This window comes from Tenrec ecaudatus, chromosome 17 (assembly GCF_050624435.1).
Source record: "Tenrec ecaudatus isolate mTenEca1 chromosome 17, mTenEca1.hap1, whole genome shotgun sequence".
NCBI classification, from domain to species: domain Eukaryota; kingdom Metazoa; phylum Chordata; class Mammalia; order Afrosoricida; family Tenrecidae; genus Tenrec; species Tenrec ecaudatus.
The window spans coordinates 35,003,641-35,074,966 of record NC_134546.1 but is presented as its reverse complement, the minus strand read 5'-3'; the positions used below and the strand labels follow the sequence as shown (position 1 = coordinate 35,074,966).

Below are 71,326 nucleotides of genomic sequence, written 5' to 3'. Positions count from 1 at the left end.
TGGTGTATAGTGTGGCAGGAGGGAAAGAGGGAAGCAAGAAAGGTCAGAGTTTCTCGGTTTGGTCAAACTGGATTCTAGTTGCCCGTCCACGATAAAATGTAAATGATACATTACCATCCACAATGTAATTCAAGGTAACATCTTTAATATGTCGATTCAGGTCATGCCTGGGGAGGAGGAATCCTAAACCTAATCGCTTCCACGAGTCACAATAACAGAACACACACAAGTCAAAAGACACACAAAGTCACACATTAGCAGAGGAAGGTGCAGGATCACCAGCAGACAGCAGAAACTAGGAAAGCGGCTCATAGTGAGAATCGGCATGACTGAGACCCAGCATGAACATTTCGCTTCTAGTCCTGTGAGAAAATTAAGCTTTGCTCTTTAGAGCGACCCGCTTGAGCTATCTCTGTTACAGCAGCACGGCATGAGGACGGTGAGTGGCAGCGTGGCATTTCCTAGTGCGACGAAAGGCTGCTGACCACCAGGCCACAGCACACACCCCAAGCCAGGTGCAAACACCTCCTCAGCTCCGCTTAGAGTACGGTCCCCTGAGAAGCCACGTTTTCCATGGTGCTGGGCCACGTGTCCAAACTCCAGGGGCATGAAGTTTTCCCTGCTCCCCAAACCCAAAGGCTCTGCCACACCGGTTCCAACCCTATCCCATGCAGATTGCAGGTGGCTGGAGTCCGGCTCCTGGAAAAGCCACAGGCAATGTTTCTGGGGAGAACTCCTCCACTCCAGCATCATGGCATTCCACAGGGCGAAGCCTTAAACGCTGGGAACTCAAAGCCACCATTTCCCTCTTTTTCCCCCTCCAGATTGCGTGTCCATCCTTGCATTTTGCAGAATTCCTGGTCAGCAGTGGGATGTTTCTGAGAAAGGCAGGGCCTTGCGCGGGAGGACTGTGGCTCGGGGCCGGGGCCGCGCCCACGTGGGCGTCCGAGGAGAGGCTGACTTTGCAGTCCCGGGGGCGGGGCGGGGCGTCTGCGGAGCCCGGGGCGGGGCGGCGCGGCCCGCCGGGCCGGAGGGGGCGCCAGAGCGCACGTTCCCGCCCAGGACGCTCTATCCGGACCGGGGGGCAGGGGTTCGCCGCCCCGGAGGACTGGGAGGGAGGCGGGGAGCGCTAGCGTCTGGAGGTGGCCTCTCACCGGGTGAGGTCCTTCCTAAGCCACCGCCCGGCCCGGAGTGACGCGGAGTCAGGCGCTGTAGCGCCACAGGCTCGGGGAGGACGAGACACTTCTGAACAGCCTCCCAGCAGGGTGAACATGGTTTTGTGCTTTTAGAACAACCGTTTGGCACAATTGAAAAAGGAGTCATCTCCAGGGAAGTCGCCCAATACTTGAGGAGGCACACAACCCTGGGAGCCCTGAGCAGGAGATGACCAGTGAGACAGGGACGACCGGTGTGACAGGGTGACCAGTGAGACAGGGACGACCGGTGTGAGTGGAACAGGTAGAGAAGCCTCCCTGGGGAGGGCAGTGGAAGTGGGCTGTGGAAGGTGCAGAGGTTCTGGGGTCAGGGAGAAGAGAAGATTGCGAAAGTATGTTGAAATTCCATAAAGGGATATCAGAGAAAAAGTGGGTAGCGGGGAAGTGCCTAAAAGGACACGATTACACTTTTATTTGGAGAGGTTCAGTTTTGCATTCATTCGCTACTGTCATCTTGCAAAATGAAGCTGCTCCTTGTTAAGGTGATGCATGAAGGGCCCCAATAGGAGAGAAGATGCTGAAAATAAATAACAAGCAGAGAGGGAAAGGAGAGAAGATCAATTCTGCCAATGCCACACTTTTACCAAAGATTGGACAATCCATCAACTGCTGATGGTGTCAATAAAACCACTATAGAAGGACCAGTGAAGTGTCCCTCAGTCTCTCTGAAGCTCAGCCCTCCAAAGTCACAGAGAAATAAGGCCTCTCCGCTGAATGTATTCTTGTTGGCCTATCCTGTCTTAGTGGTTACCACCCTTTTCCCAAAGAGCTCCCAGGAAATAAGCCCTGGAGAAAGTTCCAGACCAAAAATCCTTATTATTCTGGGCTCTGAAGTCAGATTGCCAGAGTTTGAGTCCAGCTTCTCCAGAACCTAAGACCTAACCTTCACCTCTATGAAGCTCAATCCCCTCATGTGTGAATTGACCCTTGCTCACAGGGTCGCCGTGAAGGGTAAATTCGTACAATGTATGTACACCACCAGGCTTTGTGCTTTCTAAAGTTGTTGTTGTTATCATTGCTGATTTCCTACAGCCAGACAGCACAGGGAATCCTTTGGATGTTTCAGAATATGAAGTATAGTCTACCCAACCAGAAAAAATTTCAGCAAAATCCTATTCATTCAATACTCAATTACCAAGCACCTATTATGAGCAGGGTCCCTTGGAAAATCTGTCTGTCTACAAGGAGCTTACCACCTAAGTTGGAACCATCATGCATCGTGTCAAAGAATTGCAAGGAGGTACAGTAGACAGAGGTGTGTTCTGAGCCTACAGAGCCTCATACCACTGATGGATTACGCTACAAATAAGTGAAAACTTAAAAAGAACAAAAAGTTACCTAAACAAGGCAGGAGCTTACTTATTTCTCTCCTATAAACAAAGCGAGGAGGAAAACAAGTCAGTTCAGCGATCTTTAAGGATCCAAGACATGGTCAAGACAGGGCATCGACCTCGTGACCCACCGTGGCTGCTTGAGTTCCCGCCTCAGCATCTTCATCCTCGCTGTCATGGCGTCTTCCACACAATAGCACCTGACAGAGCATACACTAGGTCCCATGCCAACCAGTCTTCAGGAATCAATCAGTTCACATCATCCTCACAATGACTCAACAGTGCAGATATTATTTTTTATCTCCCCTTTATAGATAAGGACACTGTAACGCAAACGGTGAGTGCTTTGTTCAAGGCCACACAATCTATAGGTGACAGGGTCCAGAGTCCACCCAGCAAGAAGAAGCAAAGGGCATTCCCCTCTTTCTAAAGCCACTTTAGCCAGAACTTGGTGTTGTGGGGTTGGGCTGCTAACTGCATAGTCAGCAGTTCAAAAGCACCAGCTGGCTACTCGGGAGAAAGATGAGACTTTCTATTCCCTGTAAAGAGTTATAGTCCCAGAAACCCTCAGGGGCAATTCTACTCTGCCCTATAGGGTCTCTATGGATAGGAAGGAATCAGCTCAGTAGCAGTGAGTTTGTTTTGTTTTAGCCAAAACTCAAGTCACAACTATGTCCTGGAAAAAGGAAGTATGGAAAATATCACTTTTGTTCAAGGCAGCCAAAAGCTGGCCTGGAGAAGCTGCTTGGATGGCCTAAATTGGGATCAAGAGAGAGACTCACTCATTCCACGTTGGACCCGTGACGCGATGAAGCTTTGGCTGCCGTGGGAAGCTGAACTGGGCCACACCTGCAAGGTGTCTACTATGAGAACAGCCAGAAGGGTATTCGGAGAAAGCATGCTGTCCAAGTTCCTGCTAGCTTTGCACATGCCCAGGACAGGGCCTCCTGCAGTGCTGCCTCTCTCCTGCCCCTGGATGCCGCTAGATTCACCCAAGGTTTCTAAAAGAATACTTCTGTGTGCTGCAGTGGGCAGCTGACAATCGCCCAACCAGACAGAGGTGGTGGGCATGCATAGAGGTGTCAATAAAACCCTGTGACGGTATGGAGGGGAGAGAGATGAGTTTGACCTCAGAACTCAGGGGGGGCTTCACAACCTGTGCTGTTATTATAGCTGAGACATCACATGCTGACTCCACGCCCTTTACTGTCCCTGCTTTACCCAAGATCTCCTTCAGTCCTCCAAATACCCACCAAGGCAGGACCCCACTTGGTAGACGATTAGCCCAGGCACAAAAGTGTCTGCCAACTTGTCCAAAGGGTCAAACAGGAGGTCAAATCCAGTAGTACTGGATCTTGGTTGATCAGGCTCTAGATTCCATGCTTTTAACTACCCTTTGGCTTTGAGAATTTGTTGTCTGGTATGGTTCTTGAATAAAGGGTAAGATTTTAATTTCAAAGACAGGATAGTTCGTGACAGGCAGAAGGCAGTGAAAGCCAAGCTATGGAAACAGTAAACTCAAGGTTCGATGGAACTGTCCCTTCATGGAGGTTCTAAGAAAGGAGAATGATTGGCTAGCCTGCTCCAGTCTCAGAAGTTTCCCGGGTACAGCCAAGGAGACCACGCTGACAAGAATGACTCATTTAGTAACGGGATAGACAACAACAACAAACCCCAACCGCACGCCCATCACGCCGATGCCGGCTCGTAGCTGCCCTGTGGATTCCAAGACTGCTACTCTTCATGGGCTGAAGTTGCAGTTAGCGACCCCACCAGGGCTCCTAGTAGCTCCTGGTAGCTGATTCAAAGAAGGAGCCACAGTCTTCATCTAGAAGAAAGGAGAATGCTGAAAACCACATGAAAGACATGTGGAAAGGATTCATCTAATGGACTAATGAACCACGCATGCAAACATCCATCTCCACAATCCTGAGACCAGAAGATCTAGATGGTGCCCGGCTGCCTTTACCAACTGCTCTGAAAAGGAGCCCATTAAGAAGTCCTAGATGGAGTTGGAGGGAAAATGTGGAACAGAGCTCAAAATCATAAAAGACACCAGGCTTCTTGGTCAGATAGAAATTGCTAGAATACCCAAGACTAGGGCTCTTAGTCACCCCTCAGGTCTAGAATTGAGTTCACCCTGTATTAGGATAATCAACCATTTAAAAATCTAAAGGGCAGCGTTTACCTAGGGGAAAGTTCAAAGGGAGAGGGAATGGGAGGAAGTGGGGGAGATGTGGGTTCTTTGAGGGGTGTGCAATGAGTGAGTTACAACAAAAAGCGTTTGAACCTTTAACTAATTCACAGTAACAAGCTTTTTAAAAAGAAGGAAGAGGCGGAGAAAAAGGAAGGAAGGAAAAGAGGGAAGGAGGAAGAGAGGGAACCAGGGGCCCATGCTGTCAAGGCTGGGGGGTACCTGTAAGGTATTGGGAAACATGGAGGGCAATATACTCTGGGCCTTGCCCTGGGACCATCCCTCAGGATTGCGGGCTAAATTATGAAGAGACGGTAAGGAGACGGGTCCTTGAAATAAACGATTCGGCAATGAGATCTCAAGAGGGGTGGAGGAAGGGAGACGGTAGGGGAATCTCTTGGGGTAGAGAAGCAGGTCTTGGGCCCAACTGGGGCTCTGTGGAGAAGGAGGTGGCAGAGACACTGCCTGAGGGTGGGGAAGGAGGGGAGCATGAGTTCAGGTGGAACAGGATGTCACAGGGGTGCCTCTAAAGCCACACCCCATAACGAACGTGATTCCTGTAGCTGGGGACACACACTGTACTCCCTCCCCCCATGAGATTTGTGCTTAGAAACCTGCGAGGAAGCTGCAGAGTACGTATTTAGAAGGAGACAGGAAGCAGCTGGCTTCACGGTCCAAGAATAATCAGGAAAGTAGACGCCCTGGAAGAACAGCCAGGCGTGCAAGGAGAGCGACGGCAAGCTCAGGGCAAGTGTGGGGGAGGAAGGAGGAGATGCAGTGGACAGAGGATTTGCCAGCCTCCTCTAGGACCCAGGCCCCGTTAGATGCCTGCCAGCCTTCCTGAGGTTGCCCTGGGTATGGCTTCAGCACTGGGTCTCTGCACAAATAGTTTCAGTTTATGATGGAAAATGGCCCCGGGGACTGGGAGATTTACTGCTCACAAACGGATTCCAACTTGTCCATTAAAGTGCCTCATTCCCGATGCAACACCCAGGAGCATTCACACCTCTGGTGAGGAGCCAGCTAGGAGATGAACCCCACTCCAGGAAGCCCCCTCCCCATCCCAAAGGGAGCCAGGCCAGCCTTCAGAGCCCGGACCTGTGAAGTGGGAACCACCAGGGCACACAGGACATACCGCCCCCACACGCCCTCTGCAGAGAAGACCAGGCCACATACCCACTGGGCTGGCCCCCAGACTCACTGGGACTCTAAAGCACAGGCCACACGCTCCCTACAGGAAGGCAGGTGGGGGGGGGGCAGTTCAGAGCGCAGCCCAGCTCCCAGCTCTGCAGGCAGTGTTGTGTGGCCTTGAGCACGTCCCTTGGCCCACAGCTGCTTCCTCAGCTGTAAAAAGGGAGGGAAAAAATCCACTGACATCAAGTTCAGGCACCCTGGTGGTGTAGTGGTTACGCATCGGCTGCTAACCATAAGCACAGCAGTTCGAAACCACCCGCTGCTCCTCAGGAGAAAAACAAGACTTTCTACTCCCATAAAGAGTGACAGTCTTGGAAGCGGACAGGGGCAGTCCCACCCTATCCTACCGGGTCGCTGAGTGGGCATCGACTCGTGGCAGGGACTTTGGTTTGGTTTGGTCGTCAGTGGAGCAGAGGGATTCTGAGGTATACATCTTGAGCAGACGCACATGGCCCGCTCTTTCTCCCACAGAGCAGCTGGTGGGTTTGAACCACTGACCTTGTGGTTAGCCATCAACACTTAGAGGACAGGGCCACGGTGGGCTCCTCTTCCTCACCTGTGAACGGGAGCAATTCCCACCTGGGTGTGACAATGAGGTGAATCATCAAGCCAGTGCCTGGGTGTGCCTCACTTGCAGTAGTTCTTATTACTGCCCTTCTCTGTGGTCTGGGCTCTCCCTGCAAATCATCCAGACTAGAGAGAACGGCTCAGTAAGTCCACCTGCGTTGTCAGGAATGGGCTGAACCGCTGTAACCTTGAAGGCCCCCAGAGCCCTCAATCCTCTGTCCCTCTGTCCCTACCTCAGAGCAGCAGCCTGTGTGCGCACGTGGCTCAGCCAGCAACTTGGACCACCTCTCACGTGATGGGGCAGAGAGAGGCTCCAGCCCAGAGACCAGACCCGGGGAATGGGGAGGAGGGGCCCCTGGCCTAGGAGCAATGGACAGCCCATAGCTGCCACCCCAGGTCTTTGTGGGTGTTCCGGGTTCCCTCTGGCCTCTGTCCTGACCAGCCCATTTCCCTGCCGGGGTTGTATCTGGGGGGGGTCTGTGTAACCATGGACTCATTGGCTCCAGCTGGGTCCCCCATCCTTATAGGAACTTCACTCTGTCTTTGTTGTTGCTTCTTCCTTCTGAAATTCAGTTTAAAGCCCAGGTGGAGGAAGGGATCGGGGATTTGGTGAAGAGGTCAAACTTCCCAAAGGGAGACACCCCCCTTGCACCACACCCCTGGAGGGGCGTGACAAGGAGCTGCCGAGGTAGACAGAGAGAGCTCTGAGGGGTCCCAGTCCTGGCAAGGGCACCCCCTTTGACGGGAGTGTCAGTCCAGGTGGGAGCGCCAGACCACTCAGTAGTCGCAGCCCGGCCCCCTGATTCGGGAGGGGACCTGTTCCAGTCTCAGAAGTTTCCCGGGTACAGCCAGGGAGTCCACGCTGACAAGAGTGAGTCATTTAGTAACGGGATAGACAACAACAACAAACCCCAACCGCACGCCCATCACGCTGATGCCGGCTCGTAGCTGCCCTGTGGATTCCAAGACTGCTACTCTTCATGGGCTGAACTTGCAGTTAGCGACCCCACCAGGGCTCCTAGAAATGGGATAGGGAAATGGATTCTAACATTAAAATTGTTGCTGACACTAGAAACTGGTCTTATTGGTGTTGGGAGTCGATCCAGGTGGGGTGCTATGACAGAACCAGCAGCGAGTGAGGAGGGGGCATCTTTTGGAGGAGAAGCGGCTGGTCGCCGAAAGGTGGCAAGGGGACATCTGAGTAACGATCAAGATAGAGGTCAGGGGTCATGGGAAGGCGGTGTGGCTCAGGCAGGGGGACAAGTGTGAAAAGCCCAGCACTGGGGGACGGAGGGCCTGATCCGTGTGGCCTTATTCTCTCTCAGAAGGGAGCTCTGAAGCCCAAGGGCAGTAGGGGTCTGCCCAGCTGCCATGGGGCAGCATCTGGGGAAGGAGCCAGTGGTGGCACCCCTGTGTAGCCCCCAAACACCTGGTCTGAACAGCATGGCCAATTTCTCTGCCCAGCTGTGGCCGTGGTGGGCAGGCTCCTCAGAGAGCTGACAGCACTGGGTACCCGGGATTGGGGGGTGAGGGTTTTGTGCTTTGTCTGGCCATGGCACAAGCCTGCCCTGGCCTGGCCCTCCTGGTCCGGTTTCGGTTGCAGGGCCTGGGCAGGGGGCCTCCCTCGGAGTTCTCACCAGCGAGGTGGTTAGCAAACCAAAGCTACTTCTCAGAACAGGTCTTCTTTTTGTGTTGTGTTTGTTGTGTTTGTTGTGACTTGGGAGTTGGGGTGGGGGGAGTGCAGTGGGTGGGTGGAAGGCTATTATCTCTGCTCCTCCTGCCTCCACCCCCAGCCCTCCCACCCCCACCCCCACCACAGGCCTCAGTGGGGATCCTGGGCCTCCGGCCTCATTCCTGGGACAGGAGAAACATAAACGTCAAGAGGGATAGAAGCAAGTTCCTGGTTCATCAGCTCCGAGATGGAAATCCCAGAGGGGTGGGGATGGAAGGGATTACGTGAGGGGCTGCCAGGACCACTGTCTTGGGTGCTGGAGTCGGAGGGGGGAGTGGGAGTTGGGGGGGAGGGGGAGGTCCCCAGGTGATGAGCACACCCGTTTGGCTGCAGGAGGACGAAGAGACCTTTCAAAGCGGAGCTTTCTGGGACTGGCCTGTCAGATACTGCAGCCTGCGGGCTACAACAGACAGAGACTGGGACTCCCCTGCTCACCTCCCTGAAGCCCCCAGAGATCCTGTGTGTTATTCGTGGCCATCGTGTTGACTCTGGCCCTTAGTGACCCCCGCCCATGTGCACAGTAGAACTGCTTCACGGAGGGTCTGATGGCCATGACCTTTGGGAAGCAGATTTGAGGCACCTCTGGGGAGGGGTTTGAACTGTCCACTGTCCATTGTCCATCTTTCAGCTGTAGTCAAGCACTCAGCTGTCCATACCTCCCAGAGGCCCGGAGTCCCTGACTGAAGAATCTGGGTCCCTTCCCACTATCCCCATCATCACCATCCAGGGACAGGGCAGCCTCACAGGCCTGCTCCTGACATGTCTGACTGTACTCGCCAGAGCTCCTGCTGAGACCAGCGCCCCTGGAATCGTTCCCAGGCCCACCCTCTCCACAAGCCTGCAGGGCGTGAGAGCAAACCAAGAGCGTGCCACCCAAGATAAAGGTTTCCATCTGATTTTGCGGTTCAGCTGAAGCCGAGCCCAAATAAACAGTTTTCAGCCTGGAGGCCGGGACTCGCCAAAACGTGTCACTTCCATTTCCAGCACCCACCGGGTGCTACAGGCAAGAACCCATTGTCTACATCACCACTGGGACTAAATGGTGCCCAGCGGGCCAGGGCAGCCAGCAGGGAGGAGGGCCACCTAGCTGGGTGATCCTGGGTTCAAGGTGTAGGCAGGGCTGGGCAGAACGTCACTGCAGAGGTAGACAGAGGGGCTGTAGAGACCCCCACCCTCCACCGGTTACCCTTACCCGCTACGGACCTTCCTCTAGTGTACCCTCCCCACGGACTTGGTTTCTGCACCTGTGACATGGGAGAGGTGGGACTGCCCCGTGGTTCTCAAAGCATGGCTGTTTCCCTCGGCAGCCACGTCACCTAGAAACCTGCGGAAAGTTCTCAGGCCCCACTCCTCTTGCATTGGAACCTGCCAGATGGAGCCGAGAAAGGTGTTCTCAACATCCTTTCAGGCAGTCCCGATGCCAGCTGAAGTGAGGAAGTGTGCAGTTTCCACCATTCACGGTTTATCCCGAGTCGCTTTGTGACTTCAAATGTCCTGGCCTGTCCAAGAATGTGTCTCCTCACTTCCCTTCTGGCCACACTTCTTCTTCCAAGGCCACCTGTTTGGCCCTCTGTTGCAGTCCATGGTCCTTTCGATGTCCTTCACCAGCACCATTGCTCAAGTGCATCAATTCTCCTGTAAGTGTCCTCATTCTACGTCCAACTTCCACACGCCCAGGAGGCGACTGAGAAGCTGATCCCAAGGGCTCAAGTAGAAAGGAAATGTTTTGAAAATGATGATGGCAACAAATGCACAAAGGTGCTCGACACGTCGGTGGATGAATGGATTGTGAGAAGGACTGAAGAGCCCCCAATAAAAAGATGTAAAAATTAAAAGAAGAAAATACTATGACTTGGGTCAGGTGCACCTTACTTCTCAAAGTGACATTCTTTCTCTTCAATGCTTCAAAGAGGTGGCACAGTGGTTATGTGCTAGGCTGCTCACCACAAGGTCAGCAGTTCAAAACCACCAGCCCTGCCTTGGGGAAAAGAAGAGGATTCCTACTGACATAAAGAGTTACAGTCTCAGAAACCCCAAGGGGCAGCTCTATCCTGTCCTACAGGGGTTCCCATGAGTTGGCATCGGCTCAATGGTAGTTTGAGTAGCTTTTTGGATGTGTGTGTGTGTGTGTGTGTGTGTGAGAGAGAGAGAGAGAGAGAGAGAGAGAGAGAGAGAGAGAGAGATGCATTTGCCCAATGTAACGTGTCATTTGCTTCCTTTGACTTCCTTGACTACTGCTTCCACGAGCAGTGCTTGTAGATCTAAGCCAGAGGAAATCCTTCACTACTCCGATCTTTTCTCACGTTCGCATGACGTTGTAGGGATTTGGGGTTTCTTTGCATTGAGTCGTCTTGCACATCGAGGGCTGTGGTCGTCAGTCTTCCACAGCAAGGGCTTCAGGTCGTCCCTGCTATCAGCAAGCAAGGTCGTTTCATCTGCACCTCGCAGGTGGTTAATAAGCCTTCCCCCAATCTTAATGCCGAGTCCTTCTTCATATAGTTTGGCTTCTTGGAATTTTTGCCTAACATACAGATTGAGGAAGTATGGTGAAAGGACACAATTATATATATAATTATTTCATCTTGTTGATGAATTGACCCTTTTATCATTATATGATGTCCTTCTTTATCTCTTCTCATATATGTTGACTTAACCATCAATTTTACCTAATATTTAAAAAGCTGCCCCAGCTGTCTGCTGGTTACTGTTTGCATGGAATATTTCCCCCCATACTTTCACTTTCAACCTATCTGTGCCTGGGGGCCTAAGGTATGTTTCTTGTCGACAGCATATGGCTGGATCGTGTCTTTTCTACTTCTCTGCCTTTCGAGTGGAGTGTTTATTCCAATTACATTCATTATAATTCATGATAAGGAAAGACTTACTGCTCGCCCTTTTGTCATGAAGACATTTGGAGTCCTTGCCAGCTACAATATTTAATTAACCTATTTTGTAACCCATGAGAACCAGCTACCTGATACGCGATATCGCAGCCTTGAAAGAAGGACTTGCCTTTTCACTTAAAAAATAAAACAAAACAAAATTGCCAGTTCAGTCTTGTCCTTGACACCAATCTGGCGTAAGCATCAAAAGCCCCAGGTTCCATCTGAACTCTGGCCTTGGTCTCGGTGCTCTGGAATGCCTCTGCTCTGGACTCAGGGTACCCAGCCCTCCACCAAGTCCAGGTACCCTTTTGTCAGGACAATGCCAGAGAAGCCGTGGCCCTGCTGCCTGGGCCCCCCTGCCCCTTCCTTGTCCCCCACAGACTACCAGGTGACTGCCCCTCGGGAGATTGTGGAGGAGTCAAAGGGCCCCCCCAAAGAGCAGGATGACTGGCCCTGGGATCCTGGGTATCCGTGAAAGAACCAAAATGTCTTTGGCCACTAACCAGGGTCATCGAAAAAGAGGAAGTCCCCCTGTAAGACGGACGGACACAGGGGCTGCAACAAGGGCTCCAACAAAACTACCGTTGTGAGGATGGCACCTGGTGGGCGGCACTAGGGACCCGCCAGGGCCACACCTAACAACAACTGGGAACACTGGTGGCACAGTGGTTAAAGCACTTCCCTGAGAGACCCAGGGGAAATGTTCAGCCTCGGAAACTCTAGGGGGCGCTTCTACCTCGGCCCTATGGGGCTGCGATGAGTCTGCATCCACTCAGTGGCAGCGGGTTTGGGATTTTGGAATCAGTTGCCATTGCGTTGGGTTGATTCCAACTCATCTGTCCATCAGGTTGTCTGTGTTTGATTTGGGGGAAGTCAACCCATTTTCTCCATGTGTCTCTGGGTGGACTTGACCCTCCGACCTCTTGGTTAGCAGGGAGTGTGCTGTGTACACCACCCAGGGACCCCTTCTTGCCACCAATCTTTATGTAACGAAAAAGGCTCCCACGTTCCTCTGTAACGACCCCAGCTGTGAGGTGTGGTTTCTCTGCAAGGAGCTTCTGAAGGTAGACAAGGCCTTCAGGGGGATTCAGAGGGTGAGGGCTAAACTTCCCTGGTTTTGATCTAGACTCTGATCCGCCCACACTACGTCCACAGGCGTCCCACTGCCCCGGCACAGTGGCTTCGGTTGACTGCTCTTTAAGGGCCTCGCTTCCTGGGGAACGCTGGCTCTGGGACTGGTTAAGACAAGCCCACAGTTGACTCTGACTTTGCAGGGCAGGCTCGGGTCAGGGAAAGACAGGGTGCTCCAGCCTGTCCTAGCATGTTAGAGAACCCTAGGAGCAGGTCCCAGAGATAGGTGGGAATGGAGGGCCAGCTGAGATCTGCCACAGGAACAGGACAGGCTAGAGGCCACCAGGTCCTGACAGGCCATATACCTGGCCCCTCCAGCACAGGAGTTGGGGGCTGGGGCATCAAGAGGGCTGCTCCCTGGTGGAGCCTTTGGTCCAAGCATGAATGTCTTCCTCCCTGGGCCTGGGGCCACTTGGACCATGGGTTACTTTTCAGTGAAACATGTACTCTCCAAATTTCTGGGGCCTGTGATTAAAGTCACACGATGAGCTAGGAGCAGGAGGGAGGCGGCAAGGCTATGGGGAGGTGGGGGGTAGGGACAATAGTTACATCTGTCACTAATCACAGGGAAGGAAGGCTCAGACCAAAATTCATTTCGGACCCAGAGCCTGTGGGTCTGTTTTGGGAAAGTTGACTAATCCAGTAATCCTGCCCATCAGGCAATTTTTCTGCCTGGCTTCTAAGTGGGAGTGGGACAGATCCCTCTGGGGCAAGTCTCCTGCTGAGGAATGCATTGAGAAGGGGGGAGTGTGGCGGGGGCAGGGGCGGGGGCGGGTGGGGGTAGGGAGCCACCCTGCTTGGGTTTGCTTTGCTCCACGGAAGTCTCTGGTTTAGGAGTTGTAGGCCATGGAGGTGTTGGGATCAGCCAGGCAGAGGACAAAGGAAGGACAGAGGGGCCCAGGAGCCACCACCTCTCCTGCCTGGCCCTCCAAGGGCAGGCAGTTGCACAGCTGTGCTCAGGAAGTGCTGAGAAACGTGGGATGGAAAGCACCCGAGATCTTCCGCACTGGACCCTGTGTTTTCTCACGGCCCCCAGGTGATGTGGGCCCCCTGGCTGGGCACCATAGCCCCACCCCTCCAGGAGCTGCCGTTTTTTTTGAGATTCAAAGAACCCAGGTGGGAAGTGGGCCATGTCCTCAGATGGACCCCATGTCCAGTACTGTGGAGAACACCTGTGTGGGCAGCAGTGCCCGTGACGGCAGCCTGGCACGGGTGGAGATGCGTGCACACGTGTGCACACAGGCTCGTGGGCACGGGCACACCCACACACGCTCCACACGGACTTCAGCTCACACACACAGACCAGAGCCTCTCTCTAAGCCGCGTTCCAGAAAAGCTGTGTACAAACAAAGTCTCTCGCGGGATGTGCTTCTACTTTGTTTGATAGGACCACTTCAGAGATACATCCACGCGGGTGGTCTGGAGGGGGCGGGGAGAAGGCAGGCAGGGGAATATCTTCTTGATATCGCACGGAAAGCAATCCTCTCATGGCGTGTGTTGTTGCTGTGGCCCCAGGCCCAGGGAACAGAGCATTTCTCCACCCTGGGTCCTTCTCAGGAGCCTCGTGAGCCTTGGGGCTTTCCCTGGCCTATTTTCATGAGTATGTTGCCAGGCCTTTCTTCCTGATCTGTCTTAGCCCTCTAGCGCCACTATAGTCCATTCAGCATCAAAGCATCCTTTAGGGACAGATGGCTGGTGGTGGGGCTTGAGGGACCCCTGCTGGAACGCGAACCCCGTCCTTTTATGCAGACGTTGAAACTCCTACCACTGACCCCGCCCGGCCCCCCTACCCAGTCTTCCCTGGTGGGACAGAACCAGTACACTCACTGAGGTCCCTATGCCCCATAGAGTTGTCAATGGCTGAGTTTTGGGAAATAGACCGACTGACTTTTCTTCTGAAGCATCTCTGTGTGGGCTTGAACTTCCAACCTCGCGGATAGTAGTAGTGAAGCGCCCATCTGTGCCACCCAGGGACTCTGCCTATGACATTTGGTGTCATCCGTTTCGACTCACCACTGTGTATAAACTCAAAATCCAAACCCACTGTCCAGGGAGTAGTTCTGACTCGGAGCAAGCCTACAGATGGTTTTCAAGGCTGTAACTTTTTTTTTTACACTTAAAAAATGTAAATCATTCTATTGGGGGGCTCTTAAAGATATTATAACAACCCATAACTTCATTATATCGTGCAAACTTGTACATATGTTGCCATCATCATTTTCAAAACATTATTAATTTACATTTTGATCAGCAGAAGAGAGTGCCGTTTTCCTGATACATATGCTAGCTCTGGATCTAATTCACCTTTAAGTTTTTCTTAGTCTCAAAGATTAAAAATATTTTCTTTTGGTTTCTATTTCTTTTTAAAAAAAACTCATTTTATTGAGGGCTCATACAACACTTATCACCATCCTTACATACATCAATTGTGTCAAACACATTTGTACATTCATTGCCCTCATCATTCTCAAAATATTTGCTCTCCAGTTAACCCCATGGTATCAGCTCCTTACTTTTCCCCCCTCCCTCACGAGCCCTATGGTAATATATCCCTTTCTCTGTCTCCCAAGGAGTGGCTGGTGGGTCTGAACCACAAACCTTTCTGGGAGGAGTCCAACACTCATCCAACAATGCCACCAGGCCTTGTTGTTGTGAGAGGCCACCTAGTCAACTCTGACTCATAATGGCCTGACCCTAAGATCAACGGAAGAAACTCCGCTGGGTCCTGCGCTACCCTCCTGCAGCCACTGGGTCAGCCCACCTTGTCGAGGTGCACTGCCCTCTCCTTTACCAAGCATGAGGTCCTTCCCCGAGAATGAGTCTCTCCTGACAACAGGTCCAAAGAACAGGAGCCCGAGTCTCTCCATTCTTGCGTCTCAGGAGCTGTACTTCTGACGAGACAGATTTGTCGTTCTGTTGGCAGCCCATGGTACCTCCAATCTTCTTCACCTGCACCAGACTTCAGACCCATCAATTCATCTTTGGTCTTCCCTATTGCATATCAACTTTCACATGCATACGAGGTGATTGAAAACATCCGGGCTCAAGTCAATGATCGCCTGGTAGTGAACTTAGGGCAAGCTCCGCTGTAAGGACCCGCCACATGGTTCTTTTGGTGTCATCCCTAAGAGGGGTGGGTGAGGCCAGACATGCTGCTGAAGAAACTCTTAGAGCTGTGTGTGTGAGCCGTGTGTGTGTGTGTGTGTGTGTGTGTGTGTGTGTGTGTGTAAACTGCTTCAAGATACCCTCTTCCCATGAGCCTTCTGCCCTGATCTCCAACACCTCTCTAACACATCTCTCCAGAGACGACTGAGGACCAGGCCGGACGGATGGGGCAGGCATGGAGTCCCAGGTCGATAAGCACAGCTGTCTCTTTAAGAGCAGGCTGGGTCCCTCCCACGGCTGCATTTGTTTACAAGAGGTTTGTTTGGGTCTCTGTGGGCGGAAAGGAAGAGATAAAAGCTAGTGGGATACTAGAAAAGAAGAGGTGGTGGTGTAAAAAAAACGGTGGGAATGCAGAGAAAGCAAAATTAGAAAAGCTAAGTCCAGAGGGACGTTTTGCAATAAGGCGTCCAGCCCCCTGGGGACTGTTTCCACTGAGCAGGTTAATGGGCTAAGGCACAGGTCGCATCAGACAAGGCTCTGCCTGACAGCCCACTGAGGGAGCCCTGGGCAGGGCGGAGGGTGACTGCTGAGGGTGCTCGGGAAGAGTTGGGGAGGAGCAGCAGGTGGGAGCTGCCCATCAGAGCCTAGACAACCCTGCGCACAAAGCCCGTGGGCAGACTTCCCAGCTGGGGCTTCAGGCATGGACTTGTCCTCCACACCCGCCCCACTATCGTCAGGAACCCTGCAGTAGTTTCCGTGTGTGTGTGTGTGTGTGTGTGTGTGTGTGTGTGTGTGTGTGTAATGGGGTGGGTGTTTGTGAGGATGGGGATGGCGTGGACATGCAGACCTCCAGGGAGAAAATCCACAAGATCCAGAGCAGCAGGAAGGGTAAATCAAGCCCCTAAGGTGTGGGTGTGCAGCGGGGTTTATTTCCCCTGCGGGGGGGGGGGGGGGGGGGAGGGAGTAGAGTGGTCCCCAGGGTGACCAGGAAGTGACACCGTGAGTGAGTGCTGTCACCGGGAGGCAGTGATGGGAAAGGGGAATTCTAGGGAGGCTTTACCATCCTCCCAATGGTGCTGTCTGGGTGAGCCTGAAGCCAGGGAGGAGGCTTGGCCACAATCTCCCCAGGGCTGCTAGGACACCAGGTAAACCCACCACAAAGAGGCTAGTCCCTACACACACACACATTTGTACCCACCACCACCCCCTGTTGGCTCCCTGAACAGCAGGCTTCCCTGGATAAATGGGTCTCCCCAAGGTGGCTGATTGAGGGAAGACGGCTGAGGATGATGGGTCATGCTAAGGACGCTGTCCAGCCTGGCCTCAGGCAGGCTGGGCCCAGGGAGCCAGGCCTTGGTCTTCTCAGGGAACAGCTGAGCCCGGCTGGGTGTTCCTGGCGCTGGTTCCCAGAATAGTCCTTCACTTCATATGCTGTGAACATGCTGTAAGTGGGATTAGCCCATGAAGACTGCTGCAAGCAACTCCAAAGCCTGCCTCAGTCCCAGGGGTGGGGAGCGGTGGGGGAGGAATGCTGTGTGGGGCAGAGATTGGACCACCCAGCACCGTGTAATTGGGTACTAACACCTTTGTCCCTTAATAACACCTCCTCCCCAAAGGAGGATGTCCTGTCCTTAGAATGCTAGGATACTTCTGTCCCTATGGTCACATGTCACCAGAGAAGCTGCCTTAAAAAAAATTAAATTAAAATTAAGAAACTAACCCCCACCTCACTGCCACGCAGTCAATCCATAGGGCAGGGTGGGGTGCCTTGGTGGGTTTCTGAGGCCCTACCTCTTTAGGGGAGCAGAAAGCCTAGACTCCATGCCGTTCACCCGGAAACTGGGAGAGATTATGGCTGCCTCCGCACAGATGTGCACGGCATCCTGCGTGGAGTTGGCTTCTCCTTAGGGTGCCAAGGGTGGCTTGCTCAAAACAGCGTTCACCTTGGTACTTCCTTAGAGTCGGGCTCTGTCCTATGCGCTCCTAGCACCCCTTTCCCTCTGCTGGTCAAGCGCGCCGACATCAAGTGCATGCGCTGTACACAATAGTAAGTTAACACCAGGCGAGTGTGCCTGACACATGGTGTCCAACGTTTGATGGCCTCTCCCTTCTGGAGCACGCCACCCCAGGCAGCTCTGCGGGAAGAGGCCCAAAGAGAGAGGAGGTGCCCAGGGAGGGGGCTGTAGTAGCCAATGGAAAGGAAGGAGCTGAGGGGCCAGTTCTAAATTCCAGTGGCTCAAGGAGCCTCTGATGGGGGCCGAACAGGCATTGGGCTGAAGCATCTCTGCCCTTGAAATCTGTCCCAGGCATCCATCTTCCCAGGCCTGGCCTTCAAAGTGCCTCATGCTAAATAAACCTGTGTGTGTGTGTGTGTGTGTTTGTGTGTGTGTGTGTGTGTGAGAGAGAGAGAGAGAGAGAAAGAGAGAGAGAGAGAGAGAGAGAGAGAGAGAGAGAGAGAGAGAGAGAGAGAGACTCAGGAGGCCAGAGCTGGGGGCTGGGGACTGGGGGCTGGGGGAGGGGAGGAGGATGTGTTTGTCAAAATAGTCCTCCTGAATGCTTTCAAGGGCCTGCAGTTTGGATGAGTCAATATTTTCCCTTTCACATGAAAGGTGCAATCATCGCTGTTTTTTAATTACTTTAATTAGAAAAGATTGCCTTAATCTTTTACTTATCTGGGCTATTGTGGGAACAGCCAGAGAATGAAGTGCAGAGAAAACAGGTGGCATCTGACCTTTGCTCTAAAGCATCTTGGGTTTCTTCTAGGCTGGTAATTAAGAAGAATTGGGGGAAGTTCCTTTTAGAATCTAGGAAATGCAAACACACACCACCAAAGATTGGAGCTCTCTCTCTCTCTCTCTCTCTCTCTCTCTCTCTCTCTCTCTCTTTCTCTCTCTCTCTTTCTCTCGTGTGTCCAGAAGCGGAAGGCAAATGAGCCCTATGTCCAAGATTAGAACGTGCCAACATTGAGAGCTGTGTGTGCGTCTGCGCCCAGCCCTGAAAAGGGGGCTTAATGAGTTTCCCAGGGTGGCCTGAAATGATTAATTAGGCAGACAGCCCCCCCTTTCCCCAAACAACGGAAACCCAGTAACGGTCTGTTTGGGGAGGGAGTGGCAGGGCCCCCACCTCCCCCCAACGTGGTGTAGGAGCCCGGAGCCCCAGATAAGGGGCTATACTAACAGCCGGTAACGGCCACCAACTGAGCCCGGAAAATGCTCCCTCTGCTCCTGGCCTCGGGCCTCCCACCCCCTGTGCCTGGCCACTGCCCTGGCCACTGCCTAGCACACGCGGACCCTTGGGAAGATGGTGGAGCCTGTGGACTTTTCTCTGGTCTCCTCTCCTCTCCAAGACCCAACTCTCCTGTTTCTAGGGCACCCCCTTCTGGCCTTGCCAGACACTGGAGAAGGGTTTCTGGAGCCAGCTTGGTCTTCAGACCCTCAGGCATGGGGTTCAAATGCCAGGATTTCCAGAGGGTGGGGAGGGGGATCTGTTAGGACCGCCTGGATCCCCTAGTTAGGGGCACGGCTCTCCCTTTTCAGCCACGTGTCAGGGGCCATACAGCCTTCCCGCACGAACCACTCCCTCAACTCAAACATGTGTAGACCATTACCATGTCCGAGGTACAGCTCAGGCAAACCCAACACCCAACACATTGCCGTTGAGGTGACTCTGATGGATGGCGGCCCCGTGCGTTACAGAACAGAACGTCTCTAAGGGGGCTCCTTTGACTGTGGTACTCTGGGTGCTGCTAGAGGGGGTTGAACAGCCCACCTTGAACGCACACTGGGTCACCACCCAGGAACCTGATCACGGAGGACAATGATACGGAGCACTGTCTTGAAGTCCAAGCCCGAAAATCAGGGAAACATTCCTCCTGAGGAGCCACGTGTCCCAAGACACTTTGGCTTTCTGCATCTGTAATCAGGACACCTCTGGATAGTTCTCTGGGCAGGTACCCTAAGGACTCAGCTGGGGGTGCCAAAACCCCGACCCCATTCCCCACAGACAGATGCTACACAAGCATGGCCTTGCTTCCCCTCAGGTCCAGTCCCAGACGCAAGCCCAGGGCAAAGGCTGCTCTGTGCAGGTCTCCTGGCATAGGGACAGCTGGGGACTGGAGCCTGTCTTCCGGCTCATCACAGGCCTTTAAGGGGGACAGGGGCTCAGGGCCGGCTTGGCAGGGCAGGAGGTTGGGGTGCGAGCTGGTGGAACTAGAAAGAGTTTTCCTTCTAACGTGCTCCAGGTGCTGTTTGGGCTAGACCAGCTGTTTACAACCTCTGCAGCGCAGCCCTTGACGTGGGCCTGCGCATGCGCATGTCTTGCTCTACAGCCGCCCGCCCTCAGCTGCATGCCCGTCCTCACACGGCTGTGCTTTTGTCTGTGTCTGAACACGCCGTGGGCCTCGGGCCCTGCGGTGGGACGTGGCTGCTGTTCGCTTCCTGCGTGTGAGCTCTTCCACCCCAGAGGATTCCTAAGATGAAATCCACCCTGCTGAAAACACTTTAACATTCCCTGTGCTCCCCCACCCCCACCCCACCCCTGTCCCTGGCACGGGCACCAACACCAGCGGGTCTCCACGGTCAATTTAGGAAGCTTGGGAAAACACTGCGTGTAATTAAAAGTCTAGAAGGGCCTCAATTAGGGCAGTGTTTGCCTGTCAGGCCCGGTTCCCAAATCCCGCTCCGCAGCATGCCTCCCCTGGCTGGGAAAGGCCTTTGATTCACACCAAATGTTCAGTGGCCACTCTGGACCCAGCCTTGGCACCGCCTCCCCTGCCCTGCAGCTTTGCCTGGAGCCCTGGGGCCCGAGACTATGGCCTTGATCTGAGGAGGCTGGCAGAGCAAATCCTGGCCCTCCCTCCTGACTCCCCGGCCCCTCTGTGATCTTGAACTCCCATCCTTGCAAGAGGGCTCAGACGTGCCCCTGGCCCCCAGGCCTTGGCCAGAGTGGCAGTTCAACTGTGAGAAGAGGAGGCATGCCAGGCCTCCACGATGACGAGGCAGCTCCTGTTCCTGGTGGGTCTGGAGGGGAAGGTGCCTGGCAGGGGATGGGGGTGGGGGCCACATCCGGCCCCTCCCTTCTTGCTGCTCAGAGACCAACAGAAGCCTAGGCTTCCACCTCCAACGGAGCAGCCCCCTCTCAGAATGAATGCTGCAGACCCCTAACTGTCCCACAGGGATGAAGAAACCAGGGCCTGGCCAGGAGGGGTCAGGAGTGCGCGTAAACCTCACAGGCGCTTTCATCCTCTTCTGCAACTCGCTGCGCCCTTGCCCAATGGTGAGGTGGAGGCAGCAACGACAAACCTGGCATGCAGAGGTATTGCCTCTCCACCGGCGCAGAGGCTCAGGCGCTCCCACGAGTGGGCGCAAAATGGGACTATGGAGTTGGCTGGGAGCATGCCTCTCCTCTCCACAGGACACACACACACACACACACACACACACACACAACCACAAACCACACCCTGACCTCCCATGGCATTTTGTTCCCAAATTCGTCTCACATATTCCCACAAGCAGTGGCACAAAGGCGCCCTCGGTAGAGCCCCGCGCACCACCTCACAGGACTACACCCGCTCCCACTGCCTCCCGATCCCTGCATTGAAGCTACAGTGTGCCCACAGGCCCCCCTGCTCTCGGCCCGCCCCGTGCCCTCCTTGCCCTCTCCCAGAGCAGACAGGACAGCACAGTGGGAGAAGCGCCCCGGTGCCCGAAGATGCCAGGCCCCCCACCCCACGCCCCCACAGGCTTCTGCAGAAGGGCCGGTCCCTGACAGCAAGCAACGGCTGGGGAAGGGTTACGGACGACCCAGAAAAGAAACAATTACTAACGGGAAAGGCAGCACATTCCAGGCTTTGGAGCAGGCAAACAGGCGGCCAGGGCCGTGGGTGGTTCTTGGATTATGCATTTCCTTGAAAACAAAAAACGAAAGTTCAGGGCAGTTCAGCTGCGCCCTGCCTCTCCCTGGGGGCCTTTGTCGCCAGCCCCTCGGAGCAGCGCACATGCGCGCACACACACGCACGCGCACACACACGCACTCCCACTGCCCTGTCCCCTGGGAAAGTGCGGACGATGAATACCAGTGAAATCCGGTGAGCAGAAGAGGCGGGAGAGTGGAAAGACAAACTGCAGAGAGAAAGGGGTGGGGACCTCAGGAATCTCGTGGCCCGGGTGTCCCTTCTGCCGGAAGGGGTTGTGCAAACATTTGCGTGTTCACTTAGCCAGAGGCCCTGTCCTGGTGCAGGCACCTCGCCAAGCACCGGATTATCACGGAGGAGTTAGTTCATGGCGGACCGCCACCCCCCTTGCTGGGGCCTCTCCCCACTTCGGTCTCAGGTTCCACTACACTGTGCTCGGTACGCTCTGCTCTCCAACCGAAGTTGACTGCAGCGTTCCCACAGGGCCAGGGGTGGCGGACAAGGCCGGAAGGCCCCTTCCCGGACTATCTGCTTTGTAACGAGGATGAAGATGCGGAGCATTCCTGCGGGACCGGGAACGGCCATGGCACGTGGGCAGGAAAAGCATCCACTCCTTGGGGTCTCCCTGGATGTGTCCTCGTTGGCATGCACCCCGGCAAAAGATGAGTAGTCACGGGAAGCCTTAAGGCCCACCCACCACGAATGGGGAACCAAGGCTCTGAGGGACTGCAGGGATGTGCTTATGGCTCTGCAGAGGCCAGCTCTCTCTAGATCTTGCTCTCCTCGCCCCCCTCCCCCCCGAGTGGCTGGTACACCCCTCTTTGAGGTTTCAGCTTAAATGCCAATCCCGAGAAGCCCGGGCTGATGACTGCACGAGGCAGGTCGCTTTCCCTCGGGACACGTGTGTGTTTAGCTCTGCCAGGCAAGCACCCACCAGACTGCGAACCATGAGGTTGGTGCTTCAAACCCTCCAGTCGTTCTGCGGGCAAACGAGGGAACTACTCTCATAAAGTTTGTTTTTGTTTTTAAACACCCCAGACCCAGTACCATCGAGTCAATGATGACTCCCAGCAACCCTACAGGACAGGGTAGAACCGCCCCTGGGGGGTTCTGAGAGGGCTGCAGGTGGCGGTAGGCTGCCGCCAGCCCAATGCACTATGAGACCAGGGCTCCCTCTAGAGGGTCGCTATGGGTCAGAATCCACTTGATGGCAATGGGTCGAGTTGGTCTTCATTCTAGGGTGGACACCGCCAAGGGAAAGCCAAGGCTGAGTCTCCTCTGCTCACCGTGTGTCCCAACGCCTGGAACAGTGCCAGACGCAGAGGGCCCCAGGGAAGGAGTTAACCCATGAAGGGTCGCACCGTGGGGTAAGTGGAACCTGGTGTAGAACGTGCCTCTCTCCGCTCCGGGCCTCAACTCAGATTCACATTTGCTGCCCTGCACCAAGCTCCTTCTACCATACAGGTGAGCAAGCTATCCAGAGCTACTTCACCTCAGCCCTGGCTGCACCCCAAACAGCCTGAATTTAAAGCAGGAATTAGATCAACGGCTGGGCTGTCTGTGGTTTTTGCAGGGGTCAGATGCCTGGCACACGGGGGGTGTCCCAGGATTGAACCTGATGAGACCTCCAACAAGGAGCAGCCTGGCCCACGGGATGCAGGGGGTGGTAGGCTCCAGTCGGGCTGGTTCCCTCACTTCTCTGCCCCCAGGACTTCACAGCCACTGTGCTGGGCTCTCACACTCGGAGCTGCCCTTCAAGTTGGCCCCAGCAAAGGAAGAGCGCAGGTGTGCCATCATCCCCTAGTGCAATGCGAGGCTCAGGGTGGGGGGTGCAGGGGGGTGGGGTCAAAGTTGTGCTGAGGTCTCAGGGGAAATTCCTCAAGGAGGTCAGGCTTGGGCAAGGCGAAGGGCTAGGATGGGTGCCGGAGGCACAGGGACCAGCGCACACTAAGGTGCAGAGGTCAGGGCTGGCCTAGGGGGCTTGACTTCAAAGGATCCAGAGAAGGAGCTAGAAGGGGGGGTGGGGGGTGGGGGGTGGAGCCAGTCCCAAGGAACTCCCCAGCTGCATCGAATAGGTCGAGCAGGGGCCAGCAAGGCCTTCAAGAGGGGAAAGGCATGCACATCTCCCTGGGCTAGACGTGGGGCTGGGCCGGTGAGACCAGACCAGGGAGGAGGCCAAGGCTGCCATCGAGGAGAGGTCTCTATTCAGGAAGGCACCTCTGATGCTGGCCTGCTCACCTGAGGCGGGTGGGCCTACCTTGCAGCTCGGAAGAGGGAGGTGGGCCTGGAGCTCCTGAGCTGTCTGAGGCAGGGGAGAAGATGAGGTCTCCAGGGACATGGAGCAAAGTGAGAGAAGAGGACCAAAGTCATAACTGCCCCTACTCTCTGCTCGGCCAGCCCGTAGCCTCCTTTTGCCCCCCCCCCGTGTCTGCTGCAGAAAGCACCCCCCCTGGGAGACACAGAGGGAATCGGGAGGCGCCCCAGATTTAAAGGGCTGTCGATGGAGCAGGCACAATGCTCCCCACAGGCCGGACCAAGGACCATGCTGCAGACCCAAAGGAGCACCCCCCTATTCCAGACCTGGCTACAGCTCTGGGTCCTGCTGGCAGCCCGGGTGCAAGAGCTGGACGCTCCTCACAAAGACCTCCTTGGATGACCTTAATGAGAGCCGGACCCCAGCTCTAGTGGGCACCCCCTCTTCAGAGGACTCTTTTCCCAGCATCCACCTGGTTCGGGCCAGCGAGCTAAAATCTCATGTCCGGTCTCTTGTTCCTCTCAGGGACAACATTAAACCTGACTTCCACTCCGGAGTGCCCAGGGGCTGGTCGCTGAGTGGCAGGGAGAAAACACGTGTCCAGAAACAGGAGCCTTGAACTGGACGTCCTTCCTCCCCTCCTCCTCACCACCATCTGTCCTTTCTTTGATGCCGAAGAGAAAATTTTAGAATTTTACTGCCTTCTCATTTTCCTCTTGGTGTTTTGCAGACTGTAGGAACCCGTCACCCACTCTCAGGTCCTTTCCCTGAGCCCCTCTGTAGGGGTCAAGATGGAAACCCTTGTGAGCCCAGCTTGTTCCCCACCCATTCTGGTGGCTGTCCCACCCTTGGCCTGGTTTCCCCATTCCAGCCTGGCCCTGTGACCCGCTCCCAGCATTCCCTGAGGAAGGCCGATGGAGAGGCCATTCATCTTCCATTAGACCAGCAGACCAGTCCAATTCATCTCCCAATAGTCTTTTGATTCTCCTTGTGAGGGTGACACTGCCAAGTGGTCAGCCACTGATAGTCCACTCTGTCCCACAGGCCTATCTCTGGTAGACTTCAAATGCCAACAGATGGCCCTACCCCCCTTGGGACCCTTGCCCACCCCCTCCCTGCCCCTCCCTCATTTCTGTTCCCAGTAGCCCTTCCCATGACCACTACCCACCCCACCCTGCATGGAGCTCAATAGCCGTGTGTATACGGGTTGGGGGAGTGACCAAGCCTCGATTCTGGCCAATGAGACCTGCCTATCGAAGTGGAAATCATTGCAATAATTAACAAGCCTCCTTTTGGCCCCTGTGGGGAATGGGGAGGCGGAGGAGGCCAACATCACAGAGCCAGCACTAAAAGGCCAGCCACTAGCGACCCACAGAAAGAGGCAGGGTTCCCCAAATCACTTTTCAGGTCCAGAACTGAGAACTAGCTCCTTGTCCTTCGAAGGCTTCACGGGGCCTGGTACCCACCACGCATTCCTGGCTGATCAAGACATTAGACGCTGGGATTGGGGTGCCCAGTGAGGAAGGCCGTGCCTAAGCCCAGGAGTGGTTTACCCAGGAAGGTAGGGTTCCCAAGGGACACCCCTCAGGGCCTGCTGAGTCCAAATCACCTAAGGTGCTCAACTCTCACACACAGCTTCCCCAGAGCCTACCCTTGACCTTGAGGCGGAGAACCAGCTGGTACCACCTTGTTTTCTCGGACCCCACAGTGTCCTGAGCCCAGGGCCTCTCTCTGAAAGGCTCCAGCAGCAGAGTGTTCACACACCAGAGACCCCTGCTGTCTGTGCCATCTTGTCTACACTCTTATAGACAAGAGTACAGGAGAGGGAGACCCCGTCTCAGCCAAAAACTACCTCTCGCCACCATTGGACCGGTACCAGTGACCCTGGGGCACGTACTTTGCTGAGACAGAGAAAGGAGCGGGCGCCGTGCGTGCTCAGTGGTTTGGATGGCGACCAGCAGAGCCGATTCGCATTACAACTTTGCTGAGGGCCTGTGGGTGTGCCCTTGGTTTTCCTGCTTTGGATCTTAGTTTCCTTCCTCATCGCCACAGTTTTCGAACTTGGCTCCCAGAGCCCATGTGTATGAATCAGGGAGAGTGAGGCCCTAGCAGCGCCGGTCTCCTCTGTCACAGACTGGACTTCAGCCTAAGATTTTATTTACTGAATGAGCCCGCACTTCTCTTGGCCTGTCCCCTCTGGATTAGCTGATCCCGTGTCCCTCCTCGATTGACCCTTCCACATTGGAGCAGCCCCATATCCATTGGAGCAGGGCCAGGCTGCCAGGGAGGAAGGACAGATGCAGGGAATGGGGGCTGAGGTTCCTCACAGAGGCAACTCCTCCGCAAAGCTCAGGGTGAGTCCAGTACACAGCCAGACGCACAAGTCCTCATGCCTGGGACACAAAGGACAAGACAAGGCTGGCCATGGGCGGTGGGCCTACCCACATTCACGGATACACGTAGCTGTCTGTGTGTACATGCACTGCACGCCTACAGCTCTGTACGTGGGGAGGCTCTCACAAGAACATTTACCTCGCTCCTCTCTGAGCCCTGCTTCCCCACCCCCACACCTACCTCCTCCTTTAAACTTCCACATTGACCCTTCAGAGGTCTGTCTAGAGATGAGAAAAATTGTCAAATATTTGAAGCTTGCTAAAAACCAACCCATTTTTTTAACGTGTATAATTTGAGAGCAATTTGATCCATATGTTTCTGATTCGCTTGCACTTAAATCATCAAAATATTGATTTTTAAGAGCCATTTGATGTCTAAGGAAACTTTTTAATAAGCTTTTAAAGCTCTTTAAACCCAGAGCCTGGAGCCAGGGCCAAGGCCGGGCTGCTCCCCAAGCTCACTGCGTCCCCCACCATCCTCCCTGCCGGGCGGGCCAGGGGTGTTTGCAGCTGAGTCTCGGTCCTCCTCCTCCACCAGCCTCACCCCCGCCTGGCCTCTCTGAATTTCAGAGATCCCAACACCAGCCTCCTTTTGTCCTCAAAGAAAGGCCCACCCCGTTCTGGACATAGTCAATTTAAGCTACGAGCCCAGAGGAGCAAACCTGAATCTTACTTTTTTACAGCTAGAATCATAACTTTGCTGCATAAACACCCTACAATTTATTTAATCGGTCCCTACCAAAGGACACTCATGTCCTTTCCCATACAACACGCTGCTCCTTGGCACGCAGTTCGTGCTCAATATTTCTGGATATTTCCTTTGGATGCGTTGTTAGAAGCAGAGAGGCAGAGCCAAAGTCCCCTTAGCACGTTGCCACATCATTTTCCCGAATTACTGTGTCCACTTGTTATTCCCAGGTCTCCCACCCTGTCTCCTGAGAGGAACTCTTGTGTTACCAGAAGGATGTTCTTCCATCTGAGTGTTCGGAAGCTCTCTGGCCTAACATTTCCGAGGAGGCTCCAGAACCACACTGCCTGGCTGTGCCACGCAAGGCTGTCACTTATTCATCGGGACCGTGACATACGTCTCTCTGTGCATCGGTTTCCCCCTCGTAATGGACTGGGCGGTGTCTCCAAAGATACATGCTGAAGTCCTAGCCTCCAGTTCCTGGGAATGTGGCCTTGTTTGGAAACGGGGACTTTTCAGATGAAGCAGGATGAGCCCTAAGTTCATCTGAGTCACGCCTTCAAAAGAGGGGGCCTGACCCAGAGACGGACAGACTACGTAAGACGACCTAAGCAGCTGCCGGCCAGGGAATGCAAAGGGTCGCCGGGAGCCCCAGGAAGCTGAGCGAGAGGCACGGGACAGGTCCTCTCTTCAAGCCCCAGAAGAAATCGACATGGCCAACACCCTGCATGGCTCCTCCAGCCCCCAGAAGTGCCAGACAATACATCTCAGTTCTTTGAGAACTGGCCCCCTTGAGTGTGGTGTTTTACAGCAGCGGACCTAGGAGACGCAAACACCCATCGGTCACGGGGGGATACCTGCCACACCTGCTCACAGACATGCTTGGTCAGGCGGAGGGGCAGTGAAAAAGAGGAAGGAGGTCCCTGACGAGCTGGATGGGCCCGGGCCTCGGCCACAACCACGAGCTCACGCACAGGAACCATTGTGAGGATGGCGCAGGACCGGCAGTGAGTGGTCCTGTTGTGTATCCAGTCCTACGGGCCGGAACCGCCTGCATGGCACCTGACAACAGCAGCACGCATGTTTGTTATGGAGATTCCATGAGACCATCCATCAGAACAGAGATGGCTTGGAACCATGCCTGGCACATGATTGTTGGTGGAAGGTGCCATCAGGTCGCCTGGGACTCCTGGTAACCCTCTCAGCCAGGGTAGAACTTCCCACGGGGTTCTCTTGATTACGAGCTTTGTGGGAGCCAAGCTCCGGGTCCTGCTCCCTGGAGCTGCCAGTTGAGTTCCAAGTACCCGCCTCTCGGTTCGCAACCGAGAGCTTGACCATTGAGCCAATGGGGCCCCTTGGCACACAGTTAGTGCCCAGTCCATGTTGGCAGGTCTAGTTATCATTGGTGCTATGACTTCAACCCAGAATGCCCTCCCTCTTCTTTCCTTTCGCTATTTGGCCCACTCCTGCTCACTCTCCAGAACTCCATTCCAGCACTGTGCCCTGGACGACGTGTTTCCCCAGCCCCCACCCTCATGATTCACCACCCTACCCATGTGGTGACTTGTCTTTACCTTTGGTGCCAGCCCTTCCCACGAAGCTGTGAGCTCAACAGGGCAGAGCTGAGCTGTATGTGAGGCCCGAGCCTACAGCAGTCACTCAATAAACTCTTGTCCACTTCCACTGGCCGCACTGGATGACCTGCTTGGGCCATGGATGACTTTTAATAATTTCCACGGCTCCTAGTCACCCATGAAAGGTGGGTGATTGAGGAAAATCCACAGACTATGCCGAGGCTCCCAAGGCAACTCTCTGAGGCAAATCCCCAAACACATGGAGGAGCAGCAGTGAAAGTCACAGCATCCCCGGACCCGGCTGGGTGTGGATGGGGCGAGCATTGGATGGTGCCATCCTGTCATTCCGGCCCTGTCACAGGAGCCCATTCTAACGTCATCGGTCGCTGATTTATTCTTTCACTTGAAAATATTTCCTCCCTGTTTTTCTTTTTGTTTGTTTTTTTTTCCCAGCTGGGACTGGGCCAAGACTCCTTCTTTGGGGATTCTGCACTGCACCCCGTCCTTGGTTTGGGACAGGAGGACATGATCCATGTTTCCTCTTCTCTCGAAGTGGCAACTGTGGAGGACAGCCACGCTTCTGCAGAAATCTTGGAAGCGCCTCCCTAGAGCCTCCACGACTCCTCTCTGGGAAATCTATCAGTCAGACTCGGACACCCCCCCATTGTTATTGCCGCCTCTTGGTCCTCCACCAGCTCACCAGCAACCAGGCATCCTGGAGGAAGGCCCTCTGCTCCAGGCCTGGTCTGAATGCCAGGGCACCAGGCAGAGAAGGCCCCTCAGGGCCCTCCTGCCAGCCTCACTGCCTTCTCCCCAGCTCACCCGGGAACCCAGCTTGACCCCAACTAGATCCCAACTCAATTCCGTTCAATCCCCCCAATGCTGGCATCGTGTGACGCAAGACCCAGGGAGCTGGGCACATGCACATAGGACACATGGCATGTGTGAGAAGGGTTTTAGGGCATCACGGAATGACCGTCAGCTCCACCCCAGAACCTCCTGACCCCGCGTTCTTAGACCTTCTATCACCCTTTGACCCACGCAGCTCGCTACAGAAGAGACTAGAGCGTGTTCTCCAATTAAGACGTGTGTGTGTGTGTGTGTGTGTTCATAAAGTTCCCGGATGGTAGCAGTCACGTGGTGAATTCCCCCTGCCTCTTCCTCTTCCATAGATCTCAAACAGAGCTAGGAACACAGCTGCCACTCAAGAACACACGAACGAGGGAAGCACAAACACATCAGTAGAAAACCTGAGCCCCGCCTGCCCAGGCCAAGCGCTGTGAAGAGGTTTAGACTGGGAGTCAGGGGTTCTACCACTGAAATGGGCTAGGTCCCCTTCTCCCTGTCTGTGTGACATGGTCAAGGAGTACTCCCCCTCTGTTCCTTGCTCACTATCCCTCTACAGAGATGATCTCTGAGGTTCTCTCCAGTTCTGACAGTTTCTCAGCTCTTTCTCCCAAAAGGCCACTCACTCCCCCCACCTCCTGTGGCTCAAAGCTATTTTGTCTAAATTCTCCAAGAATGGAGGAAAAACACGGAGGTTTTTGGTAAAGCCCAGTGGGCAGGTCTCTCTGGGGACAGGGCTTAAGTGCTCTCTGCTGATCTCCCCTCTGGTCAGCTCTGTTGTCCAGGAACTGACTTCAGCCCCCGAGGGCTCAGCCTCCTCACAGTTTCATTACCCCGAATCACCCTGGCGCCATGGACAGCATACCCCTCAAGTGCCTCTTTGAAAAGCAAACCAGATTCCGAAGGAGCAAGGCAAATTTGGTCCAGGGGGTTTACTAATTGGATTCTCTCCCTCTTCAACCATCACAACTTAGGAAAGAAAATAGGCCAGGCCTGGGGCACATCTGCCAGACCCTCACCTCAGATCGAAAACACCTTCCCACTGGCCAGGGAGGGGGCCAGTGTTAAAGGCTGGCAGCTCCCCTTCTTCCAGCCCAAGGTCTCCTCAGGCCCCGAGGGGGCTGCTGGTGATGGGGTAATGCTTGACCCTTACAGGATTATTGGGATTTGGAATGGTCATTTAGGGGTCAGCAAGTTTGGCAGGGCAGAGCCTCCCCAACAAGAGGTGACAGAGGGGGTCGCTGTCCCTGTGTGAAGGGCCTGTCTACCCAGGACAAGAGACCTGACGCTTCTCCAAATGGCCTGGCTCACCACCCCAGAAATCTGCTTTGGACCACGGTCGGGGGGAGGGGAGGGGGTGGCATTTCTAGGCAACCTAGGAAGGTGAGCTCTATGTATTTCAGTGGTTCTTTTTTTTTTTTTTTTTGTAATCTAAGATTTTAAAATCTTTATGTTCAGGAGAAAGTCTGAGCAGGCTTTCACTTTATTTTTTATTTTTATTTACCTTTTAAATAATTTTATTGGGGGCTTGTACAATTCCCATCACAATCCATACATCCATCCATTGTGTCGAGAACATATGTACATTTGTTGCCATCATCATTCCCAAAACATCTGCCTTCTACTTGAGCCCTTAATATCTGCTGCTCATTTTCCCCCTCCCTCCCTACTCCCCCTACCTCATGAACCCTTCATCATTTATAAATTGTTATTATTTTGTCATATGTTACACTGTCCGACACGTCTCCCCCACCTTCTTCTCTGCTGTCCCTCCCCCAGGGATGAGGCTATATGTAGATTCCTGAAATCAGTTCACCTTTTCCACCCCAAATTCTCTCCACCCTCCAGGCATCGCCACTCTCATCACTGGTTCTGGAGGAGTCGTTGGTCCTGGATTCCCTGTGTTTCCAGTTGCTATCTGTACCTATGTACATCCTCTGGTCTAGCCAGATTTTCAAGGTAGTATTGGGATCATGATAGTGGGGGGAAGGGATGTATTTAAGAACTAGAGGAAAGTTACATGTTTCATCGTTGCTACCCTGCACCCTGCCTGGTTCATGTCCTCCCCACAGCCCCTGAGCAAGGGGTGTCTGGTTGGCTACCATTGGGCTTTGAGTCTCCACTCTCCACTCACCCTTCACTTTATAAATGAAATTCTTGGAGTTTACAGCCCGTTTTGAATAGCCTTGTTCCTGGCTCTTTCTATCACCAGAGCAATGGCTCCCTAGGGGGTTGGCAGGAAAAGCTGGGGTGAAATGGGGAGCTAACAACAACTGCAAGGAAGAAGAAATGTCCTCAAATTGATTGTCATGATGATGCGCCAACTCTTTTTTTAATATGATCGGGCTATTGAAATCTATGATGATGAATTCTATATGAACAAAAATCTTTTAAAAAATAAAGACAAGTGAAATGTCTCGAGGCAGACTCACACGAAGACGTGTGCTTTCAGGTTAAAACAAGAGACAGACACACAGAGACTCTGAAAGGCTTGTACATCAACATATTCCTAGCGGTTACCTGAGGTGGGGGAATCTCAGGGAGCTGAACATATCTGCATTTTCATAATCTTCTATATGAATGTGAATGACACGTGCAAAACTACACTTGAAACAAATGACAGCGACCCCAAGATTAGTCTCTTCTAAACGAGCCACTTCCAGCAATGTTGAATTAGCGCACATGGTTTGTCATTCGCAAGAGAAAGAACAAAAAAACAAAAGCTACTTCTTGTTTCTTTAGTTCAGGGCACCAAGGACTGTTAAAGAAAAACAGAACTACAAATACAGTATTTTTTTAATTTTACCATTAAAAAAATATATGACTTTACGCCTTTTGTCTCTGTGGGTTTCTCAGACTATAACTCTTTACAGGAGTAGGAAGTCTTATCTTTTTCCTCAGAAGGGCAGGTGGCTTCAAACTGCTGGCCCCACAGTTAACAGCCCATAACTCACCAGGCCTCCAGGGCTGCCATAAAGATTTACAGTCTTAGAAAGCTGCAGAGGGGCACCAGGAGTTGGCATGGACTCGATTGCGGTGTGTTTCGGGTGGGTTCTCCTCAGAGCACCGCCCCCACCCCCACCGCCGCCCCAACCACGAACACTGGACTAGACAAATAAATTGGCTCAACTAAGGAGGGAGCCCAAACAAGGCTCTGGCTTCAAGGAACAGCCCTATGGGCTCTGAACGGGCTGTACCATATCTGTCTGTTCGCTGCTGTGTTCCCGCCACCTAGCCCAGGAGCCCTGGTGGCACAGTGGCTGTGTGTTGGGCTGAGATCAGCATGGGCGGCAGTTTGAAACTACCAGCAGCTCCCCTGGAGAAAGACTGGGCTCTCTACTCCCATAACCAGAGGTAGTCTTGGAAGCCCTCAGGGGGTCGCTGTAGGTCTGCAATGGCTCGATGGCAGTGAGTTTGGGTTTAGAGCACAGGGCCATGTATATATGACAGACCCAGGATAATTGTTGAGTTAGCAAGCGAACAAATTCACGCATTAATTAATACATGCATACCTGTTCTCCTTCAGGATCCAAATCTCTCTTTTCCGAAGAAAATTCCTTTTTCTTCTCTCTTTCTTCCAACACATAAGGTGAACTTCTCCCAGCACTTTCAAGGACCGACAGATCTGGGTGCAGGGATAAGATATTAAAACAAAGCCGAAGTAACCCCTATGCAAAGCCTCCTTCCTCTCCCAAACAGTAAACCCCGTGATGAAAGCAAACCGAGTCTCGTTGATTTCTTGCGACCAGGGCGAAGGCCACACAGGTCACCCTAAAATGATATCCCCTTAGAAATGGGGCTGTAGTGTTTCTTGTTCTCGGGGACAGTGCATATCAGAAGTAAAGCAAATGTTCGTCCTGACTGTTGTCTGCCTACATGCGGCCGGGACCGAGTGGGAACGGAGTGCGGCAAGCGTCTCAGGCGCTCTGTGAGCATTATGGCATGAGGGACAGCAGGCGTTGCTTTCATCCCTACCCTCGACATCTTCCTGTCGGGCCCTCCTCTGGCCAAAGCCAAGGATCCGCCACAAGAGCAGTCTCACTGCAAGTCCACACTGGTGTCAGGAGCTCTAGAGGGACTTGGCAGTTTGGAGTTAAACTGGGACCGGGCCTCCTGGGCCATTTGTCTGGGGCTGAGTGGGTGGATCATCTGATGTGCGACGACATTCCAGACTGCAGAGAGTCTGAGCTTGGCCACTGCTGTGCACGTGGAAGACACAGAACAGGATGCTGTCGACACTTCCTGGAATCCCAGATGACTAAACCCAGGCTAAACCAAATTTGTCCTCTGTCCACTTGGTTAACTCTTAGAGAGCAAGGTGACCTCTCTGTCTCTCACTGCCTTTCAGTCAATATCAACTCATAGCAAGTCTACAAGGACAAGGTAGAACTGTCGCCTGGGAGTTTCTGAGACCTTGTAACTGTTTACGGAGTAGGAAGTCCCATCTTTCTCTGGAGGAACTGCTGGTGGTCTTGAACTACAGACTTTGCAGATCGCAGCCTAACTTCTACTTCAAATTAAAGAGAGATGGTCGTACCCCCTCACCATTCACCCAAGGGCAACACAGACTATTGACAATGGTGCGGGTGACCTCCGGAAGAGCTTAAATAAAAAGCCCAAGCCCTGAACTAATGATTGTCCATTACCAGTTGGGTCAGAGAGTTTCAACTTGTCTGTGAAGCTTCAAAATCTCTGGAAAGTTCTGTGTAACTTTAGCTAAATGAAATGCTAATGTCTTTCACACTCTTCCAATGACAGTGCACCTCGTTGTAAAAATCGCAACAAGCTAAGGCTGATGCACTTAAAAGTTAATCGGTTCTTCCTTCTCTCCCTTTGCCCCCCTCCCACACACACCACCTGTCCCCTACCCTCATGGAGAGAACCAATCACAGTGATAGATACTTAACACACACACACCACCTGTCCCCTACCCTCATGGAGAGAACCAATCACAGTGATAGATATTTAACACACACACACCACCTGTCCCCTACCCTCATGGAGAGAACCAATCACAGTGATAGATATTTAACACACACACACACACACACCCTGATGAAGATGAATAACAGAAATGTGGGTGAAGGGAGGCAGCAGATGGTGTAAGATATGAAAATAACAATAATAATATACAATTGATCAAGGGTTCACAAGGGTGGGAGGGGGGAAAGAGGAGCTGATCCCAAGGGCTCAAGTAGAAAGAAGATGTTTTGAAAATGATGATGCGGACATATGTACAAGTGGGCGAATACAATTGATTTATGAATTGCTATAAGATCCCTAATATGATGATTAATTAAAAAGTGAGTCAAGGTTCCCTCCAGGTCATTTTCCAGACTAGACTACAGCGGTTAGTTCCTGGATACACGGTGCAGTGGGGGGGGGGGGTCAACTGTCTGTGAGCTTTTAACAAGGCAAGATTTTTTTTTTTTACTAAATGAAATTTATTTTCTTTTTTTTAAAAACATTTTATTAGGGACTTATACAACTCTTATCACAATCCATACATACATCAATTGTATAAAGCACATCTGTACATTCTTTGCCCTCATCATTTTCAAAGCATTTGCTCTCCACTTAAGCCCTTTGCATCAGGTCCTCTTTTTTCCCCTCCCTCCCCGCTCTACTCTCCCCCTCATGAGCCCTTGATAATTTATAAATTATTATTTTGTCATATCTTGCCCTGTCCGACATCTCCCTTCACCCACTTTTCAGTTGTCTGTCCCCCAGGGAGGAGGTCACATGTGGATCCTTGTAATCGGTTCCCTCTTTCCAACCCACTCACCCTCTACCCTCCCAGTATCGCCCCTCACACCCCTGGCCCTGAAGGTATCATCCGCCCTGGATTTCCTGTGAACAAGGCAAGATTTGACAGCCGTTTCCAAGATCAAATGGCACCTGGTGGGGCACCAACTGGATGAGGCTGACCTGTTGCTGGGTGCCTCTGTCCCAGTCGGCAGAGGATGGAGGTGACATGTGACGTGATAGAAAATGAATGACCTGTTCCCGAGTAGAGCTGAGTAACTCCCGTCAAGTAGCAAACTTACGAGAAAAAAAAAAAAATCTCCCCAGGATTTGTTTCTTCTTCTGTTGTGTCCCTGGTCCCCAAGGAACCGGCTGGGATTTGTTTGGCAGAAGCGTTGGCTTGGTGCCATTTTCGCATGACTGGAGGTTGAGGTTAATCACATGGAGATATCTGGGTATCAGAAAGGTCGCCCTCGCGGTTGCTAGGTGACGTCCAGCTGCACGGACTCCCACTGACCCTCTGTAGAACAGGAGGAGCCGCTGCCCAGTCCTGCCCGGGTGTTTCTGAGCACACTGCTGCAGCCCCAGTGTCGATCCATCGCATCGAGGGTCTTGTTTATGATCCTCTTTTTCCCTGACCCTCCTCTGAAACGGGCTGGATCTCCTCTTCCAGGAACTGGTCCGTCCTGATCATGTGTCCAAAACGCACGAGACAAAGTCTTGCTCTCCTCACTTCCAAGGAACGTTCTGGCTGGATTTCTTCCGATGCGTTTGTCCTCCTGACAGTCCAGTATATTCAGTATCCTGTGATAACACCATAACTCTTTTTAAAAATCATTTTGTTGGGAGTTCATGCAACTCTTATCATAATCCATCCATCCATCCATCCATTGTGTTGAACATGTTTGTACATCTGTTGCCCTCATCATTCTCAAAGCATTTGCTTTCTACTTGAGCCCTTGTTATCGGAGCCTCATTTATTTCTCCTCCCTCCCCCCCTCCCTCTCTCATGAACTCTTGCTAATTTATCATTAGTTTCCATGTCTTACACTGACTGATGTCTCCCTTCACTCACTTTTCTGTTGTCCATCCCCGTGGGAGGAAGTTATATGGCGATCACTGTGATCAGTTCCCCCTTTCTTACCTTTTGAAAGTTACAATCAGCGTTTCTTTTTAGCACAATGAATCTGTGCACTTCTTTCCTCTTCTTTCGATGCGTCCTACATGCGTCCTACATCATTCAGGATGTCGTCCAGAGAATCCTCCCTCCCACAGTGGAACTCAGGACGGAAGTTTTTTTCTTCAATACTTTCAGTTTGACAAATGTCAAGTGAGTGCTTCTCTTCTGCGTTTCTAATTCCGTGACTTTCCGGATTTCATTACAATATTTTACCTTGTTTTCTCAAGCTGTCCTTACCTCGAAGTTGTCTGTTCATCTCTCATTTATCTATTTCTTCTAGTCACTTGAGATTCTCTATGTTCAAAAGCAAGTTTCGGAGTGTTTTCTGATACCCACTGCAACACATGGAATGACTCTGAAAGCAGGAAGATCACAGGCCAGTGGGTGGAAAGTCATGTGGATCCAGTGGCGTTATAAGCATCTCGGTGCTGGCAGGGGTCTCCACGTGGCTCCTCCAGCTCCAGGGCTCTAGCACGGCTTCATGTGTCTTCTCAGTTGGAATGTCTCCCAGGAAGCGTAGAGAGTCTCCAAGGGAGTGAGTGTGTGTCCTGCCTCCAGGGAGCTAATTATCTCCTTAGCGCCTCCAAATGAGGTCATCAAGCTGCGACCTGATTGACAGGTTAAACTCCGCCCCTTCGCTCTTAATCCTCTTCAGTTGACAACAGATGATGTAACTACCACAGGCTACAAGAGCTGTGTGCATAATAAACAAAATAGCAAAGTGGAAAGAAATGAAAAAGTAACGGAAAAGTACTAGGCAAGAAAAGAGAATGTAAATTTGTGGCTCCAGGAATTCAACAGCCTTATTCTGCAGATTTTACGAGCAATCTTTCTACTGCCTGTTGCAGTCGGCTCAATATGAAGGTCTTAGAGGAGAGTGTTCTAGAGTGTCTACCACGGGAGACTTCCTGAAGGCTCCTCACTGACGAGGTTCTGTTTGGCCCGGCCTCCCAGCCGCCAGGGATGACTCGTGCCTTTCTGGCTGAGATGCCTAAAGAAAGCAAGCTGAGGCTTTCTACTGCTCAAAAGAGTTTCCGTCTCAGAAACCCACAAGGGCAGTTCTACCCTGTCCTAGAGGGCCACTGTGAGTCGGAATTGGCTCGGTAGCAGTGAGTTTAAGTTTTGTTTTTTAACTTAGATGCACATATCCAAATTGCAAACCGATAGAATCTTATTTCTTTGCTAGGTGTTAGCAGTAATGAATAAAGTCTTTTTCCATCAACAGCCAAGGGTTTCATTTCTCTGATGTCTCTTCCAGAAGAAGCAAATTTCGGATCATACGGGACTTGATTATGAGGATGTTGATCACAAGCCTGGTACGCTGAATATCATACAGTTTTGGGCTCTATCTGCTTGCAGTGGGGCAGAGTTTAAAATTAGAGACACATTTCTTGATTTGCGGAGATAACCAACTCAGGAGGTGTCCTACTGACGCAGTGGTTGCTCATTGGACCGAGTTCCGCAAGACCCACAGTTGGAAACCAGCAGTTGCTCTGAGGAAAGAGGGGGTTTTCTATCCTTGTAAAGTCTCAGAAACGAACGAATCGGGCAGTTCCACCCTGTTTTGTGGGGTTGCTCTGAGTTGAAACCAGTTTGGCAGTGAGTTTTTAAAAATGTGTTTTGTTTGTTTGTTTGTTTGCTTACCAACTCAGGAGAGAACTGATGAATGCCTAAAGTTGTTGGTCTTGTTCTTAAAACCCAGGAAGGGACTTCAGACCAGGAAAACGGAAGTGTTTCTGAACCTTTGGCTCATTTTCATTCGAGGTTTCTCTTTGTCCCCTCCAATTTGCCTGAGATTGGTAATAGCATGTGTGTGGGATTTTTGCGAAAGCAATAATGTCGTGCAGACCTCCTTCACGACAGGAGCCCTGGTAATGTGGCAGGTGACAATTAAGCTGCTAACTGCAAGGCCAGGGGTTTGAACCCACCAGTAGTTGTTCCATGTGTGTGTGTGTGGGGGGCACTGAGACCACCTGCTAGTGTAAAGATGTAAAGTCTTGGAAACCCAAAGGGGCAGTTCTACTGTGTCCTATCGGATCACTATGAGTCAGAATCAACTTGATGGCAGTGAGACTGACTTGGGTTGAGGTAAACTCAGCATGCCTACCTACTAACACAGCTCTTGGGTGGTGTGAACAGTAACACACTGAGCTGTTCAAGGAAAGGTTTGGAGGTCTGAGACCACCCAGAGCACCTTGGGAGAAAGCCATTGAAGAAGAGTTTGACTCTGGCATAAATGGGGGCACTGGGAGTTGGAATCAACTCAACAGCAACTGGTAGGTATCAGTCCATTGGGATCCCCCAAGAAGTTGGCATAAAGTTGAATATAGTTTTTTTAAATTTTTGGTGCCTTCCATAGAGAAAGGCTTTAACAAATCTAAAAACAAACATACCAAAGGGGGGGGGGGCGGAGAAACCATGGTCATATCCCATCACAGAGGATAACTGGATGAAACTCAAATTCAACTGGAAGTTTCCAACTGGGCCTTGAGATCTTAGTGCCCATACATGCTCCACCTTAAGTGTTCTGCCAAGAGCATGTTGTTGGCAAGTGAGGTATGCACTAGCAGGGTTTAGTAAACTATAGAACACAGGCCAATTCTGGCCCGCAGACTTTTGTTGTAAATAAAATGTTGTTGGCACACACCATGCTCACTGTGTATGAACTGCTTACAGCTGGTTTTGCCCATAGACTCTTTCCATGTGGCAACTCGAGACTTGAATGGGTTATTTCAGTTTAAGATGAGCTGAGCATGTTCTTTCTGTTTGGCTTTCTAACTCTATGTCCCTGCACATTTCATTAGAATATTTTACTTTGCCTTCTCTAGCCGCCCTTTGAAATTTTCAGGTCAGATCTTCGACTTCATCCTTTCTTCCATTTGCCTAAACTACTCTGCAATTAAGAGGAAGCTTCCAAGGCTCTTCTGATATCCACCTTGATATTTTCTTTCTTTGCTGTCATTTTAATGACCTTTTGCTTTTTTCATGAATGATATTCTTGATGTCTTCCCAGAGTTCATCGGGTCTTCTGCTATTCGTGTTCAATGCAGCAAATCGGTATTGAGTGTTCTCAAAATTCAGGTGGGATAGACTCAAGATCATATTTCAGTTCTCCTGAACTTGTTTCAATTTTCTCATCTTCAACCTGAACTGACATATGAGCAATCAAAGGTCTGTTCCACAGTCAGTCATTGCCTGGTTTTAGCCGCTGATAACGAGCTTCTCTATCATCTCTTCCCACCACTGCAGTCCATTTGATTTTTATGTATTCCATCTGGAGAATTCCATGGGTATAGCCACCTTTCATGTTGTTGAAAAAAGGTATCTGTTATGAAGAAATTGTTGGTCTTGCAAAATTCCATCATGCAAGCTCCAGCTTCGTTTCTATGAGCAAGGCCACGTTTTCGAACCACTGTTCCTTCCTCTTTGCACAAGACCTCTTTAAAGTGTTGAAAAGCACGATTACTTTAAGGACTAAGGCGCACCTGACTCGAGTCACGGTGTAGTCAATCACCTCATACCCATGTGAAAGCTGGACCTTGAATAAGGACGACTGAAGCAGAATCGATACATTTGAACTATGGTGTCGGTGAAGACGAGTGAAAGTACCATGGTCTGCCAAAAGGACAGACAGACCTGTCTTGGGAGAAGTACATCCAGACTGCTCCTTCGAGGCAAGGATGAGGCAAGACTTCGTCTCACGTGCTTTGGAAATGTGGTCCGGAGGAACCAGGTCCTGGAGAAGGACATCGTTCTTGGTAAAGTGGAGGGACAGTGAGAAAGAGGAAAGCCCTTGACGAGAGGGATTGACACAGTGACCGCATCAGTGGGATCAGCTACAAGAACAATTGTGTGGATGGCATCGAGCACCTGGTTCTGTGGTTCCCAGGGTCCCTATGAGTCAGAACTGACAGGACACCCCTAACAACAAGAACAGAGCTGGTTTGGGGTTACCGTGGCAAAGCGGAGTAGGTGTCGTAGAGAATCTGGCTCACACAGTCTAAAAGAATGACTGTCTGGGCCTTTTCAAAAAGAGTTGAAGGTTCTGGTTTCAGGTTATCACGAAGATGGACAATTTTGTGTCTATTGAAGTTTCCTCCCATTGGTCCCTGTGATTCTGGCCACAGTCATGCTGTTGTGTGAGATGTGCAAGAGCGTGTGTCATAATGAAACTACTACCACGGGTAGCCATCAGCCTGCCAGCAGTGTACACTTGCTCGGTGATGACCTCACGTATGCTGCTAAGGGTCGGCCAAATGTGCTGGTCTGCGCGCCAGGGCTTGGGCTAGATCCAGCTGCAGCCCTCAACAGACGGGGCCTTGAGAGAGTTTGTTTCCCAAATATATGCTGAGGGACACAAAGTCAGGTTGGAGGGAAAATAGAGCTTGTAACACTTTCCTGTAGGGATCCAAGATCAAGATCATCCTCCGAAGACCTTCACCTAGCAAGACCTTAAGCTTCTCAAATCTTGGGGCGAGTATTGGTCATGAACTTATCAGAACTCATCTGCTAACAATTCAAGGGTCGTTTTTCCTCTTATAGACAAAAGATTTCAGGGGGGAAAAAACACAAGAAAAGGTGAGGTTTGATGAAGAACACAATTATATCCATCACTTTTAGGAAGCTAAGTCTGGTTAACTGGTTTCATTGTAGCGTAAATAAAATGGGCAAACTCCAACGGAGAAGTCTAAACTGATCATTCTTGGGAATTTTTTTTCGGCGGGGGGATGTCTTTGTTTTTGTCTTTTGTAGATACGAAGTTCAATTTATTGGTGGCCCCTGGTCAGGTGGGGCACTGCTGCCAGGAATGGGCATGTATTTGACTCAGAACCATCTGAGATGAGGCCCTTCTCAGCCACCATGTCTTCAAACTCATCAGTATTAAACTTGGTGACAGCCCACTTCTTGGAGATGTACATCTTCCGGCCCCAGCGATCTTGAACTGGCCTTGCTTGGGGTGTTAATCACATGCTTCTTGTTTTGAAACTTGGTGTGATTGGATGTGATGACTTGACCAATGGGGAGCCTAGCCACAGTGCCCTGGATTTTCCCAAGACACCTTACATCCCTGTCTGGAGCCTAGATTAGGGACAGCAGAGATCAGTGAGGGCAGAGACAAGAAAAAGCAGGCAAGGGCTGACCCCAGGACCCCTTAGGACAGCCTCTATGTGACAGCAGGCTGCGCACACCGCCTCAGAAGCTGCTGTTCAAATCCAGGGCACACGGGGAAGCAGGATGGCGTCTGTGCTGGCTGCGTGGTGAATCTATAATTCTTTTTCTTTTTTTAATTTATTTTTTTATCATTTTATTGGGGGTCTCATACAATTCTTATCACAATCCATACATACATCCATTTTGTCAAGAACATATGTACATTTGTTGCCATCATCATTCTCAAAACATTTGCCTTCTATTTGAGCCCTTAATATCTACTGCTCATTTTCCCCCTCCCTCCCCACTCCCCCCTACCTCATGAATCCTTCATCATTCATAAATTATTATTATTTTGTAATATATTACACTGTCCGACGTCTCCCCCTGCCTTCTTCTCTGCTGTCCCTCCCCCAAGGAGGAGGTTATACGTAGATTCTTGTAATCGGTTCCCCCTTTCTCCCCCACATTCCTTCCACCCTCCAGGCATCGCCACTCTCACCACTGGTCCTGAAGGAGTCATCTGTCCTGGATTCCCTGTTTCCAGTTCCTATCTGTACCAATGTACATCCTCTGGTCTAGCCAGATTCGTGAGGTAGAATTGGGATCATGATAGTGGGGGTAAATCTACAATTCTTAAATAGCATGTTGTGAGAAACAAAATAAAAGAATTTTATTTTATTGCCTGTGGCCTGGGCCGTCCTTAGGGCAGGATAGCAGAAGCCGGGTAAGTGCTAATACTCCCTTAAGGTGAGAGTCAATGTATAAGGTGTGAGGGTCTAGATAAAGAGGATTCACAGGACATTCTGCTGCTAAAGCTGCCTAAGTTCTAGAGCCGCTGTTCCAGGCCTCTCTGCTCAGTCATTCTACTAATAACAGCTCTTGGGGCCAGCAGACTATTCTTGCCTATCATGAGCCAGACACTATTCACACCTCTAGCTCATTGAGATCTTGTTCCCAACAAAGGAAGCCTACTGCCATCGAGACCATTCTGATTCATAGCAAGCCTGTGGCACAGAGCAGAACTGCTCCGTAGGGTTTCCAAGACTGCAGCTCTTGACGGGAGAGGATGGCGTCCTCTGTCACCCACAGTGCAGCTAGTGGATTCGAACTATGGACCTCATGGCTAGCAGCCCAACACTTACTCCACTAGGCACCAGGGATCCTTATAACCCTATGAAGTCAATGTGCTTCTTTCCATTCGACAGTGATAGAAATCAACGCACTCATCAACAACAGTGATAGAAATCAACGACAGTGATAGAAATCAACAACAGTGATAGAAATCAACAACAGTGATAAAAATCAACGTGGCAGCGAGTGCATGCAAGAGACAGAGATAGCTACCCCTGTGCCCAGTGTTTCGTCTCACTGCCTCTCCTGTGGCTGGGCCTCCAAAAACACTGCCGCCCCCTTCCCTGCCACACTCCTCCCACGGGGCCTCCTGAAGCACCCTCCCCACCCAGAGGTCCCACACCTTCTTTCTCCAAGAGCCCCTTCCCATCTCTCTCCCTCAGAGGGGGCCAAATCAAAAGATAAAGCCATAAAAATGGCCAAGAATTTCATTCAAGGGGCCTCATTCATTAGTCAATTGAAAAATGCAAATGAAACCATGATGAGCTAGAGGTGTCATCCCCCTGACCCCACCACACACACAGAGTTACAAAATGCCTACCCTAGTATGTGCTTAAAAGAGCCTCAGTGGCATCACGGATTACAACTTCGGCTCCTAACCTTAAGTTCAGTGGTTCGAAACCACCAGCTGCTCCCATTGGTTCAAAACCACCAGCTGCTCCCTGGGAGAAAGATGAGGCTTTCTACTCCGATAAAGATGTACAGTCTCAGAAACCCATGGGAGAGCTCTGCCCTGTCCTCTAAGTTCACTTTGACTTTGAACTCGATGGCAGTGAGTGCCTTATTGCGTGTTTGTTTTTCGGACTTGTTTTCGCTAACCGAAAGAAATCCAAAGATGATTTTGACTTTGACGAGCAAAGGCAGAGTGAAACTAATGCTCTTTGCTTGTTGTACAGAAGACATTTAAAGAGGCAGGGTGCACCCCAGCCATCGAGAGTGGCGTCCCCATCATGTCACCACGGAATCACCACTGCCTTTTGGAATTGCTGGGAGCTCACCCCTCACTCTGCCTGAAATCTCCCAACAGCACAGGCTCACATGAAGATAAAGCTCTGAGAGTGAGAGAGAGAAAGAGAGAGAGAGAGAGAGAGAGAGAGAGAGAGAGAGAGAGAGAGAGAGAGAGAGAGAGAGAGAGAGAGAGAGAAGGCCCATTTTCACCCCTGTGGAACCTTACATTCCGAGTCGGTTGGTACAGGGAATGCTGAGTACCACAAGGTAGCACGCCCTACGGAAGATGTAAGCAGCAGAGCAGGCTGTGGGGATGAGGAAGAGAGACAGTAGTGCGGGGAAGAAGACAAGCGGAGAACGGGGCAGACAAGAGTCAGGCTGGGAGGTGACTTATAGGCTGAACAGAGAGAGCCTTTAATACCAAGTCCAGGAATCTAGACTGTGCCTGCGGGGAAGGGTGACTTCAGCAGGAAAGTAACGTGCCGGGAAGGGTGCTATGGGAACATCCCCCTGGCGTGTGTGAGATCCACACTGTGGGGCTCCAGAGCCTGAGGCTGTGAGCAGCTGCAGCTCATTAGAGAGGGGCTCACCCCTTTGGGGGCTCCCTTCTGACTCAGTTGCCCTGCTGAGTAAAATGGTTCGAATCATGCCCTGGGATACGCCCTCGTTGCCTCCATTTCCCCCTTTCTCCTTCCCATTGAAATCCCGAGTGTGTGTGGAGCAGCAAAACTCCCTCTGCAAAGGCTAAAAATACCCACATGACCCAGGTAGACTGCCAGACAAACAAAGCAGTCTATGTGCTCCTCCGGGTTGACTAGAGAACCAAATTCATCGACACTCATCTATGTGTAAGAGAGAACTTTATATCAAGAAGTAGTTATACATCTATCAAACATCCCAGCCCAATCCAGATCAATTCCATACGTTCAATATTAGCTCCTAAGTTCGATAGTAGCCCATGAATTCCTCTTCAGACTCACGCAACACATGCAATGGTGCCCAATGCAGGACGATCGCAGGCCAGTGCGTGGAAAGTGTGTGGACCCATCTCTGGGGCTCTGGCTGCCATCAGCGTGGTTCCATGGGGCTTGTCAACAGGAAGGTGTAGCAGAGAGAGAGTGTGTCCCACCTCCTGGGAGGAAGGGAGGGAGTTGAGAACACATCCTCAGGCTGTGTCCTGATTGACAGGCTAAACTCCACCCCTTCATTCTTTTATGAAGTCGACATGAAATTGCATTGCTACCGCCATCTGTGTTGGGAGAAGTACAGCCAGAGGGCTCCTTCAAAGCGAGGTTTGCGAGACTTTGTTTCCTCTGTGCTTTGGACATGCTCTCAGGAGGGACCAGTCCCTGGAGGGGTCATCACATTGGGAAAGCAGAGAGGCAGCTGAAAAGAGAAAGATCTTAAACTGGATTGACATGTGAGGTAGTTAGTTTATTGTGCCAACCTGGCCGATAAACACATGTGGGGTTCATTGAAGGGCGGAGGGATAAATGGCTTGTTGAGGCCTCCTCTTTCTAATTCTCGGGTCTCTTGCTTTGTGATGATTGGACCAGGGTGCAGCTGCCTTAGCCAGTTCCCTGCTTTAGCTGGCAAGGCTCACTTCCTGTGAGACTTCCCTGAGAAGCCGCATGGACCTACCCCGATGCAGCCTGGGTGCTGGAGCAGCCATTTGGAGACCCCTGCCAGCGCTGAGATGCTTACACACTCACTGATTCTTTCCTCCTGCAGTCAGCATCATTGGGTCTGTTTTGTGAGATGGAGGAGGACTTTGTGGATTGGTGTTGGACATTTGGGTTAATATTGGACTTGTGGGCTTGGGCAGCACTGGGTTGGGATGTTTTCTTGATGCACACATAATCTTTATATAAAACCCTCTCTTTTACATGAGTTTCTGTGGATCTGTTTTCTAAAGTACCCAGACTAACACAACATGATAGCTGCAACAATGAGCTTCAACATAGGACAGATTGTGACGCGATTTCAGGACCGGCGGTGATTTGTTCTGTTGACTCAAAGGCAGTGAGTTTGGTTTTGGTTTGGGGGTGGCAAGCACACCTGTCCAAGAAGAAGCCCAATAATTAGCAAAAGGTCCCAAAACAACAATAATGACCGTCCAGTAGGTGCCAACTTATGGTGTGTCAGAACAGACCTGTGCTGTTAATGGCTGCCTTTCCAGAATTAGACCTCCAGACCTTTCTTCCGAAGAGACACCTTTGGGTGGGCTCAAACTCCCAACCTTTCAGTCAGCAGCAAAACTCCTTAACCACTGGTACCACCCAGAGGCTTCTGGGTAAGGTCCAGGGGCTCTGCTTTATAGATGGACAAACCAAGACCCAGAACAGCAAGGCCCCTGCTCCATGGTGAGCAGAACAGCCCAGCCTGGTCCATCAGCTGTCCATTTGGTCAGTGGGGGAGTGAGGACACTCTTGGTCCATGGCAGGTGCCTTCTTTCAAGGAGAAGACATGGCGTGGTGGAGGGGTCTCAGGACAGGGTGTGTTGAGGGATAGGCGTCCTGGCTGGGTTCTCGGATCTCTCTGAGCCCCTCTTCTGCAGCATGAGATGCCTCAGAAGGCACCCTTCCAGGAGCACCGCTAAACTGAGGCACAGCTCCTGGCAAACCCTGGTGCTGGTGGGAAGGGCTGTGCGGGCTTCCTGGCTGAGGAGGGAAGGAAGGTGGGAGGGCTAGCCATCTTTGTTCCCTCGCCTCCAGACTGTACCTGGAGGAAGGCTGGGCCCAAGTCGACTGCCCTGTCCCTGGCCAGCCGCCACCCCCACTCCCTGGAGGCAGGCGACTGCTGCGGGCTCTCCCCACAAGCTGCTTCATTAAAGGTTTGTTCTGTGTAGTTGCAATCAAAATAAACAGACCCGCCTGAAAGCCAGGGAACCAAAAACCAATTAAGAGGGAATGGCGGAGCCGGTGGGGTGGTGGAGGGGCAGAGTGGCGGGGTTAGTATGGGAGGAAGGGCTGGGAAAGAGGCTGGGGCTTTCCAAAGACTGTTCCCATGGCAGCCAGCTTCCCAAATAGTCTGGGAATAAAAAAATAATAATAATGAAACTCACTCCGGGGAGGAAAGCCATCCTCGTAGGAAAGCCCCGTCTTGAGACTGAGTGAATCCCCTGGCTCTGGGCCCCAGAGAGCGCTTGGGCTGGTCAGCACACAATACCACCACCATCACCACCAGCACACTCACTGGCCCCTGAAGAGCTGGTGTGGAAACAGACCCTGTGGAGGGCCAGCCTGCCCTGTGGGGGGATGGGAGAAACATGATGGTGGGACAGTGGGGCGGAGGGGCGGGGGGCGGCTTGGAGAATCTGAGGGCAAGTTCAGGCCCTGACAGCCAGAGGGTGTCGCTGACGGAAGGAGAGCAGCAGCAGCCTGAGGAGGAGCTGGGGAGGGTGCTTCAGGAGAGGGAGCAGGATCACCAAGGCCGGGGGGCACCATCGGGGCAGTGGGGGAAAGAGAAACTCGACAGGCTGGGTGCCGGCCACCATTTGACCCACTCTTGGCTGAAGGCGACCTGGGTGTGTCTTGGTGGGCTCCCTGGAGTATTCCGTGGCTGATTGCTTCAAAGGAGCATTTTCTCCTAGGAAGCCTCTGGATGGACTAACCGTCCACCTCTAAGTTAGCAGATGGAGGTGTTAACTCTGCACCCCCTGAGCCTCTGGAGCTCACTGGGGGTGGGGGTGGGGACGTGAACCTGAGTTGCACCCAGCTCCCTACTCCTTCACGAACTGAATCCTGGGGCTAAACCCCCAGAGACGCAAAGGCCACGAGGTCCCTGGCTGGTGGAACCAGGGACAAACCTGTGCGCCCTGCCTATTCCGCCCTCCCTGCCCCTGCTGGTGCAGTGGTGAAAGCATCCCGTGGATAAACCAAAGGCCATCAGTTCTATCCCATCAGCCGCCAGCCTGAAGGAATTAAAAGGTCTGTTTCCATAAAGATTCACAGGCTCAGAAACCCCAGGGGGAAGTTCTACGCAGACTGAAAGGACCTGACTGTCCCATATGGTTTTTGAACCAGGGCTTCTAGACAAACACCAGCCCCCTGCCTCTCTCTTCTGTCCCCCTGGATTGCATGGCAATGGGGCTGGTTATCTCTGAAGAGGCCCTGTTGCCCAGCAGGGGACATCACGGTGTAGCCATCTCCAGGTTCCCTGGTGGCCTGGATCCTGTTTCACTGATGATGCAATGAGAAAGCCTGAGACCCTATCAGGTTGACATGCAGATAGATGCAAAATAGGAATACCCGCCAGATGAAGTTAACCCCTTCTCACCCCTCTCCTTCACCCCTCTTCCCGGGCCACGGAAATAAGCTCACTGGAATGCATTCTCAATTGAGGGAAGTAACCACCTCAACCCCAGGTGGGCTCCCAAGAAGGTCTGACAGGTAGGAGCATTACACACACACACACACACACACACAGGTGTGATCAGCAGTGTGGGTGCCAGGTCACCTGGCCAGCCCTTGCCCAGTGAGAGGGCTCCTTAGAGGGGCATCTGAATTGTGCAGACAGGACCCAACTCTGCCCAAGAGGAAGGAGGTCCTTCTGTCAAAGTGGCAAGTCAGCGGAGCATGCTCGAAATGGGACCACCCTCCCCCTACTCCACCCGCACTCCCACCCCCAGAAAGCAAAGCACAGTCCTGGACTCCTAATTTAATATCTGTTGAAGGTTCTGAGCCGAGTGAGGGGACTATGGGCCAAGAAAAGAGCACTGGGCAAGGAGTCCAGAAACTTGACCTGAGGAGGGTGGTGGTCCTATCCTCGTGGTGGGGTACAAGAAACACAACTTTGCCATCAGAGTCCCCTGGGGAACAACCCTAGTTCTATCATCTTTGAGCCTTCGTCCCTTCCCCACTAATCTAAAGGTTGTCGGTAGAATCCATCCAAAAGCACTGCCCAAAAAAGGCCTGGCCATCTGCTTCCATCAAGATGACATCCAAGCAAACCCTGCCAGCTGCTCCACCCTGTCGGCACACAGGTCGCCATGAGTCAGAATCAACTACATCGCAACAGATGGGATCTGGTTGTCTCCTCAGCAGTCAATGGGTCTAATAATGCTTATTCCATAAGGGTTCTCTCGTCTTATATCATTATGCAAGGGGTCAGAATGCCTGAGCCAGTGGAGCACACAGTAGGACTTCACTACCATTCTTTCTTCCTTCGGGCCTCATTTCGTTTACTCATCCAATGGAACCCTGGTGGCATGGTGGGTATGTGTTGGGCTGCTAACTGCAAGGTTTAGGGTTTCAAACCACCAGCCACTCCCCGTCTGCTCCAGTGAAGACGTACAGTCCTGAAAAACCTGGTCAGAGTTGGTATGCGCGGGAATCCGCTCAATGGCAATGGGTTTCGTGTGTTTTACCTGGCGGTTAAGCATTGGGCTGCTAACCGAAAGGTCAGTGGTTCAAACCCACGAGCTGCTCTGCAGAAGAAAGATGAGACAGGGTGCGTCCACAAAGATTTACAGTCTCAGAAACCCCGCAAAGCAGTTCTACTACGCGTCTCCGGAGTCGGAATCTACCTGATGGCGGTGGGGCTGGTCTGAGTTTGCTACAGTACCAGGAAGGTGGCTGGTGATGCAAAGTGCCACCAGGCGAGGCAATCCAGGACACATCCGACAGGGTCTCCAGTTTACAAATTCAATGTTTTTAAAAGTGTTCAGTTAAAACACATCTTACATTCTTAGAAATCTTACACAGCCTTCCATTTCAGGGTTGTGCTTTTGTTTATTTGTTTGTTTCTTCTTTAAAGGAGTGAGCTGTGGACAGGGGCATGATAAGCTTCATAGGCAAGAAACAAAAGCACGGTGCTTTACCATCTTCTCCGAACTCCTCCTTGTCTTCCTCGCCCTCCTCTTCCCCATCTCCCTCCTGTTCTTGCTTCTCCCGGCTTCTCAGCTGCATTTGTTTGGGTTTTTTTTTTTTTTTAATAGTCATCTAAAAAACGGCAGTCGTGTCTTTCGGCTCAGACGGCTGCTTGTTGTCGGCAGCAGTGACTCCACCTCTCTCCGGTGAGTAGGCCAGGAGACTCGCCTCTCCTTTTCGCCCGATACTGAGAGCAAAGGAGGGCCGGTGGTGTCCTGGGTTGCCAACCCCGAGGCCAGCAGTTTGAGAACACCAGTCGCTCCCTAGAATAAAGGGGAGGCTTGCTACTCACTTAAGGAATTGCAGGACAATTCTCTTTCTTACAGGGCGCTACGGGTCGGAATCAACTCGATGGCAGGGAGTTGGAGTTCTGAATACTAAGAACAAACCAGAAAAAGGCCCAAGGGCCCTTCTCGGGCGCTCAGAGAGCCTTGACCTTCTTTTGTGTCTCCCCCTTGGGGGGGGGGTGTATAGGTTTCCATGTCCCTTTCATTTTAGGCCTTGTCCTCCTTGGCCACTTCTCCGGTTTCCCTTTCTCTCTATAGACACGGTCTTCCCCATCTCTGAGCTCTCCTGGGAAAACTCGGAGAAGCTGACGTTAGCGCCCCAGTGCGTCTGCCCGTGTTCCTCCCGGCAAAGTGTGCACTCAGCACAAAAATGCGTCCCGGGGCCGCCTTTGCAGACGGCCGGTGCTTTTTCATCTGCGAGGCTCGGCCTGGCCCAGGGCTGTCTCTGTGGAGCTGGGTGTCCTGTCAAGAGAACACTCCTGAGTGAGCAGACACCCACCACCACCACCACCTGGCACTGTGAAGTCCGGTCCACACTCATGCAGGCCCCGTGCGTGCGGGTCCGATCAGAACCGCCCTGAGGGTTTCCCATGGCTGGTGTTTCTCAGATGTCCTGGCTGGTCTTCTGAGTTGCTTCTGGCCTCTGGCTGGTCACATCCCAGTCAAGCCCGCGAACGGCACGACTCTCCCAGGGAGTCCTAACACAACCCTGAAATCTCGGAATCATCGCGCCAGCGCCCCCACCCCAGCCCCACCTCAGTTAGGAAAAGAGACTGAGGCCCTTTGCGCCTCCCCGGACAGCACAGTGCTGGTAGGCGCTAGCTTTGGATCCGACCTGGCCAATTCTGAGGTCAGGGCTCCAGGAGGAACTCCCTGGGCTGTCCTGAAGTAGGGGGTCTCTGCTCCCAGGTGTGGTAACTGAGCGGTCCCCCCACCCTCCTTCCAACAGAAGTAAAGGACTAGCTTCCTTGCTGGCCAAGATCCACTGGGAGTGAGTCAACAAGATGATCACCTGGCGGGTGACAAGCAGACCTGGGTTTGAATCTGGGCTTGGCTAGGTAAACACAGACATGTTCCCTTAAATGTCCCTGGGTCTCAGGTGCCTCGCCCCTAAACCAGGATGCCAAGAACACATGTCCCTTGGCTCAGGTGGATGGGGGACTCAAGGGACAGAACCAGTGCATGTTGGAAACTGTGGAGCCTTCTTATCACGAGAGGGCAGTTTGCCCGTGGTTTGTGTTTCTCGGCAGCAGATCTGGTGAGGGAGTGAGACAGCTTCCCTGTCCCCGTCCCTTTGCAAGCCACCCTCCTGCTGGCTGCCACTAGCCCTGCTTTGCTGGCAGGCAGCCGCTAGGAGGTGAGCTCATGCCCAGCCCAGATCCCCTGAGAGTTGGCTCTTCTTCTCTGGGTTGTCCGAAGCCAACCAAGCAAGGGGTGTTGCAAGAATTTGCCTCACCCCTTTGATACACCTACATGGAGATCAGTCACCTCGGATCCATCTTTGCGAATCACTGACTCTGTGCCAGGCCCCGGGAGTTCACTCCGGACAGAAGCCAGGGGGCCTCCTACTGTCTTTCATTTTTTATGCCCACCAGAGTCTCTGGATGGACTCACTCACCTGCTAACTAGACGCTGCGAGGTCTGAGTCGTCTACCGTAAAGTGTCTTGGAAGAAAGGCCTAGCCACAGACTTCCCGCATCACCATCTACTGACCACCCATAGGGCACACAGTTATCCTCTGACTCCACAGCACTGGTTCTACTCCACCCCTCCCCACCCCCACGCAGATTTCCTTCTGCATTCCGAGCCATTCTAGGACAGTGCCAGGGGTATCAGGAGGGAGGGGGGTGCTGGCCTCAAGGGCTCTTGTAAGGAGTTAAGGGATCTGGGAGGTTGGTACCCAGTGCCCAGCTGTCTGAGAAAACCCAGGTGAGCTGGCCTTGGCAGAGCAGCCGACAGGGATAGGACCAGTGAACAGACCCTGGAGTGTGAATGGGGGCACTGAATCGTGCTGCCTGGGTGTTGAAGAGGAATGTTTCCCAAGTCACCCCAAATCAGCACCTCTAAAGCCTAATGCCAGGGGCCCTGGTGGCATTTAGGCAAGGTCAGCAGTTCGAAACCACTTCAAACGCTCCTCACAGCTTTCTAGTCCCATAGAGTTATAGCTCTACCCTGTCCCAGAGGGTTGCTATCGACTCGGTGACAATGTGTGGAAGTCTAATGCCAGACACTTCCATGGCTGGGCCTAAGGCACGCCCCCTACCCACTCCCACCCCCGCCCAGTCAAGAGCTATCAAGTATGATTAAGTAGGGTATGAGATGAAATAGCAGCTTCCTCTTAGAAATGTGTGGAAGTCTCCAGCGGGCTGAGTGGGGCCTTCAGGAAGGAGCACAGGGCTCAGAGAGCCCAAAGCAGCTGAGAGGAGGACTCTAGCCACAGAGCAGCTGGACGCAGAGGCTGATAGGAAGTCGCCTGCCCTGGTCCCCAAGAGAAAGGAGCTCTGAATTCAGGAATCCTGTTCGCTTAGCTGACAGCGGCTTTACCTCAGGTCACAGGGGCGTCCGTCCACACAGTGACTTCACCACCTGACGCAGAGACTGCAGCCCTCAGGACTACCCGGGAGGCAGGACTCGCCACCCTAGTTCCACCGAAAGAACAGCCTGATAGGCATAGAGCGAAACGTCAGGGGTTCATAGGAAACTGGCACTGGGCCCTGTTGTGTGGGAATGGAGGCAGGGGGCGGGGCGGGGGGCGTGAGGGGAACCTCTACTTCTCACACAGACAGGCTAAATAACTAGCCCTGAGTCACATAGTGTCCTAGGTTTTGTCAGCAGGTTACAAAGAACCTAGATACTGATTGTTTGGAGGGATACAAATGATTAGCCACCAATCCTGCCCTGCCCTGCCCTGCCCAGCCCAGCCCCAACACTGCCTGGCCCACTGGAAGGCCCTGCCTTGCAAGATGGTGCTTGGGACTTCAAAATGCAGACCAGAAACCACACTCCCCAAAAGACCACCATCCCCCAGCTCGCTCAGCTTGCTGACATTGACCAGGGACAGAAACATCCATCCAGGGACTTAGGCCACGGGGCGGCTCTATTTACACCAAGGAGCGCTACAGCGCCTGCGGCCAGGGCCATTGCATCTGTCCAAGAGGCGTGCGCTCTGCACCCCAACAGGCATGTGAAAGCTAGTGGCCAGTTGTGTTTGTTTGTGTCTGGAGAGAGAAGATCCCACGAACCCATCAGACAGGCGGACCTGGGCAGCCACCAGGCAGGTCAGAGCGACTGGTTGTGTTTCACAGCATGCTTCACAAAAGGCAGCGTTTATTGCTGTCAAGTCATGGGAACCAGGTGTGACCAGAGAAGGCCCTTTGGGGATCACTTCCAGGATGAGGTAAGATTGAGTTGCACCTGGCAAGGCAGTTGTTTATCCGGGAAGGGGTTCGCTTCGGACGTGTTTGTAACTGCCTTGTTTCAACGTCTCTTCCAACATCATTTTCGTACTCTCTTTGTACTTCTGTGAAGAAGAGGTTGTCTGAGTAAAGGCTTGCTCTCACTCAGCCATGCCCAATTTATCCCAAACACCACAGGACCACGCCCCCACAACCCACGGTGTTTGCCTGCATTGGCAGCTCCTGGGGGGCTTTCAATTACACAGCAGGAAGTGGAAGTAAGCCAACCTTTCCACAGGACCCAGTCCTAACGCATCTCCAGGTACTCCTCGCCAGGCCGACGAACCCGGCCAAACCGAGCCTGCTGCCGACAAGTCGATTCTGACTCAGAAAACTGCCCCACGCTCTGCTCTTCAAGGCTTGCCTTCAAACAAGCAGCCATCGAAGTGAGGCATCAACTACGTCTGCATGGAAGGAGCGCACCAGCCTGCGTGATCCAAGGATTGTAAATAAAGGACTCTAAATCCGAAGGAGGGACTAGTATCAGAGCTTTACTTGTGAACACCTGGTTGGCAAAAGGTCACAGATGACAGTGGAAGCCCAAAGTCCATTTGCAGGGTTCCCACAAGGACCGAACCTCCGGCAAATCCCCTCTGCCACATCATCCGGGCATGTGAGCGCCCTTGCCATCAGGCAGAGGGCATGGTAAAGTCGATGGTGGCAGATGTCGTCAGGTTACCAGGCGATGCCTGGTCATTTGTTCGCCCCTTGGACCCATTTTAAAGTTTTTCGATTTTAGCTATGATCCGCTTTCTTTTCGATGTTTACTCTCGTTGGGTTTCTGTTTGCTTGCCTGCTTCCTGTTTGTGTTTCGTACGATTTTCTGTCTATGAAATCCAGGCTAGGTAGCTATATAGCCACAGGAACTGGATTGGTAATTGCCTCACAGCGTGGCAGGGGGAAAGGGAGAGCTAACAATGCGTGTGAGAAGAAAGTGTTCTGAACTTGACTGTGGTGATGACTGTATGCGTCTGCTCCCTGTTCTTATGGATGCACAATTAAATTGCATGATATGGGAAGTATATGCCAATAAAACTATACTATTTTAAAAAGGTTTTTTTAAGGCATCTCCCCACAGCATTTCCAAGGCTGTTAATACTGACAAAAGCCAGCTGCCACATCTTTCTCCCGCAGAGCTGCTGGGGGTTCCAGCTGCTAGCCTTTCTGCCTGCTCTTGACAAACATTTAACCACTGCACTTTATAAAAGACCTCCTTTACCCCCAACTACCATGATCCGAATTCTACCTTGCAGGCCTGGATAGGACAGAGGCTGTACACTGGTACATATGAGGGCTGGAGGTACAGGGAATCCAGGGTGGATGATACCTTCAGGACCAAGGGTGTGAGGGGCGATGCTGGGAGAGTGGAGGGTGAGTGGGTTGGAAAGGGGGAACTGATTACAAGGATCCACATGTGACCTCTTCCCTGGGAGAGGGACAGCAGAGAAGGGGGGAAAGGAGACTCCGGATAGGGCAAGATATGACAAAACAACGATGTATAAATTACCAAGGGCATATGAGGGAGGGGGGAATGGGGAGGGAGGAGGGGAAAAAAAAGAGGACCTGATGCAAGGGGCTTAAGTGGAGAGCAAATGCCTTGAGAATGATTGGGGCAGGGAATGTATGGATGTGCCTTATACAATTGATGTATGTATATGTATGGATTGTGGTAAGAGTTGTATGAGTCCCTAATAAAATGTAAAAGAAGAAAAAAAAAAAGACAAACTCTGCTTGACACAATGGATGTAGTTATAGATTGTGTGATCAGAGCTGTATGAGTTTCCAATGAAATGAAAAAAAAAATAAAAGAGAGATAAATTAAAAAAAAAAAAGACCTCCTTTAAACATTTGTTTTTTTTTAAGCACCAAATAGATTTCTACCCACGGCCACCCCGTCTGCGCTGCAGCGGCTGTTTTCCAAAAGTAGATCGCCAGGTCTTTCTTCCAGGTGTCTCTGGGTAGGCATCAGCCTCCCACCTTTTGTTTAGCAGGTGAGCAAATCACCATGTGCACCACCCTGCGACTTCACGACGGTTCGCACTGACTTGAAATGCTCGAGGTGGCAGGGGGCGGGGGCAGGAAGGCTGAAGGTCCCTGTAGTACTAGACCCGCACCAGATGCAGAAGCAGGCGAGCACATCATGCTTCATTAGATACTGACCCGGTGACGCTGTGCACCTGGTCGCACAAGGGATGTGTTGACGAACAAGGAGACGGAATCTGGTGGGTGAGAGGGCACGTCATCCATTCTCACAGTGATACAAAGCAAAGCGCGGATCATCAGATAGAAATACACAGCGCTGCACAGCCATTCAGGAGAACAAAATCGTTCGAGGAAGGAGACATTTGAAGCAAGCGTTACAGCTAAGCCGGAACACATACACACTTGAGAGAGTTCAGGAAGAGCCCAGGTTACACTGATAAGAGATACAAAATATTGTTAAAACCACCGTCATCAAGTTAATACCAACTAATAGCAGCCCTATAGGGGGTTTCCAAGACTATAAATCTTTTTAAAAATCATTTTATTGGGGGCTCGTACAGCTCTCATCCATCCATCCATTGTGCCAAGCACATTTATACATATCTTGCCATCATCATTTTCAAAATATTTTCTTTCTGCTCAGCCCTTGTATCAGCGCCTCATTTTCCCTCCCTCCCTCATGAACCCTTGAAAAATTAGAAATTATTATTATTTCCATATTATTTACATCATCTGCTGGCTCCCCTCACCCACTTTTCTGTTGATTGTCCCCCTGGTGGGGGAAGGGTAATATGTTGATCGTTGTGATAGGTTCTCCCTCTCACTCTCTCCCCCTCATTCCCCTGAAGGGCCCTCCTGGTATTGCTACTCGCATTATTGGTCCTGAGGGGTTTATCTGTCCTGGATTCCCGGTGTTTCCAGCTCTTGTCTGTACCTGTGTACATGTTCTGGTCTAGCTGGATTTGTAAGGTAAAATTGGGGTCATGATAGTGAAGGGAGAGGACGCATTAGAACTAGAGGAAAGTTGTATGTTTCATCAGTGCTACACTGCACCCTGACCCTTCTGTGAGGGGGTGTCCAATTGTCCAGTTGTCTACAGATGGGTTTTGTGTCTCCACTTCATGCTCCCCTCATTCACATCAATATGATTTTTTGTTGGGTCTTTGATGCCTGGTACCCGATTCCATCGACACCTCATGGTCACACAGGCTGGTGTGCTTCTGCCATGTGGGCTTTGTTGCTTCTCAGCTAGATGGCCGCTTGTTTATCTTCAAGACTGTAAATCTTTATGGAGCAGACAGCCTCATCTTTCTCCCATAGAGCTGCTGATGGATGTGAACCAACCACCTTGCTGTTAGCAGCCCTAACTCACAGTGTCACCAGGGCTCCTTAATGAATACATAGTTCGATGCAATCATTTTGAAGAACAATTTGGCAATAAGTCCTATGGTGGAAGATATACATCCTACACCAAGTAATGACCATTCCAGGTGGGAAAATTTTGAGCAGGAACTCAGGAGCCATACACAAGGCTATTCATGCAGCTTCTATGTACTGTCAAAGAAACGGGAACAAACTCCAGGTTCACTAATAAGCAAAACTGGAAATAAATTGAGATATAGGGAGCTCTGGTGGTGTAGGGCTTACACATTGAGCTGCTAACTGCATGGTCATTGGTTCAAATCCACCAGCCACTCCTCAGGACAAAAATGGAGCTTGCTACGCCCGTAAAAAGTTACAGTCTCAGAAATCCACATGGGCAGTTCTTCCCTGCCCTATAGCGTCACTATGAGTCCGAATCAGAATCGACTCAATGGCAGTGAGTTTATAGTCTGACATAGGAATAGCATACATATATTTAAGATACATAGATTACAATGAACTTTGAGTACCAAAGTGGATACATTCAGAAAGCCATTTTTTAAAAAAGAATAAAGAATAAGTTGAAAAAGGATATTTACCGTTTCTGTGCATTTCAGAACACACAACATGACATGCTGTTTATATGGAAAACAGATCATCACATAGGGGGGAAGATGTCCATTCCTTTTAGAATGACCATCACATTCTTTGGGGAAAGAGGGACGAATGCAAGATAAGGGGCACAAAGGGAACCTGAATTGTATCTCTCATAGTTGACCTCGTTTGTTAAAGTTTAGAACCTGCTGGCACAGCGAGTTAGGCATTGGGCTGCGAGGCACAGGATTAGCCTCGGGAGAACGAGGAGGCTTTCTGCTCCTGGAAAACAAAAACAAAACACCCACAGATGCAGCAGCCTGTAGGTCACTCCGAGTGTGAATCGAGCTGACGGCAGCGAGTGAAGGGCTCTGATTATTTGCTCAGCAAAAAGATGAAAGACTATACCCTTGATGCACATCTTGAAAATGTTGCTTTGGCTATTTCTGAGAGATGCGACCAAGACAGACGGTCCCAGAAAGGACGACGGAAAGGGAAATAATGAAGTATAACCAAAAAGGAATCCCTGAAAGAGCGTTGGTGTAATAAGATCAGTATCACATAGAATAGACTTTCAGGTAAAAGGCAGCATTAGGGATAGAGACTATCAATAGATAAGGAATAAACGAACGTGACTAGGAAGCTACAGCTGTCTAAGAGCCATTGACACTTCCCCACGGAGCTCAGGTGGTACCGTTCAGGTGGTGCCGTTGGGTGCTACTAACTGCAAGGTTGGGGTTCAAATACACCAGTCATTCTGAAGGAGAAAAATGAGGCTATCTATCCCTATAGAGATTTACAGCCATGTGTGTCGTATGCCTACCTTTCAGCCAACCACTGTGGCATGGTGGATGGGTATGCTGATGGACATAAGTCAACCAGGACTTCCCCTCTGCAGATGCCATTGACAAGCCCGGTAATGTGTCCTACATCTGCTGTGGGGTCACTGTGCTCCTCCAAAAAAATCCGAACCTCTTCACCTGTGGGTGAGCAAGGACATCACGTTTGGTGACGTGGACGGACATCTTCAGTGAGATGCACAGACACGTGGGCAGTAAGAATGACCTCCAACGCACCAAAGACTCTGAGGATGGCAAAGGACCGGGCAGCATTTCATTCCGTTGCCCTTCGGGTCATTGTGACTCAAGGTCTACTCGAGGGCAGGTCACAGCAATACCTACGGAGGCGATCCTGTTTCGAAAGGATTTTCTTCATGACGTTCACAAGAACAAGGCGATGGAGATGGAGGGTAAAAGCAGTTTAGACACAGAGCAAAGTGCAGAGCGGCAAAGACAACTGCCTCCTGCCGATGGCAAGAGCCAGGACATGTCGTAACCCCTCAGTCCAGTCCCCTTTGTTTCAGGGCTCCTTCCGTATCCTGGGTCCTGCTTACCTAACAACACACACACCCTGTTGGTCTCCCGCATTCGTGTCTCAGAGACGAGCACCCTAAAAGTCCCCGTTGCTATTCCTGCCTGGAAGGGATGAAAATTCCAGGGTGAGGTCGGCACTGATGAAACACATAACTGTCCTCTAGTTCTTCAATATTTCCTCCCCTTACTGTTATGGCTTTTCTTTGTTTTACCTCATTAATCCTGATAGACTTGTGTATGTTCCTTTGTATATTTAAGATCATTCAATACATGAAAGCCAAGATAGATGACCCTTCAGAAATAGTTACAGGTGTAACGGTTCCCTGAGGAAACGGGATGTCGAGGAGGGGAGGGGGAGATGAGCTGATAGCACCGGTGACTGCATAGTCCCACTTGGGGGCGCAAACAACAGAACTGTACGTAGATGGACACATTGGAAAGTGTAAGGTGTGGCGAATAGTAATAATATAAGGGGTCCTAGGGGATAGGGAGGAGGAGGGAGGAGGTAAAGGGCAGCTGAGATCAAGGAGTTTAAGAAGAAAAACATTTTCTTGAAACTGACTGTAGTACCTATTGTACAATACTGCTTCAAGTAATTGAACTATGGAATGTTATGATTGATGTCTGTAAGAGCTCCCAATAAAGTGGTACTTCAAAAAAAAAAAAGAAAGAAAGAAAACTAAGCTAGATAAATCAGGAGAAATGTGACCAAAAAAAAAAAAGCCAAGGACCACCCAGGGCTAAGACAAAGGAGGAGTTTATACTGTTGAGAGCCTGGTTGGACTTTCAGCCTCCAGAACTGTGAGAAAATGAATTTCTGTTGTCCAGTGTCTTACAGGAGCAGTCGCTAACCAAGACATACTAGTTTCAGCCAAATCAATGAGCATTTAATCACCACATATATTTGATCAATATTCTTTACTGCTTTACTACCCACTGCCATCAAGTCGATACCAACTCATAGCAGGTCTATAGGGGGTCTCTGAGACCGTCAGTCTTTACTGGAACAGACAGCCTCATCTTCCTCCTGCAGAGCAGCTGTGGGGTTTGAACCGCTGGCATTGCAGTCAGCAGCCCAGTGCCTAAGCACAGTGCTCCCAGAGCTCTTTTGTCTGTCTGATCGGGGTAGTTATTGATACTCTTAACATGAAAACCAAAAACTAGCCTTCTGTTCACATCCCTGGAGTGAGGGAGGAGTGAGGAGGGATAGGCCAGGGCTCTCAGTTTTAAATCCATGCCAGCTGGGAGCTAGCGCCTAACAATCCAACCTCAAACTCGCTGCCGTCGAGTCGATCTGACCCACAGCGACTCTGTAAGGCAGGGTAGGACTGCCCCTTTGGGTTTTCATGACTTTGCATCTCCATGGGAGTAGAAAGCCTTGCAGAGCAGCCGGTGGCTTCAAACTGCGGACCTTGTGGTTGGCAGCCCAACAGGAAACCACTAGGCCCCCTAAGTAAAGAAGGTGGTATAACATGATTCCAGGCTTCAAGAGGTAAACTGAGGCAGGATGTCCATAATCCCACTGAAACCATCGGGACCCAGAGAAGTGTATGCCTCCCTGCCATCACTCAGAAACCCTTAAAAACGCAGAGGCAGAGGTGACCCTGCCCAAACATGATTCTCCCTACAGGGCCCTCCCTCGCTTGTGATCAGTGCTGGGCCCCTGGGGTGGAGCTGTCCCATTAATGGAGCACATTCAAAGGCAGGGGGCAGGACGGCTGCTGAGCTTCCCCGGGCTTAGCTCCTGGGGGTGACAGGGTCATGTGTCCTGACAGGCCTTGACTGCGGGAGAAAAATCTTTCTAATGGCCCGGAGGAATGCTCTAATCTGACGTCTCCTTTAGCAGATAACTGGGACTGGCTTTGATCTCTACTGGGCAGAATGAGTGTGCCTCTCAGGCCAATCATCAGTCATTAATTACTGGAGTGGCCAGCAGCCCAGGCTGCCCAGGAATGAGACTGCTGATGTCCAGTCAGCTGGGTGCCAAGTTTGGAGAAGAAAGTTTGTGTGTGAGCCTAAGAAGCTTTTTTTTGGGGGGGGGGTCTAGGGGGGTCACCAGGACCAGCTCTTGGAAAGGGTCTTCACGTGGCACACGCAGCACAGCAAGGACCAGACTGGGATGGTAGCAGGGTCCCCAAGCCCCCCCACACACACACACACCTACCTTGAAGATGAGACTACAGCACTGAATCCTCACCTACCAGTGAGCACCCCACAGAATGCCACGCCGTGATGTGCAGGCAGACAGCAGAAACCACCCGGGCCTGCACGTGACCCTCCCGTCAAGTAGACCACAGACTCATCCATCACTCCCCCTCCTCTCACACCCCTGTGCTCCCTCCCACAGGCCCACTGGGTCCCTGGGTGGTGATGAACACGGGAGTGTGAGTGTTGGATGCCCAGCTCATCCACTGCTACAAGAGCATTGGGAGTTGGTCTCGAGGCCCTGCATAGGGCAGGGGTCCAAACAGGGATGTCACCAGGGATCCCATGGGGGACCCTTGCTAGTGTCCCTGACGGAGGGGACAGAGGCAGTGCGGTGTGGGGACTTAGAATAGGAAGATTTGGGTTCAGATGCCACTCACAGGAGCCCTGGCACTGCTGTGGGTTAGGGGTAAGGGCACTAGCTGCAAGGTCAGCAGTTCAAGCCCCCCAGCTGCTCCACAGGAGAAAAACAAGGCCATTGCTCTCATAACGAGTTACGATCCTAGAACGGGACAGAGGGGCACTATGACAGGGAATCAGCTCAAGGGCAGTGGGTTGGACTTGGGGTTTTGATAAGCATGTGACCGCTTACCTTCTCTGCGTGTCCATGTGGAACGAAAGAGGCATTTTCCACTGAGCACTTGCAATGCAAACAATACTTAGTTTGTCTCTTAGTTTTTAACAGTTTTATTGGCATATAATTCACACATCACACAATTCGAGAGTTCAGTCATACAATCATCACCACGGTCAATTGTAGAACATTTTCTTCTTTCCTGTACTTGTTATTAGCTCTCCATTTCCCCAACCTCCCTACTGTACGCCCAAGAAACCATTCATCCAGTTACTGTCTCTATAGATCTGCCTATCCTGGATTTCAAAGACAGGCAAATGTACAATGATAATAATAGCAACAACAAAGTAAAACAGAGAAAAGCCCCCGTGGAACAGTAACTATTAGAAACTAGAACAAATTTAACATGGGCCTAAGGGAGTTCCAATGATACAGTGTTCAATGTTAGCTATGCTAATCTATGTTAATGTTAGCCATGTTAATCTGCCATAATCCACTTTCCAATACATTCCACATGTACTTGGCTTTCTTATAACACCAAGAGACAGCATTAACACTAATATTTTTAAAAGTCAAAATGATTAGCCATTTTTACACTAAGTGTGATTAAACTCTTAATTTTCATTCTTTAAAATATACAAACATATTATAAACCATTGATCAAAACCTATGCTTATTAAAATATGGTCATTAAATATATTATCATGAGGAGGGGAGGAAGGGGGAACCAATCACAATGATCAACACATCACCACCACCACCACCACCCTGAGGGGCACGGAGAACAGAAACCATGGGGGAAGGGAGATAGTGGTTGGTGTAAAATATGAAAATAATAATAATTTATAATTTATCAAGGGGTCACAAGGGGAGGAAGGAGGGTAACAAGAGAAGCTGATATCAAGAGCTCAAATAGAATGTAAATGCTTAGAAAGTGATGATGGCAACATATATACAAATATGCTTGAAACAATTGGTGTATCGAATGTTACAAGAGCTGTAAGAGCTCCCAGTGAAATTATTAAATATACATATATAATCATATCAGAATAAGCAATTAAGTGACAAAAATTGGAAAAATAAATTCATGTTCAAAAAATAACAAGATAAACACATTAAAAATGTAACGAACCATGAGAATCTGTAATTAAATATTATTTTACCCTTTTTGCATTCCCCTAGACAAAATTGGATCCCTGGTGGTGCAGTGTGTTAGATGTTGGACTGCTAACCACAGTGTCAGCAGTTCTAAACCACCAGCCTCTCCAGGGGAGAAAGATGAGGCTTTCTACTCCTGTAAAGAGTTAGTCTCAGAAACCCCCCGGGGCAGTCCTATAGGGTCACTGTGAGTCAGAATTGACATGTTGGCTGTTGGTTTGGTTTTTGTATTGACTAAAGCAAAATTAATAGCATCACTGTCAAGTCAAGCACATCGTGTGTGAAAATCTTCCCCAGCATCCTCAAAGAAAGCTCTTTCTGACTCATTCAGGGACCAGCCAGGAGAGAGCTGTAGATGAACATCAGCTAGCTTCCTTTGAAACCATCACTGTTGGGAGTGGGGAGCCTCTCATCGACTTACTTTGAGAACATCTTTGTGTGTTCATTTCTGGCAAGGGTGGGCAGGCACTGTGAGTTTGTTCCTGGTCGTAAGCATTAGGTTTTGCTTACATTAGGCTATCTCCTACTCTTAACAAAACATGATGCTCCCTGTGCTTTGGGGGGAGCCCTGGTGGCCGTGGTTGGGTAAGGGTTTGGCTGCTAACAACTAGGCTGAAGGTTCAAGTCCACCCGTTGCTCTGTGGGAGAAAGACAAGGCTGTCTGCTCCCATAAAGACTTGCAGAGGGTCGTGAGGAGCGGGAATTGATTCGACGGTAGTGGGTAAATGGGTGTCAGTTACTGTGCTAACTTCAGAGAATTAAGAGGAGCAAGACCAAGAAGAGCCCGGTCCTGGTGGAATCCACAGGCTAGCCGCAGGGACAGACGTAAGGAAACCATCAGGCAATACAAATATCTGTTGGCAGCAATGGCCAGGAGGCATTTGTCTGACACCCTACCCAGTCCTGCCCTAGAGTTCCAGCATCCCCCAGGGCCTTGCAAAGGGGCCCGGTTTCCCAGCAGGTCATCCTGAGCAAAAGACTCCTTTCCCAGAAGCCCCAGGGAGCACTCCATCAGTAGCCAACGCCCCTAGTCCCATTGTCAGCCCTGCTCCCTGACTTAGGGCACCCTGGGGTGAAGCTCAGGCAGCTTCCTCGCCCTCACTCCACCTCCAAAGTCAAAGGTCAGCAGCGCCTCAGGTGGGGCCAGGTGTTGTGGGGCCGGAAATGCAGGTAACTCAGGGGGCTCTTCTTCACAAGCAGGCACAACCGCTACAAATACAAAGTTAGCATAAATGCTAAAAAGAAACTTTAAATGTTGTTCATTCTCGCCTAGAAATCACGTCTGCTCACATATTTTTATTTTTAAAGTGGACACACGCCACCAAATCCAGGTGGGGGGAAAAACGAATCGTTTAATAATTAACTCCCTGATACACCTTGATAAAACTCTACCTCCTACAGATGTGGCCGCACACGCTCTCTGATGGCCTCATCACGCAACAATGAATTTATTCTGGTCATAGTAGTGAAGGGTTGGCTTCAGCTTCACCATAACTGTGTGGGGCATTTGCGGAGCTGGAGTCTATTGGGAGCAAACTCCTGGCACGTTTAGAATATGAGCTGTACAGTTCAGAACTTTTCTGTAGACTTGCTTCTGCCTCCATACCCTTCAGCCCTGGCTTCTCTGCGCCCCCACCCTCTCCTCTCTGTACCAGAGGCCCCCAGACGCACCCACGCTGCACGCCCCCAGGGAGTCAGCAGCATGGCGTGGGAGTGTGCCTGGAACCCAGGGCTCCCCCAGTCACTCTGAGGTCCCCAAGTGCCCAGAGCCTCGTCCATGAAGTATCAAATGCACCGAAGACAGCCCACACAAACATATCCCACGTGCCCACACGGAAATGCGTCCCCAACTCAAATTTCCCTTAGCTGGACCCTGAAACTGCCCTCAGCGATGCCAATGCCATTTGGCAGAAGGGAACATGAGACAGAAGGGAAGTCGGGGTGGAAAGAAACATCAGCCTTAAATGATTGTGGTCAAAATGACTGACTTGTGCAAATTTTGCAAAAACAGCAGGCCAGGTGAGAGCCGGGCCAGGGCCCCTCCCAAGGCCAGGCAAGTGAGGGTCCTGGCTCGGAGATGAAAGAGGCCAGGGAAGGGTAATTACGGAGGCGGGGCCTCAGGGCTGCCAGCCCTTGGGCACAATTATCTTCAGTTAAATTAGCCCCAGATAAACCTGCCCCTAATAAACTCTGGCTTGTGCCCTTGAGCCCTTTGGAGGAAGGAGGACTTCAAAGCCCCAAGGCCGGGTCACCAGAAGTGGTTGTTTCTGGCTCTGGGTCCCGGGCCTGCACATGGGCTGCTGGCCAACACAGGGCCTGCACTCCCCCCTCTTCCAAAGCTCCAGGACTAGGCTGCTCACCCCCAAGCCCACACTGAGTCAGGCGCACGGACACCCATCCGCCAACAGCAGAGCCCTTTCAGACACCGCCCTGGCCTGATACAGAACACACTTACGCGCGCGTGCACGCGTGCACACACACACACACACACACATCTACGAGCATTTTCGAAACAGAACAGCCAACATCAGAGTCCCAAATTGGCCCGGAGCAGAAGAGGGCCCCACCCCGATCCGTGGGATGAGTTTAGTGAGGGAATGGAGCAGCCGATCCATCATGGCGTCCTTGGGAGGTACACAGTGAATATGCTCAGGTGTAACCAGGTGCGAGGTTCCAATCTGCCCAGGGGTACCTCGGAAGAAAGGCCTGGTGACCCACGTCAAAAATATTGTGCAAGGAAACCCTTATACAGCACAGTTCTACTCTGATGCACGTGAGAGTCGGTGTCAGGTGGGTGGTGGTGGGGGGTTCCCTTCTATTGCCAACTGGTTGGCCCTCCTACCCTGACTCACACCCTGCAAGGGGAAGGAGGAAGGGTGAGGGAGCCCTAGCTCCTGCCTGCTCCACATCACACAGATGGGTGACCTGTTCACCCGGGCCCCCACAACTGGGACACTGCGTGGAAAATGAGTATAAACCGGTGAGCCTTGGACAGCTGCAGGGTTCACCAAAGCCCTGGGTGGCCTCTCCCCGGCCCTGGGGCTCTGAGACCTCAGTTCCAGAGCACCACACCCCTGGGAGTTTGGAGAGTTTGACATGGAGCTTAATTGGCCAGCAAAAGACCTCCTCCATCCAGTACTGAGGTGGAGCGCAGGCCCGGGGCTAGAGTCCCAAGCTTGGGGACAGTGGCTATCCTGGAGTGGTGGGTGATGGGGTTCCTCGCACTGAGTAAGCAGAGTCAACAGCGGGCAGATCGGGCTGGTCCTGGGCCAGGTCTTTGAGGCACTTCCGTTCAGGAAAACCCTGTTCTCTGGCCTGGAACAGAGGGCGAAGGAAAACAGGAAGCATGTGTTCTGCAGGGGCCGCTGAGCACCCAGCCCTTAGAAGCCCCCAGGAGGACCTGGGGACCATCTCACACCCCACTGGAGACCTAGACTTGACCAGCCTGGAAAGAGAAGTATGCTCACCACAGGTATTCAAAGAGCCCGGAGCTGGCAGCCAGACCCCCACGTAAACTCCTGTGGCGTCTTGGGCAGGGAGCTCAATCTCTCTGGGCCTGGGCTGCCTTCCTTTGACGTACCTGCCTCTCGGACATTGGAGGTGATAAAGCAGGTGGGAACACTGCTGGGACTCCCAAGGAATTTCTTCCCTTTCCGTCCTTCACGCCTCCACCTGCAGGCCTCCCCCTCCAGGAAGCCTGCCCTGATTGCCACCTAGGGAAGGAGCCAGGCACTGTTGAGAGTCTTGCTCTCCTTCACAGTTCACGCCCCTCAGGGGACCGGAGCTCACACTCTGCCTCAAACAGCAGTCACTGGTGTCTGGTCATCTCACCGCAAAATCATGAACAACTTGAGGTCCTAACTTTTCCATTTTTGTGTCTTCCCTAGGAAGTGTGGAAGAATCAACCCCCCATTCCATCCCCACCCCAGCCCACCCTCACCATCCCACCCCCCAAAGAACACAGCCAAACTCATTGCTGTTGAGTCCATGTCGACCTGTGGTGACCCCCGGTGTTACCAAGTAGAATTGCTCCACAAGGTTCCCTTGGCGGTGACGGGCAGATCGCCAGGCCTTACTTGCGTGGTGCCGCCACTGTGGTTGCTAGGTGCCATCCTGTCTGTTCCCACCAAGAGCGACCCTCTAAGCAACAGAAGGAAACACAGCGCCGTCCTGAGCCAATGCCACAATGGTTGCTGTGCTTGGGCCCATTGGTGCAGCCACTGTGTCCGTCCTTCTCACTGAGGGTCCTCCTCTTTTTCGCTGCCCCTCTGCTTTACCAGACTGGTAGGCATAGAAGAAGCACAGATTACAAGTCATGACCTTCCCACGGCTGCACCGCCATCTTTCTCCCTCGACTGGTGGGGACTGGGATGTTGCCAGCACAGTAACCAGGGCACACAAGAAGTGACCAGAAATCCCAGAGAGGTCTCTAAGGTCCCCCCAGCTCCCTCTGGCCAGGGCAGGAGACGCTGCAGGAAGCCTTTTCTGGTCTTGCGTCCATCTGCCCACAATCTCTTCGGAGCCTGGTTTGGACCCGAGTTTGTCTCCAGACTGCCCATCCTGGGTGAGGTATGGAGACAACCTTGGCAGCGCCACGGGACGCTGTGTGCTGAGACCATGGCTTGTGTGTGCCTGCATGTGTCAGCGGGCACCATCCGCTGGGGAGCTGTGATCATTTCCTAGGGCTGCCGGAACAGATGGGGTTAACGAGGACACCCCAAACGCGTTCCTTCACAGTCCTGGAGGCCAAAGTCCAGAGTCAGGGTGCCATCTTGGCCACACTCACCCTGAAATCTCCAACGAAGAACACTTCCTTGTGTCGGCTCACATGTGGCGGCCCCTCGCGTTCCGTGGTTTCTGATAGCATCATCCCAATCTCTGCCTTATCTTCAAGTGGCTGCCTGCGCCCCGCCTGCTGGGCTGCTGACTAGTCAAACCCGCCAGCCGCCCCATGAGAAAGATGAAGCAATCTCTCCCCCAAAACACTACAGACCAGTTCTGCTCTGTTCTGTAGGGTCAACGGCATGTGCTTTTGAGTTTGTTTGTTTGTTTTTATTTGGTTAGGTTTCATACATGCTGGATGAAAGGGGAGGAGAGAGGCTAAGCAAACCCCTTCCCTGCCTCCCACCAGGTTGATCATGTCAGGGGACCCCGCAACCCCCCCAGGAGCCTTCCTTAGAGTGGTGGCCTGTGAGGTTGAACCATGGCTTTCCTCCTGAGGGTCTGCCGGTTGCTCAGGAATGTGTGTGCGGGCGTGAGTGTGAGAGTATAAGTGTGGGTGTATGGATGTAGGTGTGTGTGTGAGGATGTGAATGTGAGTGCACATGAATGTGTGCAAAGGTGTGTGTGGTATGAGGGTAAGTGTGTGGTGTATAGTGAGTCAGTGAGTCTGAGTATCCAGGTGTGGATGACTATGTGGGTGTGTGCACGAGTGTGAGAATGGGTAGGAGTGTGTATGTGTGAGTGTAAGAGCATGTGAATGCATGAATGAGAGTAGGTGTATGTGAGCGTGTACATATTTGTATGCGTGCATTGTGTGGGTGAGTGCCAGCATGTGTGTTATGAGCGTGTGTGTGTAGCTATGTTGTGAGTGGGTGTGGTTGTGGGTGGGTGTAGTGTATGTGAGTATATGAGTGTGTTTGAATATGTGTGTACGTGTGTGTGCGTGGTGATTGTGTGAGTGTGAGTCTGTGTGTATGTGCTCACGGACGTGGGCGTGTGTGAAACCCACATAGTCCAGACATGGAAATAAAAGGAGGTACTAAGGGGAGCCTTCAGAGGGACTCTGTCCAATAACAACATGAAGCAAATACCACAAAAGCAAGCCACCGTATATAATTCCAAATTTTCCAACAGCTACATTTGAAAAGTAAAAAGAAACCTGCGGCATGAACTTTGATAGATCCTATTTAGCATTTCAAGATGTCATCGATGCAAAAAATATTAATGCAGTATTTCACGTGTTCACGGTTTGATTTGGGGTTTTGTTTTTGTTCATCCTCAGTCTTCAGACCCCGGAGTGTATTTCACATGTAGGGCGTGTGCGGATTCAGGCGAGCCTGCTTGGGAAGGCTGAGCTTGGGTTCTCTGCGGGCCCCGCGGGCTGGGTGGGTGGAGTGTGGAGAGGGCTCACTCCGCGTCTGTAAGCAGCCCGATGCCCATCAATGCTGCATAACTGGCTGTGAAGATTCAGGGAGGGGCGCGGCTGGCTTTCATTTGTACTTTCCCGTCCACAGTGGCCCGAGGAGAAGGCTTGTGAACAGCTCGTGGGGCGCTCGCAGCTGGTCACCCCCAGCCCCGGGTCACGGCCAGTGGTGGAGATTAAACCCAGAATGTTTTCACGATCGATGATCGGCATCTATAAAACGTGACGGGAAATAAACCTGAACGAATGGCCAGGTTGGGGGATTGCTGCCAGCTGTGACATGTGGTCACGCAGGTGGGGGCGGGACCCCCGAAGTCAGGATCCCTGTCCTGCGTCCCGCCGGGCCGGTGTCTCACCCGGAGGTATCCCGGAGACACCCTCGGAGGTGTCCCAGAAGCACAGCCAGAGGGGTGTGCCTTGACCGAGAGGAGGCAAGGTCATCGCCAAGGGCACGCGGTCAGCGCTGACGCACAGGACCCACCTGCAGTCCAGGCTCCAGGTGGGACACCTGGGAGGCCCTGGGTGCTGCCAACAGTTCATGTTCTCAGATACGGCCTAAAGCACTGGAGATTCAAATCCTCCCAGCCGTGCCCAGGAAGAAAGGCCTGGCCATCTACTTAGGAAAAACCAACCCTTGAAACCCCCCTGAAGCACAGATCTACTCTGATACACATGCGGTCACCAGCGGTCAGAGTCCACTTGTGGTCACTGTCTTATAAGCCGTCCTCACCTTTGAACCAAGCATGCTGCATTTTTGTTGCTGTTGTTGTTTTTCATTTGGCACTGGCCCCGGCCAATGGGCGGCTGGGTCTTGCGTGAAGGGGGCCCTTGCAGGGAGAGGCTGACCGACGCTGGCCTTCCCAGTGACCGGTGCCGCCCTCTGCTCAAGCTCAAGGAGAGGAGAGTGGGGAGCAGGGTGGGCTGGGGAGGACCCTGGAGAACAGGACCAGGATGTGGCATATTTTCCAAAGTTTGAATCACAATGGTTTCTTTTCATTTAAAGAAAACACCACAACCACTTCCTACCAAAGATTAAGGCTTTACAGTTGTTTTTTTTTTAATGTTTTTTAACCTGCCAAGGAATGTGTTTTGTTTTTTTAAAAAGCTAACTTCCTGTCCTTGCTGGTGTAGAGTCCCCACCCGCTGCTCACAGGGAAAGCGGGGGAGGGGAGGGCGGGTGTCATAGGCCAGTGGTCAATGACCCCAGTGGTCAGTGCCCCCAAACTCAGGTCCGGACAGGGCCAGGGAGTGTGCCCAGAGCCAGCCTACCAGAAAGGAGCTCTTGGCAACAGTGATCCCCAGAAAACTCTCAGGCTGTTCCAGGAGGCTGGGGGTGGGGCTGGAGGGCTCCCATCCGCCTGGCCATCCAGTCCTCCAGCACCTTTCCCAAAGGCCACTGGCTCTGCCCTCTGACCCCTATGGACCTTTCAGGAAGCAGAGAATTAATTTAATCCATGGCCTGGCAGGGCGCGTACATGTCAGCATACCCACATTGGGGGGACCTGAACAAGAAAAGAGAGGCCACCTGGGGTAGGGGGACTCTGTATGAGCTGCCTTGTGCCCCCCCCACTCCCCCCTCCCCCGGGCTGCCCGGACTCTGGATGGACTTCTACCCTCCTCTAGACCCCCGCAGCCACTCCCCCACCCTCACAGACAACATGCCAGTAGTTCTTCTCTCCACTGGACCGAGGCGCTCATCAGCGTACAAGAGTGTCCCAATTCCTCCATCTGTCATAAAAAATGACGATGGTCTTGACCTCTCCCCATCACGATCTCCTTTCCGGCAAACTTTCTGCAAAAGTGTTGTCTATAGTTGCCATCTCTGGTGCACGTCCCCTATTCTTTTCTTCTTTTTTGTTTTTAAGTAAGTTTAATGAAGTTCTACAAAAAAGAAATGCCATCCGACCAATACCAGATGAAGAAACGGAAGAGAACTCCCGGGCTCCCACCAGGAGCCACGAGGCCCTTACCCCTTTCTTCTTTGCAAAAATTAGCACCATCCTTTCAACACTTCAAGGAGGTCTTGTGCCGCAGGTGAACGCAATGCAATGCATCCTTTGATCTCTTGGCTGCTGCTTCCATGAGCATTGATTGTGGATCGAAGCCAGACAAAATCCTCGATAACTTTCTACGTCATCAAATCACTGTCCTTTCAAGTCCCTCTTCATTCACGGAAACAAAACGAAGTCTCATGGAGTGAGGCCAGGTGAGTAAGGTGCGTGGGGCAAGAGGAGCATGCTGTTTTTGCCAAACACTAGCGCACTGAGATGGCAGCGTGAGCAGGTGCGTTATCATGGTGGCAAAACTAGTCCCCCATCTGCCACAGATCAGGTCTGTTCGGGAAGTTGACAGACATCCAGAATGAGGTTTGTCATCAATTGATATTTCACTCTTTTAGAAATCAGAAAAAGCACTCATACACTTGTTCAACATTACAGCAGTGTCTGTGGCATTTTTCCCGAGCAGGAAACAAAACTTCACAGCTGCATGGCTCTTAAATCGGCCATCACAAAAAATGAGGTTCGAGTTAAGCGGCGTTTACAAAAGAATTCATTGTGACCAAAGAAAACCTTCCCAGGTGACGCCACTGGGTGCACTAACTCAGCGAGTTGCTCGATGCTCACCTAGCAGGAATCATGAATAAATACACGAAAGCTCTGCTCTGCCCTGCACGATTACAGTGTTTTGCAGGTATCTCCTATTTCTTCCTTTAATATTGGCTTTATCAGTGGTGAAGCCATCTGGGTCCCGTATGTATTTTGTGGGGGAAATCAAGTAAAGAATCAATTTCTTTAAAAGCTGTATGTTTAAATTTTCTGCTTGCATTAAATTTGGTAAGTTTCCCATTACATTCCAGTGTTTGTGCTAAAGGGTCTGTATTAATGTCTCCTTTTCATTGCTGATATCAGCTATGTACGACCCCATACACATTCTCTTTCTTTTTTCTGATTAAGCTCAAGAGCTTGTTGATTGATTTTATTAGTCTTTCCAAAAAACATCTTTTTTTGGGGGTGGGGTCTGTGTATCATCTCTATTGCTATTATTTTAGTGATTACTCCTACATATTTTACTGATCATCAAAATCTGATACAACTAAGTACTTTTATCCCTTTTTACTAATGCAAAAACCTTAGGCTGTC

The 71,326-nt window shown here is 51.7% G+C and overlaps 1 long non-coding RNA gene and 1 pseudogene across 1 annotated transcript; one reads left to right on the top strand and one right to left on the bottom strand.

The window, feature by feature from the left end:
• Nucleotides 1-21,344: 21,344 nt before the first annotated feature.
• On the top strand, nt 21,345-30,418 carry LOC142430746 (uncharacterized). The gene is made up of 3 exons (XR_012780662.1): nt 21,345-21,441; nt 21,751-22,634; nt 26,833-30,418. It is a non-coding gene; the product is annotated as an uncharacterized LOC142430746 (long non-coding RNA).
• A 10,663-nt stretch (nt 30,419-41,081) lies between these two features.
• LOC142431188 (small nucleolar RNA SNORA70) lies at nt 41,082-41,204 on the bottom strand (annotated as a pseudogene).
• Nucleotides 41,205-71,326: the final 30,122 nt, after the last annotated feature.